Here is a 72089-nt window from a genome sequence, read left to right on the forward strand (position 1 = left end):
CCTGGATGGGGGACCTGGGAAAAAACTAAGGTTGCTGCTAGAAGAGGTGTTAGTGGGGCCAGCAGGAGGCGCTCACCCTGCGGTCTGCAGTCTGTGTGGGTCCTAATGCCCCAGTATAGTGACGGGGACACCATACTGTAAACAGGCGCCGTCCTTCGGATGAGATGTAAAACCGAGGTCCTGACTCTCTGTGGTCATTAAAAATCCCAGGGTGCTCCTCAAAAAGAGTAGGGGTGAAACCCCGGCGTCCTGGCCAAATTTCCCATTGGCCCTTACCAATCATGGCCTCCAAATAATCCCCATCTATAAATAGTCTTCATTACTCTGCTCTCCTCCCCACTGATAGCTGATGTGTGGTGAGTGTTCTGGCGCACTTTGGCTGCCGTCGCATTATCAGGGTGGGGGCTGCACATTGGTGGTGGTGGAGGGGAGTCCCCATTACCTATAAAGCGCTTTGAGTGGAGTGTCCAGAAAAGCGTTATATAAGTGGAAGCAATTATTATCATTAAATAGAGGGATCCTTTTAAGGACAGGATAATAAGAGGCCACACTCACATTCTGTTAATGGTGAAGTTGCTGTCTGGTAGTATTGTGCATGATAGGATTAATGATCCAACCGGTTCTTTATTAGCAGGAGTGAGAGGGTAGGCTAACTGCCCTGGGGTGCTCTACACAGACGAACTGTAGACCCAAACTGAATTGGAGAGGCAGAAGAGAAAAGACAGACTTTACCCCAGAGCACAATACATGCATTCTCTCCCTGGTTCAGGACTGAGAAATCCGTCACTACGAATCCAGCCATCCTGGTTAGGGCTCCTGCACGCTAGTATGAGGAGACAAGCAGACCACTTTGTTCTGACGGATTCTCTTCAACCCAAATCCTTTACAGCTCCCCTTCAGAGAGAGATTCCATGTTCCTGAGAGGTCTAGGTTATTTTGTGTGTTTAATCACAAACAAGAAATAACAATAATTGCAATATCAACAAGGCCTTAAATTTCTTAACTTAAGGTCTTAAAATAATATATATTATAAGCCATTACAAGTGAAATGGGTTCCATAAGGTAGAATTAGTTTGTTATGGCAACTGTTATGTTATTACTACTCTAAGTATAGGATATTAAGATCTCCCTTGCTAAGGACCTCATTATCTGAGTTGAGCCAGCAAAGGCAGCCTGAATCTGTAGTACAATAGCATATGTCTCAGTAATGTCGTGACTTGGAAGTAAAAGACCAATCTCTGTTTGGTGCAGAGCTAAGAGGGGGCTCATACTTTTACAGTTACTCCCCACATTAAAAGGCTGGACTATGCAGATTAAGACCTCAGAGATCAGTCAGTGATGGGGGGCCCAAATGCAGAGATTGAATGTTATATTCTCTTATTTCTGCTTTTATTTAATAAGATATGTTATTACATTTTGCCTTGTTAGCCTTCACAAAGAGAGATGTGGTATAAGTGCAGCAATGTACTTGCACTCCAGATTTAAAGCATTACACTGTCTATGTCTCTAATCTGTTTTCATCCAAAATCCACGAAACAGGTCGATTTTCTGCAAAGCAAGCATGACATATGTGTGTTAAAATAAAAAATCGGTTGCACTTTTTGTTGTTTTGTCTTATGTGCATCAAAGCATTATAGCAATAAAGGAATGCCTATGAGCATATGTGCAAGTAAGCATTACATTGTACTTGTGCATATGACAAATAAATGGAACTCTGATAAACTGAACTCTTACAATGAATCTGACCATATGACTTCAGCTGGCCATGTATGGGCTGTCTACACTCTGCTGCAGCAATGATGATGCATTATAATATAAAGTGATCATTACCGGGCATCATAATGAATAATTTGCACCCACCATTTCTCATGATTGTGGACTCTAATTTCTTTATGGACTCCCAGTAATGTATTTAGACTTCCTTCTTATCCTTTGATACTATATTATTTAATCTTCCAAACCAGATTATAATAATTATCAGTCATAATTACTGTTGTGATTTTAAGGTCACTGCATTGCAGCTGTATCATATTAGAACAAGCATGAATCACAGAAGATCCGATATTCATTAAGGAATTCAATCAACTTCAGGAATTAACAATTTGTAGCAGCAATAAAAGGAGAACTTGTGTGGTTCATCCAATCACATGGTACGTCCAGTCTCAGCTGTAATTAGACTAAAATGTACAGAAATATGAAACTCACTTTGTCGTACTTACCTCCTTTTATAAAATAAAAAGAAAATATAAAGCATTGTAGCTGTCTAATTAGAAAATTATTAATATTTCCATGTATAATGTCAGTTTAGTGATTAGAACATAAATGTTACTCTCTTGTGAGTTTTAAAGATGATTTTTGGTGACACCATGAATTCATTCACTACCTTTGCATATCTAGAAGCCTCCCTTATAGTGTTAATCATCATTATCATATAGGCAGCCCTGTGTTGCAGTGTTGTGGTGCTGGGGCCCAGTGTTCGATTCTAGACCTGAAATCCTGGAGTGGAGTTCTCCCATGTTCATGTGGATTTCCTCAGGCTGTTCTGGTTTCCCTCCACAGTCATAAAACAAATTAGTAAGTTAATTGGCTCCTGGGAAAGTTTCCCTAGATGTGAATGTGTGCTTGTCTGTGTCTATACGTCTGACACGTTATGACATGGCAGCCCACATCTAAGAGGCAGTTATCCATTTTGTGGTCACGGAACCTGGTAACTCTATCACCATAAAAGTATTTAGAGAGAATTTGTCAAACATTTAAATTCTATAGGATCAATGACAATAAATGATGCTGAAACTATACTTTTTACCTTTTACTAAAGTACATTTTGATAAAACACATGTACATAAGAATATGACCAAATATTTTATTAAAAAATGTAAAAATGTTTTAATTGTCCTATGGACATTTTGTAGATACACAAAATCAATGGACATTGGACAGTATTTTAGGAACCCACTGCTAATTGAATAGACTCTCAGTAGCAACATCTGGCTGTCTGACTTCCATTACCTTCCCCATCCAGAATAATCAAACAGAACTGCATATTCAACCCCAGAATACTTTACTGTCATCACAGCCTCGATTGATGGCAGTCTTACTAGAAGGATGGGACGGGATTAGCTGAAAAATTTTAAATATGGAATGCATACCGAATGCATGCTATTCTTGTGTGATTTGTAATGTTGTTGGGACTTAATGTACAGTACATGTGTTAAATTCTTTCATGCTGTTGTCCAGCAGCAAGAAACTAGCATATCACTTAATCAAATACCACAAAAATACAGTCAGAAAAATGTTAAAAATGCCTTGGCTGTGGATAACTAATCAGATTGTGAATACTTAAACTAGAGGGGTTAAACTACAAAGAAAAACTCAGAAATTGTTCCAGTTTCTGCCTCAATCTAAGTTGCTTTTGTTTGTTACTGCAGAGTGTGTTTATTTTTGTACCTTTTTTTGCATTTCAGTTCAGCTTTTCTGGAAACTAATGAACAATGCAGAGCAGGCACTAAAATGACCACACTTGGCAGTGTTCCATTAATTAATTGAAGGTGTTTTTCCAGAGGACACTGAGGTGCCTTTGTGGATCTAAAACACCATAAGCTAATGAATGACACATGCTGGCACCATGCCTAAACATTAGGAGTGTCATTGTAGCTGTATCATCAATTGTGAAATAAAAAAAGAGGACACTTCACTAATACATTCTCACAATTTATTGAGTAGAACCTAATAATTAGCCAACAATGTTCATCGTATTAGTCATCCAAGTTTGCCTTGGTAGATTCTTGGCAGTTTCTGTGGAATTACCACCTTGTCCTGCACTCAGACCAACTGTAGTCTTAAACATCCTTAAACCTATTCTGTGCTTTCACTTTATATCACACGCATTGCTTATCAAATAAAAATATAAAACTGACATTCTACAGTGCCCTACAGGTTTGTTCATACCACCAGGGAAATAGGATTAAATAATATGATGTAAAATAGCAGAAATAGTTAATGAATGGTTAATGTGTCTTTAAATTGTAATCATGCTAACACTGTACAAAGCAAAGTAATATAGATCATGAAAATCATCTATGGATTCTTTGAAATAAAAATAAAGAAAAACAAATCCATAGTAACAACCTGTTCTGCGGAAATAGAATGGAAGCATTTGGAATGCAAAAGGCTTCCTGTTTCCCTGGGTTAAAAAAAGGAGGTAACACACTCACTAGTAGCATGCATCATAAGGCCAGTGAGACAGCAGACAAATGACAGTCCACATGCTGGAGAATGGCTATTTCTATTGCCATTATTAAGACATTTTAAGCTACTGATATAGTGGTCTCCCTGCCAGAAAGAGGACGCAAGTGTACAGTATCTTGCCAATAGAGGTTATAAAACAACTGTTTTACTAGGCAATCGGAAATCCAAAGACAACAGATGAAAATCCCCAATACACAGTAGCATGTTCAGTATACAAAGTGTCAAAAATACCATTCAATTTCACTTACATGAATGTGACACTCTTATCTACTGTAGGTTGCAGGGAAAAGACCTCTTCGGGGTCGAACATCAAAAAGAAGGGATTGAGACTCAATAAACATCATTTAAATGACAACTGGAACAATGTCTTGAGGTCAGATGAGCTTTGTGTTTCTGGACTTTATGCCAAATATGACTTTTAGTAATACTGATAAGTTCTCTGTAATTCTGTTAAAGTTACCGTAGAACATTTTTTGATTTTTTAAAGAAAACTTATTATCCAATCTTTAAATCCTTCTGCTATTTGATGTTTGTTGTTCCTATTTCATCTAGGATATGAATAAATTCAGAGGACACTGCATACAGTATGTCCTAGAAATACAGTTATCAACAGGGGGCCTGGGGAGAAATTATTATACTGGCAGTGTAAGCGAAGAGAAAAAAAGATCAAGTGGAAAACAGGAAAATTATGATAATTGTCTATTACATGGTCGTGCATGGCTGATAAAACAGGTCCCAAGTTCCCTGTGCTTGGCTTTAAATGAAAATTGTTATCATTAACATCAGCTACAAGTTCTAATGTGTCTACCGGCCTGCAGAAGCTTTCAGTGCAAGCAGCTGCAAAAATACTTTAGTTCCGCACCGAGGAAATGTTATTAAATGTTGAAAAACAAAATTCACCATACTGAACCTAAAACTTATTTTAGCCATTTTTAATTGTTATTTTTAACTACAGTGGTGCACTAGAACTGTAGAATAAATTGAGCACTCATGATATATAATTATACATATAACACAGCTAACTTATTTATACTGTTAAGGTGAATGTGGTAGGACTTGCTCATGAGAAAGAGGAGGCACTTGTGTTTCATACTAAACCCAGATATTTAGTGAGAAAGCAGAGGTAGGTGGATAAATTAAGTATTTAAAATGTGATGCCAACCCAGACTTTATCCCTCTTCTAACAATTCACAACATTCACTAGCCTGATAGTGCTTGCTTGCTAAATATATTTCAAATCTGGCTAAATATATTTTCAAATACAATCATTTCCACTTTCAGATTCATGCAAAATACTTAATAAGCAATTCATACACTAATAGCACAAATCCGAGCCTTTTGTAAAATACTAATTTTATTCTGCCAGGGAATTGTATATTTTCTTTCTCTGCTATGCTAAAATTGCATTACCTAGCTTAACATCATTTGCTAAACCCTCAAAACAAAGGTGTAAGAGGAAATGTTTGACGGAGTACCTATTATGGAAAGAGGAGATGTGTAGAAACACATTTATTTTCTAAAAGAAATCTTTGTTAAACATCCCCAAGGGCTGTAAAATGTATCCTATAAACTGCATTAGCCTGGGTTTGAGCCCCCAGTTTCCAGGGTTGTGGTCTTGTGCAATAACATTTCTCCCTCCTGAACCTGGCCCAATTTTAGATCAGTTACTTTGTTACTGAATTGAATGTCAAGTTGATTGCTTTCCAACTGGCCTGAATGGAAGCTAGCACCCAGCCCAATGCTGCTCGTGTTACACTGAAATCTAACCCTTTCACCCCAACTCTTTCCTTGAGCCTCTGTGCAATTATTCATACTCATCTATTAAGGTGTAGCATTACTTCCTGTCCCACTTGTAAGGCCTTCTTTAGTGAGTTCATACATTACGTGACCAACTCTGAGGCCATGAAGGTCTTCAATAACTCCAGATGTATGAAAAGAAAAGAACGTCTGTTGTAGTAGATACCCTAATTTATTCTAATTTAGAAGTGTGTACAATAACCTGTGATTGCATTTCTATGGTGTTCAGTTCACTTGCTTTGCTTTTTACAATGACTTGCTCTGCTGAACACACGCTCATACCTCGAATCATATGCACCAGCTCTGTGTGTGCTGTACCTGTAAGTGCTCAAGCACCCCCACTAATTTTGATCATTATTGTTAAAGCAGGGGTGCACTTTTACTTTGTAAAAACATGGGAGATTACCATAGGATTGTGCATACACAATGCTAGATAACTATTGTTTTTTCTGGTTCTCATTAATCACCTTACCTGACTGTTTGTTAATTACAATTCAGTTGATTGGTCATCTAATGATTTATCAATCACAAACAAATTATGTTTGAGCTGAAACAGTGTGCTGCCAAATGGCTACTGCCAAACAGTGCACCTAACAGAGCTGCCTGTTTCATAAACTTGTACATTAATAATTTGGCCCACAAAAAAAAAAAGCGACCAACACACCCCAGTATCTGGAATTAATTTGACTTTTGATATTAACAGAAAGTATTCTTCCATTCTGGTGAGGAACTCAGCACCAGCAACAGCTACAACTTTTAACTCTGGACATTTTAGCAAAGAGGAGTCACAAGGTGAAGGAACATAATTACCTTAACAAGTTCTTACTATTATTGAAACCTTTATTTTCCTGATAAGGTGTGAGGGGGCATGTTTATTAACGTGCTCCCAACAACTTCCAATCAGAAAGCGTCTCGTGGCATTGAGGAATGCAGCAACCTGGAGCCTATAATGGAATTAAAGGGTACAAGGCTGGACTGAGAGTACAAGAATGCTATCAACCTGAACAAGATACCAGCCCAACACAGGGCCACGGACAATTCGGAAGAGCTATAGGGAGAACATGCACACTCCTCACAGAAGAAGACCCAGGCTGGAATGGAGCCCAGGACCCAAGAGCCATGTGGCAGCAGTCCTAACAGCCATACCACTTTCCCACTAATGTGCTATTTACAGTGCTCTAAACTGCTTAAACTTTTATTCATCAAGCTCTAATGACAGTAACTGAGACTAAAAGTATTTTGTAAGATTATTGGAATCAGTAATCATGATGAATTGTTTTTCTTTTGTACCTTCGTGCAAAAAAAAGGTATATGCAAAGTCTTTTCATCTACACAATACTAACACACTAAAGGTCCTGTGCACAATCGTATACTGAAGACTAAGAATGAGTTGTATCGTTATGGTATTTCAAACAAGATATGTGCGATTAGTGTGCATAGAAAGTCAATGCATATAATTTTGGCAGTATTAGGGTTTAGTTTTAATCCACACAAATAGGTAATCACTGTACAAGAGTTTAGCACAGTGAGCCTTTAATCTAAATGGGGAAAATGCTCATTCTGCCTTATTGTACTGAGAGAGTGGGAAAGACAGAGAGTAAGAGATCAAAGGTCAGCAACACTGGCAAAAACTATACTAAGGGACGGACAACACAGCTGATGATAGTGTGTTAGAATACTGTGTTCTAATTGCAGGTCACAGCTGATGTACAGAGAAACAAAAATCGAGATGTACAGCAGCATCACACTCCAATTAGAGTCCTACCCTGCATTACCGAATGCAGCATAATTATTTTCACACATTTGAGAAGGCTTTTTGAATGCTGGCAGACTAGACATGCTGGGCCACGCAGTCAGAAAATGCCATGTCTTGACAATGCCGGGAGAGCACAACAACACATTTGTGTTGTGAGCTCACTGTGCTCTCCCTACTGCAGTGCCATTTTGGCCTGACAGAGCACCAAGCCTCTGGCAGCGTAACCATGGTGACAGCACGAGGTAAATGGATGGAAGGAGAATCCTTGCTCTCTGTTTTTTATTGTTGTTTCTATCCTGTCTGTCTGCCTTTACAATAGTATGACAAGGCAATATGTAGAAAATTGTTTCTTATGGTTTCCCTTTTTCCTTCTCAAGGGTCATCTGCAGCAGGCCTTTGCAATACAATGGTTTTATATATTTTTGCCTTGTGGGCCTTTGAGTATTTCATGCTTCTTTTAAGACATGAGAGCCTACTAAGGATTGCCTGTCTGCTTTACAATTCACTTGTATGTTAAAAACTACATTGGCAGTTAACAAGTCTTCACAGAGAATAAATTCTAATTATGTACCGATTTCTCTTCTGCTTTGCCTTCTTTGTAGAGAAGGGGAGACATTGAAATGAAGTGACAATGTAAGGATTTAACAGTAGTGTGTATACTGTGGTGTGAAATCTGTGTACCTTTCTGCCACTGTGCCTGCTTTAAAGGTTAGGATTTACATTTTAATTTCAGTAATTAGGACACAAATATAAATGATGTATATTGCTCCTTCAATTCAGAGATACTGTGCATGCTTTACACAAATTTTTACAAGCTTTGCAGTCTTGTCATATACACTACATTCTTGTTTTAAAATGCTTAAATCCGTTGACCCTTCCTTTTTTACATGCTCCATTTTTTTATTTCTAGATAAATGTACTGAATCTTAATATATTTGTGTGGGGTCTGGGGGTGGGTATTTCTCCTTCTGTTTCATATAACACAACACAATTGTACAATAGTATCGATTCATATATCAACATATGCAGCATATGGTTCATACAGTAGGATATGGGGGTATAATGTATTGACATATAAAACAGTATTTAATTTTTTTTTTCTGTGGACATTATCTCTGTTCAAAGCACCTAGCCATATTGTTAGTTATGTTCAGCATTTATTACCATCTCAGTGATTACCAAAGCATTTTTTTAAATGTAAAGAACAGAAATGAAGTGTTCTTGATTTTACAATTATTTTTTTTCTCTGAAAGATTGAAAACTGAAAAAGACCTAAAGATAGACATTGACATATACTGTACTTACCTTTTTGCCCCTTACACTGAACCCTAAAAGGGAATATAGCTGGAGAGAAAGTAAAAGTAAGTGTGGTGCCTGTGTCCTACAGTATGTGTGTATGGGGAGGGGTGCAAAACAAATTGTACTGTCCTTGTTCTTGTAAAAGATTTCAGGCAATAATTACTAAAAGTTGCTTAAACATAATTTGCATCCAGCGTTTAAAAGTAAAATCAAGACATTAATTTTAGATACTTTAGGCATCACAAAGCAATCCCATCGAGGACTCAGATATCGTAAAGTAACGTACCTTGCATGCAAAGGACATGTGACCTAGAAACACTCCTGCCAGATAATCTCGTGCCACAGGCACCTACTGTACTGTAGGTGGGCAGAGCCCTCACGTCTCCTGCTCAATCTTATAACTCAAAGCACCACCATTCATGTTGAGTGGCTTTTCTTGCAACTTGAACGTTGCTTTTTTTCTTTTAAACAACAAGGAACAAAAAGCATATTTAACCAGTGCTTTCCACAAAGAGACTGGCTTGGGTTGCCAATGACTACTAAGACGTGCCTGAAGCAGGGAAATCTGAATGTCAAACATGGAAGAAATATATTTCAGACACCTTCTAGGTCATGGTCTCCCCTGCTTGACCTTAATGTTAGGTGACATATCTCAATGGGTAGTACTACGACAACTCTTCAACTGTGATGCATGAAATCTAGGAGCTATTAGCATTGTTCGTTATAAATGGAAGAGCTCTCCAAGTGAATTTGAGAGAGCCTCTCAGCAGGCTCCACAGCTGACTGTTGATTTTCAGTCCCTGTAAAACAAATTAGGCTCAAAGGCACAGAAGGGAAATGAAAAAAAAAAATACTGTTTGCAGATGTTGTAGGGCTGTGTGCATTTTGCTTGTAAATGGCATTGGATATGCTTAAGGGAAGCTGGAAGGGGAATCCTTCTTCATAGACACTGCCAAATCAAGCAAGATGGTGTCTCAATATCCCAGACATGATTGTTTGCCATTTGGGATTTTACTCTCCTCTCATCATTCCCTTTAATAAGAAAAAATCAAATGAGACTCTGGGAGTTTTTAGAGCAATTTGATCTTATTAAGACAGTGAGATATATAATATTCCACCAGTGATTTTAATTAATTATTCTTTCTCATGAGGTTCAAGTTAGCTTGCACGAGCTACAATGTAAAGGTTAATTTCACCCTGAGAAGTCGCAAAGTGGGAAGAAAACCACATTTTGGCTGTTTTATGTTGTTGTTGTTGTTGTTGTTTGTGACTGGCATAATATCAAAAGTGTTATTTTTGGGTTCTTTGGGTTAGACTGAGGTTAAGGGAAAGTGTATGAATTCAACTGGCTGATAGGCAACTCCTAGATGCAGCTCTAAGGGAGGTATTTATAGTTGCCTTTTGATACCTTATAAGCATTGCACATCGCTGATTGATTATCAGCACAGATTCACAATCTGCTAATCTTGAAAGAGGTTACTTCATTAAAGAGTTTCTGTCTCAATGACAGATGGTGACCCCTATGGAATGTTAAATCCCTTAAGCATTTGTCAAGTGTATTTAAGTAGGGTGTATTAATCTATTGGCAGCACAGTGATGCAGTGGTTAGCATTGATCTCTCCCAGCACAGGGGCCGAGGGTTCAATTCCAGACCTGGGGTGCTATCGGCATGGAGTTTGTATGTTTTCCTTATGTTCGCATGGGTTTTGTCCTGGAGCCCTGGTTTGCTCCCACAGATCAAAGCCATACTGGTACAGTAGATTGATTGGACCTGGAGTGAGTGTGTCTGTGTTTGTGTCTGCGCCCTGCCATGGTAACAGTATCCCATCCAGGGATGTACCCCATACCCCATCCCATGGCCGTTGCTTGGCTAGATAGGCCCTGTCTTTGCCCTGGACCAGAATTGGACAAAGTGGTTACAAAATGAATGGATGGCTACCTATCTAAGAATATCTGCTAATGTATTTGTTCATCTATCTACTGTATGTGCTGGTGCATCTATCAATATATGTCTGAAGTTCCCCGTTAAAATTTGTTGTACAAGGGTTGGTTTTTCACGATAACTTTGAAACACTCTCAAAACATTTAAACACATTCTTGGCAAGTGCTTTCTCTGTCTGCAGGTTGCTATTTTTATCATTATTTGTGATTAATTGGCATTGAATATCCCACATGAACTGCAATTTTCTTAGTTTCACATTTTGTCTGTAAAATTCCACAGGCTGCACAAAAGAGGTTATTTCTGGTGAGTAATGAGTCCTTTCATGGCTCCAAGGCGTGAAATATGTTGTTATACCTGAGGGGAGGGTTAGGGAGGCAACACTCTGCAATCTCAGTTCCCTGATGTAGCTGCTCCAATGAGCAGAGGGAGATGTTACAGCACGTTGACAGTTCAGAAGTGGAAATAAATCACCTGTGCGCTACAGAAGTAAAAAAAAGCTGTGGCATCAGAGGTTCAGTTAAAGTCCAGCTCCTTCACTGCCACCTCAAGCGAGCTACCCAGTGTGAGCTTGTTTTAAAATGCTCACCTCAACATTTTTTCATTGTACAAATTAAACTAGAAGAAGAGAGGTTTGCGTGGGTTTCCATCAGATGCTTGGCTTCCTCCCACCTTCCAAAGATATACAAGTTTAGGTTTGACTGACTGCTCTAAATTCTCCTGTTTCGGAGGTGGTGGTGGTGGTAAAGAAAGAGAAATAATTGAGCATAAAGGGCTGAAAGGTCCCTTCTTATCTGTGGTCTTTCTAATGTTCTGATTGTACATATCAGTAAAACTGGATTGTCAGAAAGCTGTTATGGCTTTCAATGGACCCCTACGATGATCTGCAATGAAGAAAATAATCAAGCTCAACAAGCGAGTCTTTAAAAAATGTATTTTTTGGTTTTGTTTTTTTTTTTTACTAAACATATACACATATATACCTTGATCTTACAGTGTTTCAATATTTTTACAGCATGGCTATTGGGATTTATATTACTTAAGCAAAAAGAGTTCATTTTGGTATAAATAGGAACAGTATAAAATGCTAAGAACAATATAATATTAATAGTCATAACAAAGGTGAGATGGTACCTAGAGATGCACTCACAAATGTAGAAATCTTAGCTAATAAGGTTTGCCTAATCTCTTCTCTGTTGGAATTTCAATTAGTGTACTTGGTAGTATCATATTGGGCAGATCTTCATAAAGAGTTGGGATGCACTAAATTTCTGCACATGCCAATGCTTTATGAAAAGGGCCTCACACTAAGTATACTGTACCATCTCTGAGGACTAATTTCCACATCTGCCCATTCCTGTTGTTTCATTTCTCACTGGTTCCATATCCTACAATGTACAGTACAATCTCTGTTGTAGGTTCTATTAAGATTGCCATTGGCCAAGTTAAATAAACATCCAGGAAGGAAAAATCTGAAAAGGTTGTCCAAAGTTGATTGCCAGGAAGTTTAATAGAGAAGCAATTTTGCTTTCTGAAACAGCTTAGTATTACAGTATGTGTTGATGTATGTACCAAAAGGAATGGCCATTCCCTGTTGTTTCTCCTATTCTTGAGCCTTGTGGGCATAAATAAGAATAACAATACTAGAGAATGATCACACCATAGGATAGGAACCAAGTAAGGAGATTGGGCAAGAAAATGAAGTTGACACAAGTCCCCATTTCTGGGAGTCTTACAAGGTTTTCTTAAAGTAACATTGTGGAGGACTCACTCCGTACTGTCTCTATAAAAAAATATACATATGAATCTGAAAGTAGAATCAAAAATAATGAAATTACATGTCAAAAAGTTCATTTGTTTTAGCATTTATATATTCATTGCTATAAATTCTCATAAATAAAAATAAAATAAATTCATGGGGGCAGGGGAGTGGCGGTGGCATGCAACACTTAGAAATTAATAGAACGAAAAGGAATTTATAGGAAATTCAAAGAGCAATAAAAAAACATACCATAATACACTCAAAATACAGGTACATTAAGACCATGGTAACTACACAGTAGTTAAACATTGGCTACATAGATTGAAAGCCTAATTCTATGATACAAAAGACAGGCATTCTAGATGTGTAGGTATGCACTGTTTTTCAGTAAGATTAAGTGTTTTCCTTCCTTAATTAACCAAGTGTCAGACTGGCGGGTTCCAATTCCAAACAATATAAGCACGTGTTGCAGCTCTCTGAACAAAACTGTCTACGTTTAACAAAACAGACTGCACTCCAATCGCTGTAATTGCCTAAAACCCACTTACTCTGCTTTTAAAATTCATACCTCTTGAGGACAGGTTTTTGCCAAACAGTGTCCTTTGACATTTCAAGCTAATACTGAATATTTTAAATGAAAACTAACAAATCCAGATAATCACAGTAATCTGAGTTAGGTATGTTTTGTACAAGGGGGTACAAGATACGAACACACAGGAGCAATTTGTAGATAACAACAGCGACTACCTTGTAAGTTACAGCACTGAGTTGTACCTGAATTTTGAATGTGTCCCATAGTTCTGCTTAAAATCTGAAATTAAGGGAAAGGTTTGGACAAGACGAAGGATTTGTTACAGGTTACAAATTTATCCAGCATGTACAGATCGTATGGATGATTCATTCACAATTTAGGGGTTGCAAACAATTGCTCTATCTTAAATAGAAGAATATGTGAGGACTATGCAGACATATGTATGAATATGCTCAGGTCATGCAGTGAATCCTATCCCTTAGTCATTATTGCAATCTCATTGTAATGGTTTGTTTACAAAGGAAAGTAGAGAACTTGTTTCTGGATTATCGAAAAACAAAGCAGCTCAAATTTGGGCACAGTACACTGTAATACTGACTAACATTTAGAATTACATTTCCCACCATCTGCCTAATTGATCAACTATCAAGCACAGGTTTACAATGTTACCATATTTTTTAATGTACTGTACTCTGTTAAGCACATTAATTAGTAGAAGATAAAGTGATTAAAATAAGACCACCACAAAAATGTTTGACCCCTTTCGATTTAAACGACTGATGACCTACTGTAATTGTACAATGATATTAAATTTGTCAGAACAATTGCAGCAAATGTTTTCACGTATTTCTGCCAATAAGATCACTAATAGGGACAGTGGGGGTTTGGTAGGAATTAATATATATTCCATGAATTCCTAAACTTATTATTTCAATGTGGAAAAGTAACTTTGAATGAAACATAGATGGTATTATTTCCCTTGATAATGTGCAGAGTGAAAATGTATTCCATCAAATGTATTCCACTATCTTTTTCCACTTTGTACCCTTCAGACATTATCATGTACCCATCAATTACATTTATCATGTATTCTCTATGGACCGAATATCATTGTGTGTATCTTAAACCCTTGTATCTGGCACTCAAAGAGGAAGGCTTAACATTTAGTTTCCAAACTTGAAAATTTTGAAAGGATGCCATGCATTATTTTTTCATAGAATTTTTCGCCGATTTTGACTAATTTGTATTGTAATCCTTTTGACCTGCCCTTTGTTATCCTGTTTTTCTAGCAACTTAGGTTGTTCCTATATTGAACAAGGCAATTTAACATCAGCTCTTGTAAAATACCAGCAATTCAGTATTTTCAGTCAGGTGGAGAGCATAGATGTGGTTACACAATTGCTCAAAAAGGCCTCGAGCCCAACATCACAATAATTCAACCTCAGGGAGAAGATCACAAAATGAACACAGATAAGAAATAATTCAGCTTAGCAACCCCTTGACTAAAGCGAGACTGATGTATTTCTTGGAAATCAGAATGACTCCATTACAATAACACATCCTGGAAAGTGGAGAGCATGAATTCAAAGCTTGTTTTTTTTTTCAGAACAAGTAGTATCTTCAGCTACAATACAAGTCAATGGGATATATCGAATAATATGTTTGCTGTGTTAAATCTTTCAAATAGTAAAAGAGTGAGAAAAACAACACACTGAAATTACTTACAAAAGAGGATTAAAACCTCTTTTGGCCACAGCGATGAAAAAGCCAACACACAAATACATGACTATGCTTTTTGGTCCGTTATTATCCTTTGCAGCAATGAAAGAAATGAGTCCATATCTATGCTTTATCAGCACTTTAAAATAGGTCACTTATTCAATAGCACCTCCTACTAATTAAGCATTACAAACTCCAATTTGATTAAAACCCCAGCATGTTACACACTTACGCAGATCATTAACACTTTATTAAGAGTTAGTATTAACTCCACAGCTTTGATTAGTTCAAATGAATTCAGAAGCAGTTCACTTAGAAATCCTATGTAGGTAATATGTAACTTCACTGGGATTAATAACATTTTAATGTACAGCAGGACTCACTAAACTTTCACTTTATCCTGAAACTTTGAATTAATCTTTGGCAGTCTCTGACAATCTCATTTCTTTGAACCGGAACATGAACCGGTATAAAATGCTACCATTTTCACCTATAAAGTGCAATTCATGAGATGTCACAGCAAGTGGCTGAAGCTTGATTGTAATTTAAAACATTTTAATCTATTTGAGCTCTAGACTGAACTAAAGTTGTTTTCTCCAGTAACGAGTAATAATTTCCACGTCCATTTTTCAACATAAAAATATGATAAACAGATTATATCCCTTTGATATGAAATCTGATCAAATAATGGCAGGTTAATTTATTTTAATTACCCCTTTTTCGCGTTTTTCACGTTAATTTTATTTTATACAGAAAATAAAAGGAACCAGTAAGGGGCAGTTTTAGCTGTTGTCTGTGTTTCACAGAGCCATACCTCATGTAATTACACTTCCCACGGGTATTTTCTGGTAGCCTAAGTCATGATATTGCACTTTCCCTTGAAACTGTGCCTCTTCTGAACAATACTCATGACATTACTGCTGCTTAACATAGACATACACTCAGCATAAAATACTTTTCCTGTTTAGCTGTTTAAGAATAAGTGATAACGAATGTACAGTATATTCTTGCTAATGAGCATGCATGCCTCAGATTGAAAAAATGTATATTAATGTACAGGGTTCCTTATTTTCATTGTTTTCAGCAAACTAAATTTAGTTTGTTCCATCTGTTGTTGTTTTTATGTTGTTAATGAGTCTTTGTCGAAAAGTGTAGAAAAGTATCATTGTTAATTATGATTTAACGGCTAGTACATGTGGGCCTGATTTGTTCCCTGTGGACAAACTGTGAACCACCAACCAATTCTTCTATTATCCAGCATGCATCCAGTTTGCCTCTAGTGAAAACAAACACCAGCATTTTTGCACAAGATCGGAAGCATACGTCAAAGTACAAACACCATTTTGCACAGGTGGAATGATGCTATGGAACACCAGCTATTATGCTGAATAAAAAAGATAATTCTATCTTTAATTCTATCTGATGTTACCCACCAATTGCTTCTAGTGTGATCCTGGTCAATGTTGTATAATAGCAAATGCACTAATAGCTCAAACTACCTCATTAATTACAGCACTACCCTTCTCATTGCTCAGACCAACCAGATCCGACATGGCGGATATCACCTGGAGCCTTGGAGCTCACTTCTCATCCCTATTTTGTGAAGAACAAGGCTGTCAAAGGGAGCTTCGCCCACAGTCCCTCTGCCTCTTTCAGTCATCGCTGTCCTCTTCATCGCTCTTGTTCGCTTTGCTCCAGCGCTGGAAGCAGTGCACAGTGGAGGCCAGGAAGAAGCTGGCGAGGATGGCAGCCACCGAGACAGAGATGCCCGAGAAGATGATGATGAGATAGTCGGTGAGGGTCAGGGTCAGCTGGCATTCGCGGAAACTGTCCACCGAGAGCTGGCTCAGTGCCACTCTGCGCCCATCCACCGGGAGGGAGCACTCCATGCCATCCACTCCTGCAGGGAAAGAAGAGGGTTGGACATGGACTGTTTAAAGGACACTCCCTGGGCTCAGCTTTAATGCTGTTCGAATGAGCCACAGTGACGGCTAATGTAAAACCTAGAACTTTGTCTGAGTGAGTAATTCTGTGTGGGATTGACAGATATACAGCAGTTAATTAAAAGTGAGGGTCAAGAGATCCCTCCTGTTGCATGTCTCTCACCAAGATAGTTGTCTTTGTTTTACACAAATCATTTTGTAATGTTCACTATCATTCCATGTCTTCGGTCATTAACTCCAGTAACTGCAATGACTCCCAGATACTCTAAAGTCTTGATCATGGCATTAATTAAATTGCGGCTTCACAATCCACTTTCAATTTGGCACAGAAACCTTATACTGTATAGAAAAGGGAAGTGCAGTTTTGTCAGCATGAAAATTATTGAATGCATGGCTTAAAATATCTTGGTTTGAGGGTAGAAGATGCCATGCATCTAGATTAGGATGCTCATCTACTAAATTTGTTTTCTGAGGTTTGACACAGTGTAAATCAATCCATCCAATATACACTATAATCACTTCATCCAATAGAGGATTGGGAAGAAGCTAGAGCCTATCCCAGCAAGCAACGGGCACAAGGCAGGATACACCCTGGACAGGACACCAGTCAATTGCAGGACACACATACCTGTAGACACCACACTTGCACACACCAGAGACATTTTTTTTCCAGTAGCTAATTAACCTACCAGTAAATTTTGGACTTTTGGAGGAAACTGGAGAACCTGAAGGAATCCCAAACAAAGAACATACAAACTCCACACCCATAGCACCCCAGGAAATGAACTCAGGGCCCCCGGGCTGTGAAGCAGCAATGCTTACAACTGCACCACCCTGTACTACAAATCATGAAAAGCAATACAAGTCAAGGTGCATAAAGCCCTTCTCTACTAAGGGATCCTTTTCTTGACACCCGGCAATCAGAAGCTCAAACAGGATAATATAAGCAATGCAGTTGCAGCATGCTCCTTTGCAACAAGCAGACAGAAAATATTTGGAGTGAAAGAGAGCTAAACAAAAAACTTGAGAGCAAAAATGTAAAAAGAAATGGCAATTAATTTGAGAAAATAAAGATTTATGTATTTCAGAGACGGTGAAGTTTTAAAATGAACAAAACATTTAAGGCAAATTGAAAAGGTTATGTTTGCACAGTCTTAATTAGGTTGATATTTTCATGTGGTGTAGCTAATATACTGTAGATGAAGTTAGGATGATATCTATAACCCCTAACATTATTTCATTGGCTTGACTATTTTTAGCTCTACAATTGCAATGTGAGGAGTATTAAATGGATACTTATTTCTGAAAAATAACTGTTTACAATTTGCTGTGCATTTTCTGTACATAAAATAAATCATTGATTGTTGTCTTGAATTAATGTGACCAAGATGCACTACAGCACTGCAACATGATGAATGGTTGTATGTTCTGCATATGAACCAAATCATTAGTATTTGCCCTGAATTAGTGTGACAAAGTAACACAACAGCACCGTAATGTAATATGAAGATGCTGCAATACTACAATACTTTGTCATTTTGAGTGGGGTTGCAGATCACATACAGTATAGTACCTACTTATTTGTATATTTGTATTTAAATAAACTTGGTTCAATATTGCTATAATCTTAAAGAAATGTCAATAATGGCATATTGTATGCATGTAACATGAGGCTGATTCTACATGGTGCTAGTTGTCATGTTTTTATTTAATTAACATTAATTTAATATAATTTATTTAATTTGTTTGATAAATCAATTCATTGAAAATAAAAAAAATGAGAATTTTCAGCACTAAGATACTGTAGAAGGACTATTTTTTAATTCCATATCTATTGTACAAAGGAGGAATAAATGATGATTGTCCAATTGCTGAGGAGGCTATGTACTATGTACACTTAGTTTTTGTGGATAACATTGATACAACACTCTCTGACTCAGTTCCCAAATATCGTGCTTGCCCATACAATGTGTAGTGTAGCCCAACATTTGTCTGTCAATATTGCCTTAAATGCCCACCCACACTCAGAAGTAAAAGGCTTGCCCTTCCGACATCTGTGACATACTGTAGAGTCTCCCTTACTGTACAGTACGTAACTGAGACTTGAACAGAAACACAAATGATCAGTAGTCTGGAGCAGTGATAAGGTTTCTGGATTTACCACTGGAAGGCTGTAGGTTTAAATCCCAGATTAAATGCTGCTGTTGTACCCCTGAGTACTTCACGTCAATTGCTTTAGTAAAATACCCACTAGAATAAATTGGTGCACCTATAAGTTGCTTTGGGTGAAAGTGCTATTTAAATGTTTGTAAATGAAAAATATAAGTTTAAATATGGAAACAACAGATTGAATTATTGTTAATTTCCTGTTCTTGTCTAAATCAACAACAGCTTGGACTCATCATTTGTGACTTCCTGGGATCATTTATATCAGGTCTGACCTTATCATATTAAGGGTATTTTTTTCAAGGTAATTGAATCTCTGGCTTTATTTCAAACTATATTTTGTATCATTACCCTTGAAAGGATATAGAAACCATTAATTTGATAAACTACTTCCCTTTTTGTCCTTTCCAGATTTCTAAATTCAATTACTTCTTTCTGAGACCAACAGTAAACCTAACTTTCTATTTTACAAGGTATGGCCATGATAAATTATCTTATAGTGTTTATTTTAGCAGTATATCTTTATTACAGTGTCCGTAATGACAAGTCAATTGATGTATGTTAAAATGTCTCCTTTAATTAACAGCCTGTGAAATATTTTGCTACCTCCATTACATATCAACGAGAGGCTCTTTTTGATGTACTCAATAATGATAATATATTAAAAGTTAATAAAAATGTCATAGAAATTAATGAAATGTGGACACTATGCAGGGTGAGTACTTTGAAAAACACAGTAGCAAAACTGTTGTTCAGTTTCACACTGAAAACTACTTTTCCGGTGAGAATTCTACAAGAATTCTGGTTTTGTACTTAATCTTGCCTTTTTTAATGAAAAGCAAACATTGATCAACATCTCCTTTAAAGTGGACAAAATATTGTATTATATGAGGGAAAAAAAGAACACGTAAGCCGCAGTAGGCGAATATCATGAATTTATAGAATAAGTGGAAAGTTTTGTATACAGCACAGCAGGAGGAGGTCAGAGGGAGGCAAGTAGTGCTTTTAGTAATGACATGTCACTCTATTGATTTTGAAATAGCTGCCCATGTCTGGCTTCTCCATTCCTTCTTGTTTCTGAACCTTTTATCGGATGAAACACTACTATGTGAGTCTATGTGTGGTTTCAGATTTCACAAATGACTTTGAAAACTGTGACATATGATGAGAGCTTGGGTGAGGGATTTGGGAGTTCAGAGGAGGCAGCAGCTTAAATAGCTGTTGTTCTGTACACTAACACAGGGCAATGCACTTAGAGGGCAAAAATTCAAGTTAATGATTTAGTTGCACAACTCGACTTGCAAAAAATACATAAAAATGTTCCTTTACTGTTTCAGTGCATGAACACTTACTGTACAAGGATCGGTAGGAATAGCTGCTAAACAGCCTGGATAACAGATATCAATAATTCTATATAATTTAAGCTCCCAGAAATGGCGGAGTGTCTCTGTTTCGCTGTTGTCAACATTGCGTATGTTTCCCATTTAGAAGAGACATTCAGCATGCAGCAGGTGGCCCAGCTGGACAAATGTAAGAACACGGAGCTGAGAGGATAAAAAAAAAATTGTGGCAACAAAATGCAAAAACAGAGACTAAATATATTCAGCTAAACGTAGTTTGCTCTCTATATGAATCCTTTCAAAAGGTTCACAAAACATTCCATATCTCCTTGCAATAAGATAATTATTTGGCCTGTATTGCTTCTTTCTTTTAGCTTTTAATGACTGTGCAATTGTGTTTTCCCTACTTCTATTCATACTTTATATATTTTTCAGACAGCAGGGTCAGTTTTGGCCTCAATTGGTTTTGATTTATGAAAAAAAAACTCTTCTCAGGCTTTCAGGATAATTTATAATACAAGACATACTCCTGTTCCTATAAGTAAAAATACACATGCCAAATCACAGATAATAGGATGTGGGGAGAGAAAGTAAATTTCAGAAATAATGATAAATGCTCTTATGTGTTTCTGCATTTAGACATGGTCTTATTTGTGGGGGTTGAATGCTACCACATGCAAAACAAGCTCATGGGCTTATGTGTGGGACTACTTTAATGTTGGTGCAGCTCTTTAGAACAGCTCTTCTGAACAGCAAATAACAAGTTGCATTTTCCTTATTAACAGCATCACAATTTTTTGCAAATGGTTTCTCAGTTTCATATATGAGGTCAGAGTGTCTCAGTCTCTGATAAGCTCTGAGAGACTGAGAGCAGAGTGAGTCCTATTGCCCAGAACCAAAATTCCCAAAAGAACCATGGTCCTGCAGGGTTAAAAGGGAGATTTAAATAATCAGTAAGTGGAGACCTGGCAAATGTTATTTTGTACAAATTTAGCAAATAATTGATCAAATATTGTCAACTCGATCAGTTCAGCATGTGCAAAAAACAGACATCACTGTGGCTATCATGAGTCACCATTACAGTTCTCTGGGCTGGGTTAATCTGAAGACTGCGAGCCAGGGAGATCTCAGACACAGGGCATATTTAACTGGCTATTGCGTTGTCGAAGTGCATTTTTGGATTATTGTCTAGAAATTCTCCACTTAATCTCTGTCACTGTCTAGGAAAGGGCGTCATCATTAATACCTGACTTTTAGGTCTGTGGATGTCACTAAACTCTCTCTTTTAGTGTTCCAGGAAGGAGGTCATTCTGTATGAATTCCACTGCACAACCACACCGTGAACAAACACATTCTCGACTTTCATTTTATCCACAGCGGATTTTGAAGTGACATACATTGGAAGGGTACAAGAAGTATGTTCGAAATGTTGTGGTTAAATCATAGCCTGTTGGACAGCTGGCCTGGCCCAATGAAAACCTCCGCCTAGGGACACTGCCAAAAGCTCAAGCACCTGTTCTTTCGCTGCAGTGTTAAGTTACTTGCAATAGGTATAGCTTAAAATCTCCTAGAAAGACTCTTCATGTTTTCATGGATTGTTGCTTTAAAGATGAAATACCAGGCAAAACAGAACCTGACCCAGCAAAACAGACAACAAACATTGCTGCGTGACACTGAAAGGATGATAAGGAGCTGCCAAATGATTGCTGTGCAAGCGACAAATAAGCACGTTATCCTGAGACCAAGAAGGGTTGCCATTGTCTGCCAGGGGTTACCTCATACACCAGCTCAGATCTATCTTTATTTGCTGCCATAGTGAAGATTTATACTGGTGATTAATTCTTCTTTATACTGTTTGGACATGTCTGACCACCTGTTAAACATTATCATTTAGAAGGTCAACTGGAAATCTAGTGTAACCTAATTAAACATGTCCACACTGTACTGTTTGAGAGTTCTGCAAACAATACCAGGTTTCTATCCAGGTGGTGCATGTATATGTCATGTCGATATATTAAGCAGCTCAGAAAAAAAAAAACAGCGCAATAACTTCCAGTTCTGCTGTCACGTCCCACACTCTCCCTCGCAAACACCATTCCATTCCTTTCACCCTCCACACTCTCCCTCGCAAACGCTGTTGCATTCCCAAACCCACTGTTTCACACTCCCATTCCTAATTGAACACGTCACATTCCCACATGCACCAGATTCCACAAATTCTCACTCCCGGACCAATTATCCAACCACATCCCTTTACCTTCAATATTTAAAGTTCCCTCACACACCAACCCTTGCTCACTACTGAGAAGCCTCCTGTAGTATTCTAAGCCTTTTTGACTCATCTCCTGGTACCAAATCTTTGCTCCTGCCTTTTGACCATGCCTTTTGGATTTTGTCTTTGGATTGTCTTTTGGATTTCCCTTGTTACCGAACTCATTGCCTCCCATATGACCAAGACCCTGGATTACGTATTTTGGATTGTCCCTATACTACTCCGCATTCTGAGGGATTCACGGTTCCTCCATAAGGATAAGGATCCTCCTATTCTACCAATTGGTTTCCTGACACCTGCTTCCAGCTATCCCATAGAGCCGACAGTCTTCCCTGGGAGTCACATGCAGGACACAAGAAAAGAAAGTCAGAACGAAAGAGGGAGATACAACCCTTCTTGTTGTTTGTGTATTGTAGTAATTTATCGATTTCAGGGTCTCATCCAGCTGTTTTTTTTTTTAAGGATCTCAGGAAAAACAGCTTCAAACACCAGCCGGGACAGTTTCATGGTTTCAAACATCCTAGTGTCACAACACCTAGTGTAAATCTTTTTCTCAGTCCTCGGTGTGTCTCTTCAGAATTTTTATGTGAGCTTGAGGGGTTTTGTGTCATTGCTGTATGTTAAAGAAATCCAGTGGGCTCAAGTCCTTTGAAGGGCAGTGGAACACTGGATTCAAACTCTGTCTCAGGAGGGCTCCACAACAATCAGAGCCCTGACCTACCAGTCTGTTTGCTCACTCTGTGGGGAAAACAGTGGGCTTGCAAGCTCCCTCCCTTGTGTCAAGCCAATTGATCATACTGTATGTCCCATAGTGGGATGGCTAGAGCAACAGCAGGACAAGCACTCTACAGACACACCGACTACAATTACAACCTCCTGGTAGAACATCAACACCAAACAATACCTCCTTATTTAAACATGTGGCTAATTTTACATATAAAGTACATTTCAAGAGCATATTAACAAAAGTTAGTATGCAAACATGTGTGCCATACTTCCCAAATGAAAATTATTAGTTTAATGCTTTACATTCTATTCTTCAAGACATCTGTAAATTGATTAATAAAAGTACTATATGTGGACACTGGGTGCGTATAAATATGTGAATAAATACAAACAGATACGATTTATTGGGTAACAATAATTATTTCATCATCATAATATTTTATTGAAAGTGAGAAATTATCTTTTACATAATGTTAATTCATTTAGATCAATAAGAGTGAGAATACTGGCCCTACTGCACAGAGTAGAACTCTCTGCAAGAAAAATATAATTCACAACCTCAGACCTAAAGTATAGAAATTAAAATTTAGATGTTTCCACACAATATGTGAGATACACTTCATCCATTTTAAAAATAAGCTTGCAGATCCAGAATACTCTTCAGAAGAACCATGTTACAGGTGCTCCAACCCACTAAAAACACATTAAAATAGGTTCATCTAGAATAGGACTTTGCACATAATACAAAGAAACAGTTCAATATGGTCTCTGACACCAGAAAGATTTCAGTTTGAAGAGTAAACAATTAAGTCCACTTCTTGGGTGTCACCTCTTGGACTGCACATACGTATGATTTGCAACCCAACCCTGTTTTGAGCATTTGTGTCTGTGATTCACGGCTGTAGGCAGGCTGCATGGGCAGAAGTAAAGGGCTGGGGACGACGATTTGGGGAAAATGATTCCAGGAGACCCTTCCATACCGTCTCCCAGTGCAGAACTGCCCCGTCCATCTAAAAAATGACTGAGTGCACACTGCACATCTCTCAAGGTTTTACAACAATAGCCCATAAATCAAGCCCTCAGGAACGACAGGTTTCACTGCACTGTAAATTCCCCCAACAACAGCTTTTCAGTTGAGCATTCAATTTTGAGTAGGCTTTTTTGGAGTAGGTTTGGAATTCCAAACATCTAAGAGCATTGTCATCATCAGCATGTGGTACTTGAAGGCAGTCAGGTACTGTAGTTCTGTTGCTGGGCATGAGTCAACAGTGCTGAATATGATGTTTCCTTCCTGGCAAAGACGTTTGTTATCATCATGAAAACCCCATGGGTGGATATTCAAGGCATAGAGGGAATTTCCATACTGACAATTCTGGATTACCACTCAGAATTTCACAATAAGAAGCTTAACAATAATAAAAACAATTGCACGTGTACCAAAAACATTCATAGTTAAAAAAAAGTCTTCATTTATGTAATGCTTTTGAAACGCTGGGATTAATATCCAAACATTGTTTTATATTCCAAAAAGCAAATAAAGGCAAATGGCACTTTGGTCTTTTTTGTTCTATTAAAAAGGACCAAAATGCCAAAAGATACAGCACTTGCTTCCCTTTGTCCTGGGAATGGGGATAGATATTTTTAAAACAAGGCATGGGGACACTGATGATCTAAGCAATTATCTGCACTCAGTAAAAAGATTTTATAAAACCAAGTAAAAACAAAGAAAACTCTTTCTGGATGTTGGAGTGTACTGTACTCAGACGGCTTTGAAAATGGTACCTTTTACATTATGATTAATGTGTTCTATTTATATTCATAAATACAGATACCCTTTGCCTTCCTGGAGAAAAGATCCATCTTGGGACATGATTTTTTTTTTCAAAATGATTTTAGACCCTTTTCTTATATGCATGAATAACTATATATTTACAGTTTTAATATTTCATGCATTCATTATAAATTGTAATCCTTCATCATCATTATTTTAAAAATTATAAATTAATATACAAATGTTAAAGTTTGGAATTGAATGGGGGAACAATTTGGACCTTGTTAGAAAAGTCCTAAGGGTGACTTGCTTTTTTCTGTCATGGTCCCAGATTTTGCAGCTTTTTGATCTAGAGCACCACCTTTTTTTCCATTGGTTTTACAAAGAAAAAACAGCACGGCACACATCTAAAACTACAGCCATAAGGGAAAGCAACAAAGCACAAAATATGCCAATAATATATAAAGCAAGTAAAGAAAAAACATATTAGAACCTGACTCTGCTATTTCCATTCACAAGGGAGGAGGTTACATTTACTGTATTTGAACATATTCATATTAAATGGTTTTATTTTTAATAGCCTGTTTTTTTTAACGCAAGTGCTCAAAGACATAAAGACATTTGAGCTAGAACTTTCTCTTTAGAGGAAAAAAATGCCCAGTTTCCGAGAGTAAGTACAAACAGTAAGGAGCAATAGTCCAATGAATCTGATGACAGTAAATAACTAATTCTGTGTTCATACTACTGTGATTTCCTGCCAATTGATCATACTGTATGTAGGATCTAACTTGAGAGAAACAAGATGCTTGAGCCTGCTAGGGTTTTCTCCTCATATTAAAATTGTCCTTGAGAACCACCTCAGCAACAAAGCTGAGGGAAGGGTATCACTCTGTCTGGCACAGACAATGAGAAATGGCTTCCCCTGTCCTTTGCTTTCATTAGAGACACCAGTCTGCCCACAGACCTCGTGTCTGCTCAGATTGCTGCCTACAGACTCAAGGATGCACTCAATGAGGTGTAAAATTATGACTTTTTTCTCGTTTGAGAATCCCTTCGGCTCTTTTTCACAAGGCCTGACTATAATTTATCACGTACAAGGAATATAAGAACATGATAATGGTTACAAATGACAGGGCTCTATTTGTCCTGTCTTTCCATTTTGGTTATTTGCTAATTGATCTGAGGATCTCATCCAGCTGTCTCTTGAAAGCAGCCAAAGTATCAGCAACATGGCTGAGTTGCTTGTTCCAAACGTACACATCAATATGTGTACAGTATAAAAAATCTCTATTTTGAATGCATTTACCCTTAGTTTGCACTTGTGTCTTCTAATTTGTGTTTCACTGTTGGTCCTAAAATAACCATGTTAATGCCACACATGGTCCACATAACAAGAAAACCAGATGTCTTAATTACAATTAATGGGAATTGTTTTTTTGCCAAGAGATTTTGGATGCTTAAATGAACTAAATGGAAATCAATACACAAACCCAACACAAAATATCCCAATAAACAGCATCATCAATTTTGCAGCCCTCAAACAGCCAAGCAGCATAGGAATGAGTCATGTTCATTTCAACCTTAAATCACTAAAATGCCTTTTGCCTACACCTTATCTGCAATCTGAGCCTCGCTAACAACTTAACTAAACAATACCATCAGGAAATTCTTTATTATAAAATACATGGGACATAAGAGAAAACAAGACTGAAATGTAATTTGAATTCAAGACATTCTCAGTTTCAAGCATAACCCATCTTGAACAGAATGCACAGTAGATAACGCTATGGGATGTGATAAATTCTAGTAGTACAGCTAGGATGATATTAAGCTGTGTAGGGATATTCAAAGAATGGTGGATGGGGGATTAAAGCTCAATTAAAATAAATTGCATACCAAAAATACTAAAATATATGAGAGATAATACTTACTTTGAGCTTAGTGTTTGTTTAAGGGATATCATTATTTATTCAGCACAGTGAATAAAAAATCAAGGAAATAACAAAGATGGCACTGGTGATGACTGAAAAGTTTTCTCGATTAAATGGACTGACACAATACCTGTTCATCTTCCCCTGCTACAGATGACAATATTTAAAGTGAATTATGGGAGTAAGGTCCTGTAAGTAGGATCCATCTTCTACTCAAATATAATTGATATACTCATAGTTAAACTAAATGTCCCAAACTTTGGTATTGTCTGTGTAAAAGTTAAACCATGTGTTGGGAGAAAAGATCGTAGAAGTCTTATTTCTGGGCTGTTGCTGAGCTTTTCACACACTCGTGTTTCAGGAACTGCAGCTGTCAATCCAATCCTAAGAGAGAAATCTACAATCTAAAACTGAACTTTTGATTTGAAAATAAAAAATATTGGATTTTTTCCAAGAGAGAACAGACCCAGTTTAGAGACTATCCCTACAATTACAGATTAGAATGATTAACAAGGTATTCACAGGGCACTGGCTACATAAACCAGTTGTATTATAGTTGTATATAGTTGTATTATATTTCAGTGTAAGGTTTGGACTTTGAAATTCTGCAGTATTGCTAACCTTCTACTTGAAAAAAAATCTGATCCTTCCCTTTAACAGGGAAGACTACAAAGGAACCTGATCCATGTTTTCAAATCCTCAAAAGGAATGAATTGAGCCAGTGGACGTCCATAGAACCAACAGTGAAAGTCAAACCAGAAGGCATAACAGTCACTAGTTTAAAGGGCCTCATCTTACTTCTTGCCTCTTGCTTATTCCCAAATTCCACTAACCATTTAGTTTATTTTGCATTAAAGGGACTTTTAGTTTTGTTTTGTTTTAGTTTTGACCACTGTTTTACTTCACAGACAGTTGTGAAAGTAGTCAGAGAATGTACACTGGCTTACAGTACCTCACCACACCCCATACTGTATAAAAACATCTTACTCTTAACTTTTGCAGTCTAATACATAACCTTACCTTTTATGCATCTCAGCTCATGTGTGTCATCTCAGTCTCTTTCACTCTCTCATTCGTTGATTTCAGTTTTGAACCTTCCCATAAGTATACACATAACTCATGCTGTACTGTACATCATTTCATTTAATGATTTCATTTTATTTGCCTGAAAAAAAAAGTCAAATATTCTTATAATAAAAAAATCTTTAAAGCTGATTTTAAAATGGATGCAAGGATACATTGAAAAAGAAATCATCCTAAAATACAAAAAGAAAATATAAGTATATTTTGTTAAACTTACTATATTACTATATACTATATAACTTGCTATATTAATTTATATTTATTTTACAAGGTGTCATTTGGATGAAAAACAACATTAAAATGGACAAGGAAATCACAGGGCTGTGTTATTAGTAACACCTCAGAAAGTCATGTCAGAAATGTCCCACAGGAGTCGATTGAAAACAGCTGATGTCTTCATTCACTCAGTATCATGAACTCCAAACAGAGGACAGACTGGGCTCGGGGATTAGTGCAGCATCACTATCTAATACTTGAAAAATGAGGTAATTAACTAACATATCACCCAGCAAAATCACCTTCTGTACATTAGCCAAGGGAGTGAGTAATTAACAGACTGAAAATTACATGAACTGCACCAACACAAGCCTCGGACCACCTACTGCTGGTGAGGCTTAACTTTATGACGTATTCTCCAACTTTAGAAGGCTTAGCTGATGTCAGTAACACTTGCTCTTATTGTAACACTGAGACATTGCAACTTCAGAACATTCTGAAGCTCCAAGTTTCTTTGCCACATTTTTAGTAACCAAAAGGCGAAACACTTGAATGTTAAGGAGTAATTTACAACATGCTGTTCCCTGCTGCGCTCATGTCATAGATTTCTAAATGTGGCCAACCTGGTTATTTGCTGTTTAACTACTGTACACAGGCAAATAAATTACTTCCAAAGGGCTTTTCAAATTTACTGAAAAGGATGCTGGAGCAGTGTAATTAGAGTTGCACTTCTGCCCATTTAAATGTTCCAGTGCTATATTACCCATGGAATTTCCTCTCCTTCAGTTTCAATAAGAAGTGATTGAGGTAAAAGAAACTATTTAGCAAGACCTTTAGCTGTCATGTTAGAAAAAAAACAACAAAGAATGGTGCAGAATACGTAGCAACACGAAGAAATGAAATAATAGAAAAACATTGATAATTAAAAGCTGAGAAGTTTATAAAGCTTAGAAGGTGATGAACGCTTTAAACAAAATTTAATGGGAGTTTATCTCCTGCACTGTTCTACCACCTGCTCACAGGCACAGTGTTAAGGGCTTTCATGCCTTCAGATAAAGAAATGATTGATTTTAAAATAAGGCAGTGTTATTCACATACTGTGAATTGAGCTGTATTTGAGCACCACTCTGTAGAATTCATTGCATACAGTACACTATACTGAAAGAAAGTCTCATTTTTACTGTAAAGAATATGTAAAAAAAATAATATAAAGGCAAGAAAAAGACTAACATATTTTTGAGCTTTGTTCTCTCATTCAAGCGATGTACAGTACTGCCATCCTTATAGCTATAGTCCAATGAGTTGTGCTGTCACATCAGTCACCCAAGAGACAGTGCTTTATAATCAGTTACTACTAAGATGTTCAGATCTTAAGTGAACACAGCAGAAAGTAAACTAAACTGTTTGCCGCAAGCAACAAAGCAGAAACATGGCATACGCAGCCTAAAAAAATGGATTTTAGTATCGCTAGTAAATCTACCCCAATTTATCTAAGTTAAATCATCACTGTTATCATACCCTAAGAGAATTTTGTGTCAGAATGTGGCTCATCTTTAAGCATAGTGGTCTCCGAAATATAACTTGCATCCACCAGTCTATCCAAAGCCCAACACTTGTCTATGTGCTATTTCCAGGGAGTGCCTACTGTATGCAGCATATGAATATATATATACTGTATATCTCAAGATATGCACTTGTTTAAACTTCTGCACAACACACAACAATGTAGATATTAAAATACATGAACACGATGAAGAATTGCTAAGCTGAACAATAAAAATACAATTATAAATTCTAATTCTAAAACTCTCTCTTACTGTAGTATTCCAGCTTTCTTTATAGTGACCCACCCTGTAGTTATAGATATATAAAACATGCAAAAGTTACTCAGTTTCTCTGCCTTTGTTGTTTGGTATGAGCCTAATGCAAGGTCCCCTATGACTGGTCGCTGCTTGTGTTATTACACGTATACCAGTTTAAAAATGTTTTGAAAATAAGAGGAAATGAAATGGGACCATAGTAGATAGCTGTTGCACCAAAAATGGAATAAATAGTCTGGTATGACACTTGGGCACTAATTCTGCTTTGATTTAACATCTGTGGGTTAAGAAGTCACTGAATGCCTGCTAGGGTGACCAACTTGAAAATAATCTATACAGCATTAAATATCGCTTCCATCTACCAGGGTGAGCCAGTAATAAAATTACAGTAAAATGACTTATTGTACGCATTACTGTTAAAGGTATTTAATTTTCTGAATTAGAAATAAATATTTAATTACATATATTTGACAGAGAATCATACGAGCTTGTACTGTAGATCTTAAAATGATCCACACTGCATAACATATGTGCAGATAATTATTTTCAATTATAGAAAGCTGATGTAATAATTGTTTGATTTTTTGTTAAAATCCTGTGGTGTGGAAAATTAAATGTTTGACAACTATACTACAGTGATTTCATATTACATTTATTTTGCAGTTAATAATACAGAACGTTTCGATTCTTAATAATGTCATAATGACATGGCAAAATGTAATTGAAACAATTCATGCTAATTTCTGCAGTGTTCAAGTGATAACCATTAACTGCATTTATCATTGTCCCCAGTGGGGGTGGGATACATCTGTATGAGGTCCAGACTTTATCATGTTTCAAAAGCATTATAATCATGAAAACAACCAACTGTAATCGGTGAAAAGCAGATGCTAGTCACAGTAGGTTCCTTCTGGACGGAGCCCTGCTCATTACTGGCATTAATCATCTGACCTCTCTTAGTTCCTGAAGCTGCCCAGGTTTAATGCAAAGGCTTCTTAATAAGAATGCTGGAAAATTTACCCTGAAAACTAATCAGACGAAGGGACAAAGGATATGACTATGGGAGAAAGCCACTGTCATGACACCTCCAGTGTAGTTACAGCAGAGATATGTTATACCAAGGGAACAGACTCTTGACAGATTAGAGTTAGGATTACAGGTTGAGACGGATGGGCTGTCAGCCTGTAACATCCTCCCTGGAGATTGATTGATATATTGGTTTCCCACCTGGATCATGAAAACCCGTGTCTTCATTAGTTACTGGACAGCAGTTAAGCCATGGGAATAGTACTATCCTAAATTCAGCACTTACTGCTGTTAGCTAAGGGTTTTCTAATTAGACAGGAGCACAGCTACCTATTTCTCTTTGTGCAGTAAATTGCGCAGAGACAAAATTCTCATTAGAAACACCACCTTAATGCTAGTTCAGCAAGGTACTGTATATTGACCTTTCTTTTCTTGTATATAGCCTGTGATGTGTTGAATTGCAGTAAAACCAGAAAAACTGTCTAGTTTCCCAATTCCTGCTTTAAAGCAATGCTCTTTTCATACTGTTAGTAGTAACAGACCCTTGTTCTCTGAAGACCCACCTGCTCATATTATAACCAAAGGTTATAGTAAGGCATTTCACCCTTATTACTAAAGGCCATTCACTTTTCAGAATTATAATCACATGCAAAATCCAAGTTTTTTAGTTTCTGGGAATGTAAGGAGGCCTACAAAACTAAATGATGCTCTTTCAAAGCTGGGGCTGAGCATCACTCCTCTACTTTGTCCTCTGCAAGCCATTTCCCTGTCTTTTAGCCCAAAACACCCCACACAGTGGTTTAATGACAGCTTCTGGTTCATTGCCTACATGTACCATCAAAGTAATGGCAGAGTCCATTTTGTATTCTGTGTGTAAAACATGTGTCTTTTCAATCTTTGTTTAATTCTTTTCATTAAAATGACATTGTAACACTGCCAAGAGTCATGTTCAGTAAACATTTTGCAATACACCTAAACTAGGTGCCCATAACCAAGGAAATAAGTCAACCAAGGGGACAACAAATAAATATTAATTAGATTTACGATGGAACAAAATCCAGTCAATGCAGAAGAATTGTTCAATTTGACAGGGCTAGGGACAAAAAGAGCCCCTTCTCTCTCCATGACTGATTGTGCTGTAGGTGTCAGGGTCTGGTGTTACTCCACCACACTGACTGCCAACAGATCCTGTGCACAAATGACAAGCACCAGTGTGACACTGAGGGCTCGGATGACTCATTCTGACCAGGGGGGCTTTTCCACAAGCCAGAAATGCACTGACCTCAGACTTCACTTTCCTCTCCTGCTCTGGTATTCCAGTCACATGGACAACCGTCTGGCGTGCCTGCCAATGAGCTCAGCTGGCCTCCCAGGCTTCCAGAGCAAGCTATGTTGAGTGGTCAATGATGAAACAGTTAAAAATGCCGCACCTTGGGGCATGCTGAAGTAGCACATGTTTTCAAAACGCATCTTTGTGCTTTTTTTAAAAAAGAGCCAACCACAGCTGTAACCTTGTTGCCAGAATGCAGAATGCACTGCCAAGGATAATTTTAAAAAGGACCGTATACTGAATACAAAGTACTTCTTAATGACTCTTCCTGACATTGTAAGGAGTAGTCACCATGATAACATAAAATATATGGTTTTTTTCAAGGCACAGAATACACCAGTAAAACAAAGCAACCCTCACATGCAACATAATAAACCAATTCATCTTTCCCTTAAATACAGCATCCTTTTACAAGCCTTAAGGAAAATAAAAACCCTTTGTCATTGAGGGCATTCATTTCAGTAGAAGTTTATATTCTGAGTCAGGGTTATGTGGATTGATGTAGAGTACACAAGCAGAGATTTGAAAGCCATTAAATTCTTTGTAGCTGTGTCTGTGAAATGAAGCTGGTTTTGCTGAGTAAAATACTTGAACGGTACATACAGTATCTGCACTTTAAGTCGATATTTTTAATTTACCTATTGCCTGTATAATGAGCTTTCAAATTCAAAAGGCTTTACAATGGACATTTGTAATTCATTAGTTTTATTCTAGTACATAGTTATCAACAATATTGAGCTTAGAAATGAAAAATGTTTTTGCAATAGTCAACCTTCTGGCAGAATTAGGAAGAAAGCTTGTGTAGTTTATTATGTGGAATGTTCAAAATGAAGGAGACTTCAGAGATGTCAAGTAAACACATTTACCATTTTTGTGGTGCTATATGTGAATCTGTATCTCATTTCTTTGCAACTTACTTGACATGAGCTAACTACTTCAGCACAAAAAGAGCTTTTGACAAAACGTATCAAAAGTATCAAAGCTTACAGGAAGGTGCAGAGGGAAAGCAATTCATTCCACACTTTGTTTTCTGCTCTGTAAAGTGAGTATGCACTCTGTCCCATACTGATAAACATCTCCCACTCAGTCACTCTTTGTTGGCATTAAGACCTCTTTTCAGAACTACTTGTTGCCAGAATTCCCATACAGCCAGTTAACTAGTGACTAGTTAAATCTGAATGGATATATAACAGGATGTGGAACAAATAAGCTGTAAAACAAATATAAAGGAGATGTGTTTCTCCACTGTGTCCACACTTGTAATGGTTTACTCTGAAGCAGGGTCAATTTTGCACTTTCCCTGTGGTTTTGCCTTTCACTGTTCTCTAGTATACTGGAAAATATGTTTCTAAGGATTGTTTACTAGAGAGCACCATGGTTTATTCTTGGCTCAGCACAATAACGTTGTGCTCACCATGATAAACTTTCAAAAACTGTACTAGCTTTTCTTGTCTATCAAATGCTATAGTACTGCATAACGTTAACATACATTGTCACACAGAGATAGGCCTAAAATTTACACACAGTGCCATGGAGGGCTTGGCTACAGTGTACAAGACCTACAGGTTTTATTACTGCAGCACAGTGGTCCTGAATGGTCATCCGTGTCTTGTCACTCTGATCCCATTCAGTGTTATGTTAAATTATGAAAGGCATTTGTTCATCCTTAACCCAAGAGTACTTGAGACAGTGATGTATCACATTTACACCAGTTATCCTTTTGAATCATTTAGGCTGGTGATTTGCAGCGGACAGAAAACCCTTTGGCAAAAGTGGTCCAAGGCTTTAGACCAAGCTTATAATCTGCCGTTAATGATGAAAAACAACTTATTCTGGGCCAAAGGTTTTATCGCGTCTTCAAATTCCCTAACATCTTAACATTGCTGTATATTGAATTTCTTTAGTACATTTTTGCTGTTTGCTCTGTTCATTATTTCTCAACTTGTTTGAAAGCATCTGAATTCAAACAGCTGATTATTGATCAAAATTTGGTGATACATCTACAGCTAAACTTGCGTGAGGTATTTATAAATGTAAAGTATTATGTGTCTTATTCAGACAACTGTGTCATGAAACCTGCACCATGGAGCACAGAAAATTAGCGTGTTTACCCATGGACAATATTTGACACTCTACAAAGGACACTGCATTGGTCCAGCCAGACCACCATTGGGTTCATGATGGAAGGATATAACATATACTGTAAATAAAGGCGGTCTGTCATGGTCTGTGGAAAGGTTATTGTCTGTGGAAGGGTGTAACCCATTAACAAATGTGTACCAATGTCTTTGCTCCCCAGTTGTCATGATTCAGCAGTCTGAACAGGGCAAGGAGCTTCATAGACACCCTGTGCTTGTACAAATAATGCTTGCAGCTCTTCCTGCCCTTGCTGGCATCAGATCATGGTAGCTTGTTGGCTTCAAACACACACAGCACAGACAGTAGATAAATCGGCCACACCAAAACACCAGGTCTGGTGGCATGAAATTCAACACAACACCAGTAACTGGTACACTCTGCACCTGACAGTATTCAATCACAGTCTCTAGCAGTTGCAGAGGCACACGGTGCCACTGTACAGCCAGCAGAGAATTCCACTGCCATTAAAGATGAAAAGCAACTTACAGTATTATAGACCAAAGGTCCAGGTTCTCCTCCGCACCAGAGTTTGACGCTGTCTAGGGTGACATAATTCCTGAAACTGGCTGAGTGTGTAAACCCTATTATAGTACATATACTGTACTAACTGAGAGGCACTAAAGTCACAATAAAGGCTATTCTTTCCAATACTCATTTACAGAATATTCATTGACTTTCAGTATATTTTAAAACACTACAGCATAAGAACGTGTATAGTGCTTGTTCACAGTAAGACAGTATACTATTTTGTGTGATGTTCAGTACAGTTTGTGCACAGAACATCGCCACCCCCTCAGTTACTATGGGGCGTGCCATTGCTATGGATCCTCATTTTTATTTATCCGCACACTTTCAGTGTGAGGTCATTGCAAAGCAGCCTTCTGGCCGAGCTGATATTTACTCTGCGCCAGTTCTGGACATTTCATGGTGCCTGCCTCTTACAATACCTGTTGTGAACTCTGCAGCCCCCTAAAAATATGCAGATAAAATAATATGGAGACAATAACAATGTGAGCCTAAGCCCACAAGGAAAACCATCATGTATGAAAGAAAGCAGACAGAAGAAAAGGCTTAACACATGCCCACACAGATACAACGCCTGGATTTAATAAACTTGCATTAAGAAGAGAGGTTGCCCATGGACACAAAGAAATTTTGCAGACAATGTGGTCATGATTTAAACAATTAAAGCAGCTTGTGAAGAATGTGATTTTAGTGTATCTGGATTGGTCTAGGAACACGGACTAGAAAAAAGAAAAGAAGTGGAATATATACATAAATACAATATTTCAGGTGCTTTGACCTTTCAGTCCCAAGAGAAGACTTGATTTTAAAATCCATGTCCATGTTGGCATTTCACAATCAATTCCATTAAACACAGAAATAAATTTCTTTACTCATATTTTCCATAGTGGCGGGAATTGGCTTGCTTTTCTTGGTTGCAAGCAGAAGGTGTTAAATGTGAACTTTAAAGGACAAGACAAGTTTTTTACAGTAAGTTATTTTTATCAAAACTGAAAAACTAATAGATGGTCAAATCACAACACAGATTCCAAACATCTGCCACTTCCATCGCCGCAATGCGCTTGCCAAGGACCAAAAACACTCGTCATCTTTAACCTTGCCACATTTTAATCCAACATAGTACACGCAATGCGATGCGCCAAGCAGATTATCAAGTCCCCCCCCCTCCCATTCTCAGATCTGTCCATCTGTTCTGCGTGTGCATCACAGCAACCTGTTTCTGAGGGGCCTGGGATTGACACTGACTGCAGTCAGGTGAGTCAGTGAGTGAGTAGTGAGTGATGCTCAGGATGAGCTTTAGGCTTTTCTGAAGAGTACTCATCATTAGTCCAGGTGACTGAACTTATTTTTTTATCCAATGATCAGGTTGAGCAGCAACTCAATTGCCTCACTGACCTACATACAGCGTTCATGTCTGAGGCTGGGGGGAAAAAAATGAAGGCCTCTGATTACTAAAGCCACAAAAATAACACAAAAAAACATGGCCAGGCATACAGACAGAGCCTTTGCAGTATCTACAATCAGAGACCTGCCATCGTAAGGCAAATTTAGTACAGATTTATTGAACAGCACAGGGTCAGTATTCCTTGGGGCACTTTGCTGTTGTTTAGCTCTTCTTTTTCATTAAAGGAGAGCTAGATAAAATTGAAGCATACTATATATAGGCTTTATTGGTAAAAACTGTGAGCAAGAGTTTCAGCTGATTTAAACTGAACTGCAGCTTTTGTGGATAAATAACTTGAATTTCTGTAAACCTACCAGTATATGAACAGTTATACTGCCACCTTTTTCTGACCAGGAGATATCTACAATTCATCTATCTTTCTATGTGCATAACTCTACTGTGGAATAATATCTTGTTTTCATCAATTAAATAAAGAAAGAAATACCCAGAGACCTTAATTTTGGTTCTCTGTGGGAATCTGTTCTCAATAATCCAGCTCCTCAATAATTCAGGTTGAAAAAGGGCTCATTACAAGGGAAGACCAACTCCAATGAATTATTTACAGGAGTTTAGTATTCTGCCATTTTCTCTGCCCTTCAGTGTTCATACAAAAAATGTCCCAGTGAGGCTGGAATCAGACAAGAAATTGTAATGATGCCTGAAAGGTTTCTTGCCTTTCACATACTGTAATGTATCTTACTGAAAACTTTTCCGTCAGACCTAACTGATATACAGGATATCAGCCACCACACAATAGTGTTTAATTCTTTTGTTCCTTCCCTTTTATTGCAAACACTTATGCTGTCTTATTTTAAAGTAATAGGAAAACTGCATTTACAAAGTTTGATCTAAATACTGGAACATGTCAAAGACACTTATAGGAAAGTAAGAGTACATACAATATAAACTGATTTTGAACAGTGTTTCTATTAAAGTAGAAAATGTTAAAATGTGCTTTTGTGCAGCGATAGAGCAGAAATGTTTTATTGCCATTGTGAAGAATGAAAAGTGCTGAGAGGTGCTTTAAGTTTAATTAAATTGTGTAGTGTACTATGTACAGCATCTACAGCAACACTGCCCCATATGCTTTGTGTGAGCAAAAACACTGACGTTTTTTAAAATATTTTCTGGCAAACATAATGCACAGTGGTTTCTTCAAATTTGCCAGGATTTTATTAATAGGTAATGCACATGAAAGATCGCATTAAATGACTATTATGAATAAGATATCTCCAGTATTCTACAACTAACCTAAATATTAGGAGACTCAAATATTACAGTTTCAATATGAAACTTTTGTAGATATTGTTCTTCAGAATAACACCACAGGAATTTTGAACACCATGTTTACAGGATTCAGGATATGCAGTATTTTGAATTTGGCTGGAATTGTACTTGCAAGTAAGTGTGGGGAATGCAGCATGCCTCAAAGAGACAAAAACCTTTCAAGCAACATAACCCACATTAAGTCCAGGGAGTAGGTGTTGAGAAGAGTCTTTTTTTTTCTTTTCCACCAAACCACCTGCATTCAAAGTAAAGAATGACAGGAGTCTCAGAAACCAAAGATGTGTGTGTTTTAACTTTGTGTTTCAGACAATTGGTCTTAGAAACTTTCTTAGACTTTGTACTCCTAGTTTCCCTGTATTTCTATCCCTGGCACATTTCTCCCCGGTCATTAAGCAGAAGTGTACCTTCACTGTAATTTCATATTCTACATGATATCCCTTCCTAAAAAGCTGCAGTATAAAATACCATAGACAGCCCCTCTCTCTTTCTTGGACTCATTCTGCTTCCCTCCTCTACACTATCTCAACCTGTGCAGCTCTCCCTTAGGTATCTTTGCTCTGAATAAGGAGGTCGTAATTTTCTTGTCCTACAACCAGGTGGTTGACTATAAAATAAAGCAGATTAAGCAAAAAGCAAATGACTGTATGTCTTACTTCTCTAGAAACATTCCTGAACACATGATCTTAAATATGTTATGTTAGCACCTGTGACTTTATAACTCAACACTTTGAGTTGTATATTACATGAAAGCGTCATGAAATCCATCTACAAATAACAGGTTTTGCCACTTTGGAAACATATGGGAATACATTTGTTAAAGGAGGCTTTTTGCTAATGCATTACCAAAGAAAAAACTCAATACAGTACAAATCACTATATATAGCTACATAGTTTACCTTGGCAATTTAATGATTAGCTATAAATTTGACTTTATACCAATCAAATACAAGTTAATTGCATGCAATGTTTTAGCCCCGTGTTATTCTTAGTTAATCTTCATCTCCTTTTCTGTGTTACAACAACCTACTCAGTTTCTAACACAACAGAGATAAGTTTTAAGGCTGCATTTTGTGTAACTTGACGGGATTACTGAGATTGTTAGCTACTCTGGCATAATTATGAAGTGGGGAAGCGTATTAGGGTTGGCACACTGCTAATGTCCTTCCCTTTCCATCTAAGAAATATTTTTAGGAGTTATTTTGCCTTGCTAATTAAAAAGGAACATAAACAGATTTAAAAATGCATTAAATGAAAAAGAAAGTCAACGTCACTGAAAAAAACGCTTCCTTTTTAGAATTCAGAAGTTAAAATAGTATATATATTGTTTATAGCCCTTTACTGCAAGCATATTTAGCTTCCAAAAAAGTATAGTGGTTAAACTACTAATTGAAAAACATTATCATATATTTTATGGGTAAATTAAATATATATGTATGTTTTCTCACGTGAGTGTCAACATTAAACTCATTAGTTCTGTTGTGATGTGTAAGAAAGAGAGTTTAACAATTAAAATGGCCAGCCTGGTGAGAAATGAAAGAAATGAAAAACAAGCTTCCCACTTGGGCAAAATGTAAACAGAATTGATTTTCTAAATCACTACAATACAAAAAATAATTCTAAATCTAATGTCGTGTTGCTTATCTGATTCAGATTCTTATTTTTACATCCCGCAAAGCTGCTGCTAGTACAGATGCAAATTTCAGGCGGTAGGCCGGAGCCGAGATTAATTCCTAGGGAATGCAATTCCCTTCACACTTTTTGCTGTGAGTCCAATTTAGCACTCTTGCTGCTCTGCTTCAATTTTCTGTTAATAAAACTACAATTCCGCTGTGCCTTATTATTTTTAGAATGCCGTTTCACTTTCCTCATAAAAAAAATACAGGGAACCATTTGACAAAAAGGAAACAAACTATTTGATACATCACGCAAAATCCAGTTTTGCACATTTTTAGAAACTGTTTATCCTTGTCGTCTGTAGTTATTGCAAAGTATGCTTCTGTGTTCAGCCTGGCATAGAGGAAACTGCACTGAACTCTACAGTCCAGTTATGTGCCTTCTTTTATAGGAAGTGTGGAACAGCTGTGATTCCTGAATGTTTACTTCAGGCATAATGGCATGTTTACTCCATACTACCATGGGTAACAGATAAGAAGACTTTCACTGCACAGCAATCTGATACATTTCACAGTGTAACAAGCTGTAATCCAGAGTTGAGTGTTAACAAGCTTTTATGATGTATTTATATATGCAGATGCATGACATAATTCTTATGATTATTGAACCAATGATTTGGGTTATAATATAAATTCTAAATAATCTATATTTTCTTAAATAAAACTGTTTCTGCAATTACCCAGTTTCCGCAAGAGATGCTGCACATACAACTGCCAAACACTCTTATTGTTTACCCTATATGATTTGCTAGTTTTCACATAGAGATGGAAGGTTAAGAATTCCATATATTTTACTAAATACTGTATGTGGTGCTTTTACAACATATTTATGGAGCATTGCTCTTGTGTGACTTTAAACAGAAGACAAATAATGGTTCTCAATTGGGGTTTAATATTAAGAGCCTGGAATACTGTATGTACTCCCATTCAAGGAAACAGCTGCCTAACGTCTAATCTGGGAACTGAGGTTTCACTGCTGTACACGTGTTTTTATCAGTGCTGCTGTAAACCAGGACTATACAATAGCAGATGCTCACATTTCCAAAGAGTGGCCCAGATGAGGTACCAATCAGAACTGAAGAGCAGCCATCTTAAAATGGGAAAACAGAATCCACATCTACGTCAAAATGGAACATAACAGACAGAGTACTAGATTGGCCCGAATGAGGATGGTGAAATGGGAAGCTACTTCAGTCTGAAAAAAGGTTATTGACATTTGAGACGTGCTATAAAATGTAAGCCTTTCCAGAGTACAATTCCCGAGTCACCAACCTCTGAAAAAAGCAGAGCAAAATCACACATAAACTCCAACATATTTACAGCAGCTCCAGTAAATATTTGCACACACTGATGTGCATACAACAGTGTTCAACTCAATGGGAAATGAGGAAATAAAATTCCATTCACGCATTGCGGTAGAAGTGCTCAAAGAAATGCAGAAATAAAAACATGCCTTAATATACAGCAGGAATGAACAACTGCAGTCCTCAACGGTCATAATCCTGTTCAGTTTATTAATATTTTTAAACAAGCATCTACTTAAGACCTGAAAACCCATTGGGAATGTGGATTCTTATTCAATTCATTAGTGGAATTGGGTCTGCTATGGACGGGCATCCTGTCCAGAGTGTATCATCCTTGTGCCCGTTTCTTGCCATGATAGGCCCTGGCTCCCCTATGACCCTGAATTGGATAAAGCAGTTAGAAAATTGGTGGATTGATGGATCATAAAGATCAGAGCTGCAGTGGAAAACAGATGGTTGTGTGGCTCGTATGGACTGCAGCTGCTCCTCCCTTTATCACAGAAGACAGTATAAGATCGATTGTTTCTATTTGGTACTGTATATTTGAAATGACACAGGCCCATGTTTAACTGACCCATGTTTTCAAATATTTGCATGTTTTTTAAAACAGATTCCAGATCTACACAAACACATTATCTTTATGTTCAAAACTGATTTGAAGATGTTACAGTTTTAAAATTCATATCTCATTTGCCTGAAGATTATTCCAGATGAGAAATGAAGCACTTATCCAAATTGGCCCTCTGAGGGGACCAGTATCAGAGCTCTCTATGGACTCAGGCAAGCCAGGTTCAAATTTTTTTTCAAGTCACAACATATTAGCAATAACCAGAATGGTTCGAAACAACTCTTCTTTTTAACAGGTAATCCTAAAAGTAAATTTTCCCAAGAAATAGTTGATACTTCCCAATAAAAATTATTTTGGGTTGTGTTACAGTGTTAAAAAAAATTACAAGCAGGTCTTGACAAGTTCAATGATAAATCTTTGTACATACTGAAAGTAGCAGCATACAAATTCATATTTTTTTACAAACCTTACTGTAGAAATAACAGTCTCACAATAACATAACTTATTTACCAGAGGTAAAAAAATAGTAGCTTTGAAGACAAATATGGAACTGAATGTACAACTAGATTTCTGTAGCCTAATGTGGGCAGACAATCAATCACTCCAATACGAATAATGTCACGTGCGGACACAGGGAGACCTTGTGCATACTTTGGGTTGTGGCAGCTGACTATGTACAAATTCTGAGGCCAGTTCATTTTATCTGAAAAGTTTACTTTAACCTCTGTTCATAGAACAAAACAGCAGTTTTTTCTGCTAAGCATAATTTTCCTCCTTGCCTTTATTACAAACTGCAGTGACATGATTAATTTGTTTGCATATACGTTGTGTATATATTATAAATATTAGGCTGCATGCTAGACAACATACTGTAGTTGTTCAGATCAATGAATCAACACATCTGCGATATTTCTGTTAAGTTACTTAACTTGAGCGATCCATGCATTGAATAATTTAATTCAGTTTTTAAAAAGTAAAGATACACAGCTTACGTCTGCTTAATCTGCCTTCTCCCTCTTTGTTTTAATCATAAATTTTTTGGTATATGCAAAGCTACATTTTCTCTCAAATTTGGAATGACCCTGGCTCAGTGACAGTGACAGCTGTGAATATTTTTATTTATTTATGCGTTTGTAATTTTGACATTTTTGTCCTGCTCTGAGCGTTTAGAAAAATGTGGGCAGATGTCGGAGCGAACTATGTTAACCTCAGCAATCATCAAGCTGGATGCCAGCTAGGGAGAACAGTAATTGTATCTCATTAGTTTATCCTGAACTTTGCACAATAAATTGTCATTGCTATATACGGATGTCAGGATTCCCTCTAAATGAGATGTTACAGCTGCGTTGCACCTATTATAAAAGACAAACTGAAGACAAAGATACAGTTGCAAGAATTGCTATTCACATAAGCCAAAGGGAGGTTTGGGTACTTCACTCACATACAGATGGCTGCATGAATGAAGATTTCTTAATTATTTCTTAATTTTCTGTAGTTGAACAAACACAGTGCCTTACAATTGTTGTAACCTACAAAGAAAAATATATTTTCATAAGCCTGGACTATTATTTTGAAAAAGTACTTTGTGCCAGAATGTAGAAAACTTAAAGCACCATGACAGGACAATATACATTTTAAAGTGGTAATACTATAGAACACACTATATTAATTATGTAAGAATATTTCATATTGCTTTTTTGGAGCTTTTAGAAAAAGTTGATACATAGAAACAACAACAATGGTTAAAGCAATCTTCTAAATCTAAATATACCAAAACGTACAGCCTCAACAGTACATGGTTACTTACAGTATAGCATGGGCGATCCCAGATAGACGTTTTTCCTTAAAAAATGTCAAGGCCTTTATTCCGAGAACAGATATTACTGCAGTTGTTTCCAAAAGCTACCATCCTTGACCTGCGATTGCTTTTAGATAGTTATACAAGACAGATAATAGTACAGCATTACGAAATATAATTGAAAATCATTCCATCCATTACTGGAAAGCTGCTTATTCCTGGTAAGAGTCACAGAAAACTATTTCCTATCCTGGAGACATACAGTAGGATACAAGACAGGACTACAGCTTGGCTGGGATTTCACTCCATGTCAGGGTACCTACACACAATTTAGAGAACATTAGAGACAATTTAAAGAACAGTTTAGGGACACCAGTTAATCTAGCTAGCATATCTTTGGAGGGTGAAAAGGAAATCGGACCACTTTGAGACAACCCACATGAATACATGCAGAAAATGGGAACTCCACATAAATTGGGACCCCATGACCCAGGGAAAGTGAGACAGTAGTGCTAATCACCATGCAATGCCGTGCCATCTACCACTGTGTCATCCTTCTGTATTATTATTCAGGAAAGTTCTCAAGAAAATACTTGTTTCAGTAGTGTACCGCATAATTAAACCATGTCAATCACAGTCCTAACTGATTAAGAATAATGACAACGTTGCTTAAAAATAAACCCCACATGTTCCTGAGTACATTATTAGAGCAGCAAGATACTGAATGTCATGGCTAATACATCACTGAAAAAGGTTTATTACCTGATCTAAGAATGCAATTCCATGTTTAGTCTTTGTTTTCACAAGTCTAACAAATCTAGATCTACAGTAAACATACTTGGTGTAATAATTACAGAGGTTTGTGAAAATGGTTGATCCTGGGGGAGGATGGCTCTGTTCTGTCCATAACAGCTTTTTTCTGTTACCTCTGTCATATCTGAGACAAGAAGAAGGTATGTTGTAATTTTATTCCCTACCTAAGTTGCAAGGACATGATCACACATAGGTATGCAGGAATTTGTTTATATTACATATACATACCTTGTTTTCTGAGGATAAATATTCTGCATTCCTTAATAAGTAAGCATATGTTGTTTGTGGTAAATTAAAAGCAAATGTAGTATTTTAATATTACAAGTTATTATTCATTGAAAATAGAATTCGCTTTTTTCCAAGCTAGAAGTGTTTCATTTAAGACACTTACTACATACTTTAGAAGATGCTTGACGCATACTAATATTGTAAAATGTTGCATAATGTGCCATAAAAACAAAACTTCGCAGGTTCAGTACAGAATGGCTTACAGTGTAATAAAAGCTAAATGAGCTAAGGCCCTTTATTTGTACCCTGTAATTCATTTATGTTTGCAGAATTATAAGGAAGCGTAATGGTAACTCGTAGTCCTTAAATTTTGCCTTTGTTCTTCACCCCTTCATGAAAAAATACAATCCTCTCTGTGTTGTTTTGAATAGCTATGCATTTTAAAAATGTCTCTGAACACGGTGCTACGATGCAAGCTGAAACTAATGCTGAAACCTAATTGATCCAGGGAAACAATAGCTAGTCTGGGTAGAATCTTTTGCCGTGTTCATTTTTTACTGATGCTTATAACAACATCATGCACTACATCTGACTTGTAGAAGAGGAATCCGATTAGCTTGGTAAATTATCATGGCAATGAAAGAGAAAAAGATAAAAAAGAGACTGCAACGTGTCTGAGAGACACAGCTCACAGACATGAAACACTTGGCACATTCCAGAACAGAATGCTTAGCATCACTATGGTCAAGGATACTCTGAAAGAATCCTCAATTCTGTGGTGCAATTGATCTCAAAGACGTCTACAGTGTGCTTAATGAACCCTTTCCAATGTGAAGAATAATTTTGCTTTCCATTTTTTCTGGCATCTTTAGCTGGAAGAGATAAGCGATGACAGCTGGAGCTCTGTCTGTGACTCGTTTCGAAAGCTTTTCCTTTGTCCAGGGAAAAAAATAAATAAACAGAAATGGCAAGGCCGTTCAGAGTCTGAATTCTCTGTATAACATTGAGCTGACTGAAAACAGGCATAACCCAAAATATTTTTCAACATAAAAGGGAGGGACATGAGGTTAGAATTTTGAGTGCAAAAACACATTCAGTACATGCTTGATCAAAGAGGAACTTGCTTACCAGTTGGAAGCTTGTCCGAGTTGTCCCTCAGCCATGCAAACAGGTTGGAAAAGTTACAGTTGCACACCCAAGGGTTGCCTTCAAGCCTTACTACCCTCAGAGAGGGCAGCTGGCTCAGGGCCGCCACCTGCAGGCCGGACAGGGCATTGCGCTCCAATTCCAGCTCACGCAGAGAAGTGAGTCCAAGAAAGGCGTTCTCGTTGACCGTAGTCAGGTAGGGGTTGTTGCCCAGGCGGAGTTTGATCAGGCTGCGGGACTCCCCAAATGTCCCAGCAGCGATCTCGGTCAAGTTGTTGCAGCCAAGGTCCAGAAACACCAGTCTGGAGGAAGTGCTGAGAGTTCCAGGTTCGATGCATGACAGGGAGTTGTTCCGCAGGTCCAGGTAGACCAGATCGCTGTAGAGCACTAGAAAATCTGAGGGGATCTTGGGAATCCAGTTGTCTGACAGTAGGAGCCTCCGGACGTCCAGGGGGATGGAAACCGGCAGGCGGGTGAGACCCTGTCCACTGCAGTCGACTGTATGAGGGTCCGGGCAGAGACAGCTAGCTGGGCAGTTTTGCCCCCAAGTCAGTAAGGCAGAGGAGAGCAAGACGATGAGAGGCTGAAGCCAGCGGCAACATGGCAACATTGTCAAGGGGGTCAAGGGGGAAAGGGAATTTGGGTGGGGGGGTCGGGAAAGGGGGGGATGTGGGAAAGGGAAGGGGGGTGGGGGGGAGGGAGATCAGGAAAGGGGGGGAAGAGCGAGAGGATAAAGGAAGGAATCAATGCCCAGGCAGAGGCATCCTTTCCCCGGTATTACAAACTAAAAGAGCTCGGGCATCGAGCAGCGAGAGACTGAGTGCCGTTTCCAAGAGATCATGTAGCAGCAGCCTGGATCGAATAGCAGCCTGCTGGCTTTGAAGGAGTAAGGGGAGGAGAGATAGCGAGAGAGAGCTGGGTGAGCAAGAGGGAGGGGAGATTAGCAGACAGAGGTAAATAGAAACCAGCGAACCAGAGACTGGGAAAGGCCAGGAGCAGAGAGGAGAGGGGAGGGGTGAGGAGGTGAGTGGTGTGTGTGGGGGGGGAGTTATTAGGATGGAAAGTCTGTTTGCGGTCTTAACCTGGAGTCTATCTTGAAGGATTAATTAGGGAGGACGCCTGGATCTTTGACACAAAAGGATACCCCAGGAGGCTCCGACGTTGAAAGGCGAGCTCAGTGAAAGAGCTGAAGGCTGCCATCTACCACTCGTCTGCTCCCTGGCTCCAAACTCTGAGGCTTGCTGGCTCGCTGGCAACTGCAAATGAAATCTGAGGCGCTCGTCGGCTGGTGTCATGAGGCTTGCAAAAACCTAGAACCAAAAAAAAAAAGTAACGACAGTGGTTAAGGTGCTGGGCAGCATTGTATTATTTCTTCCCTCTCTGTGATACGCAGACAAAGCCGGGCTGCAAAAACACCGTCAAGCTCTGTTGCCATGGTGAACAGCACTAAACATCGACAATGGAGGAGACTAGATGCAGTTCATATTGCTGTAAATATCACAGAGTGGCAGTCGATTGGATACACATATCTGATAACTAAGCAATTTGTTTTCTGTCTCCTGAGTTCTTCAAAGGCCTGAATGTGCAATTTTAGCGGTGAATGTTTTCCCCAGAACATGATGGTTTCATGTGATGTCACTTCTGAATAAGAATGTTATCAGTGTTTATCCAGTGCAGTTATCCTCTGTTACTTTCATTCACTAGCCTTCTTAGGAGAATTATCTACCTTGCCTTTTTGAAAAATTGCATCTCTTTGATAAAGCCATTTTCACACTAAGATTCTTTTGTTGTCCACAACGGAAAAACATTTTACTACCTCAACAGCTTAAGGAATTAATGCATCAATTCTTGAACACCCTCAGTTTTTTAGTAGATTTTTTTTAGCACAAAGTAATGCTTAACAGCTATTACCACTTACCTGACAATACAGTTATGAATTTTAAATAGCCACATTACAAGTCTAGTTCTAATTGCTGCTAAAAATACCTTCCTAAAGTTTAAATACAGAAAAGGCTAATGATGCAAAGCAAAAAATAATTTGCATACCCGCTTCATTAATAGCTCGGAAATGTTTTCTTAATGTGGCACAACTAAGAGACTAGATTATCACATGCCCAAGAAATATAAAAGCAAATCAAATCACGAAGTACCCTGAACTGATGTGTAGCACCAACACCATTCATGAGAGAATGGAATCACATTTTAATTTGATTTTATGTTAGAACAAATGCACACTTGATAATTTCATTCTGTAAGGATCTGGATGTTCCTGTTTGTTGCATGTCATGAAGTAATAATTCATTTTGTTTTCAGTCTATTATGATTAATGCAATACACAGCATGATGCTCAGGGCTTTTCTGCTTACACCATTGCATTTGTACCGGGACTCTCACAGATCTCCCAGATTCACCCTGTGAACTAATGAGCAGGTCCCTAGGAATGGACAAGACACAGCTGTGACCTTTTAAAAAAAAACACCACATAACTGACGTCAGAGCAGTTAGTCAGCTTTCTTATACAATTGTGATCTTGAATATATCCCACTGCTACTGACAATTGCTCTCTGAAGGAAGAAGCACACAGTAGCATCTTAATACATCTCAGTATCTTGAGATTTCTTATCTTGGTTATTTGTCAAATCAGATTTAAAGCAAACAAAACTGTTATTATGTACTACAATACTTAGACATGCCTTAGTATACTGTAGTTTTCTTTAGAAAAAAATCTTGATTATTTCCTTCAAGGTGAATGCTTTCTCATTCTCCTACAAACTGCTGCAGATGCTTTTGAATGGTTCAATGGCTCCATCACACCTCTCAGTTAGTAAAGTACCTAGTTTCTAATCCTATTTATTAGAGTTATAAACCCCTCCAGTAAGTACATCTAATAAAAGCTATAATGTTTACTCAAAGTGAAACACAGCAATCTTTGAAAAATGAGATTAGGTTTTAACTTATTATAGCCAGAAGAAACCCCCAGGAAGTATCTTTTTACTGATGTATAACTAAAATGAATTCACAGCTGTCACTGATTATTTTTTTAACCAATCCTAGATTAATTATTGCCTGATAGTTACAATGTGAATTGGACAATAGAATAGAAAAACATGGAATTTGTTCAATTCTATCAAAATATATCAAATGATAAGGTCTTTGGTATTTATATATAAGGTATATTTCACATAATTATATTAGGAAAATAAAGTTTTAATTGCATAAATGAAAACAAACACATTGAAATTTAATTTAAATCTCAGGCATAGCCATACTATAAAAGTTATTTTATTATTATAAGTTACTATCATTTATACCTCACAATATTAATTAATAGGGGGAAAACAAATTATTTTAGATGGTGTCTATCTATTTTAATTGTATGGATTTAAGAAAACAACACTCACAAAGTAGTTTGTTAATAATGGAATCTGCACCTGTGAATTCTACTATGCACCTGCACACATAATTAGAGGAGGATATCTCAGGCTGCAGCTCATAGGAGTGCTAAAAATGTGCTGCAGATAATTAACACAAAGACTGAAAAGGATTTTTTAAAAGAGTTGTTTAACATACATTCATCTGCTGTGTTAACACAAAAATTTACTTTCTGCAGGTTTTTTTTCTTCAAACAGGCTGTTTACCTTTTTTTTACGTGAAAGCCATTGAGACAGTGAGCTGAAGGAGTCAATGTTGGCATGTATCATACACCGAACCGAAAGCTCAAGGCAAAAAGACTTGGACAAGCAAGCAGTCACTGTACAGCTGTCGTCCTAGTTCATAGGTTGTAATTGCACTGCCCAGCAGATACTTCTTCCACGTTTGCAGACAGTCAGCCTAACGATTTTTATCAATGTATCAAATATTTCAGCTGAGGGATGGCACATCATTACAGCCTCACATTGCTGGGGCCCTGAGCTCAACTTTGTGTGCTCTCCCTGTGTTCATGTGGGTTTCCTCCAGGTTCTGGAGTGGCGTCATATCCAGAGTGTCTCCTGCCTTGAGCCCATTGCTTGCCAAGATAGGCTCTGGCTCCCCCACTACTCTTATTTGGACTAAGAGGTTAGAAAATGGATGGATTATTGAATATTTCAGTTGATTACATTTTTTTCCTCCTTGTCTACCTTTTCACATTAATAAGGTCAGTTTTGATGGACTAAAATTGAAAATATGACTGTCTGAGATAAAGCACTGCGAAATCTTAGTGAGGAGTATTCTCATAAATGTAAAGTAGAAAACCAACTTTCCGTCCGGTAATTCCCAAGTAATAAAAAGTTCACAAATATATTTCCTCACTATATTTAAATCATATGGATCCTAAGAATAGAGATATATTTCATTTCCATTAACTCCTGTGGCCATTTGTGCCTACTGAGTAATTGACAAATAGCTTTAAACTGAGTTAAGGAGGCCATAGACTTGTGTGAAAAAAAGAAAGATTATAGCATTTCAATCTATCTGGAATATTATATCCAGGACAGTCCTAATGGCTTCAAAATCACAAAACACTACACACCAGGAATACATACAGTACATTTAATTCCCTTTTGTAGATTCCATATAGTATTTAAACATTACATTTTTGTCACCCGACTTCCTTTTAGAGAATGGCATAGATACCATGTTATTTTAAAACAGAAATAGGTCTCATGTCCCCTCTTTTCTTGAGCTCAAAGACAGAAATGGAGTTCCTTCAGTTGAACGGATTGAGTTGCAGATGAGACTGTGGCACTTCTCACATGCTACTCAGCCAATTAGTCTAACTCAGACAAACAAACACACAGAGCAATGTAAGTGATCCTTCATGCACAGGCTCACAACATTGTAACCTCAGTTAAAATCACAACCAATGTAGCGAGAGAGTCATCTCAGTGACAGAGCTGACTGTTGTAAAGGAACCAGATAAATAGGTCAATTTTAAGACAGATTACCCACCTACATGTGTTTATACATATATATGGTTTTAAATATGTACAGTATATGTACTGTACATAAATGTTCACATCAAGACCACATTTTTAAAAACATTCCCTATTAATAACAACATCTGGTTCCCAAACTTTGTGGGTTTTTTTTCTTTCTATTGACATTAAGCTCCAATTTTTCCTTTGCAGCCTGTACTCTGACGCAGCCCCTTGCTACAGTAAAACCTGTGATCTCTTATAATTAGTACTGGGCATTAATGGGTAAATGTCTGAAAAGATTCTCCTGTTTTTTCACACAGTGGAAAGTGTGACATATGTAACTATATGGGGCAACTTGGTGATCACATGCACTCCACCTCCTGAATGGCTCAATTCACAGAGAACGCTTTGTCACTTCCTATTCCCCTATCTACACTGTTGTTAATGTCTCTCTGAAAAGGCAAAAAGGTGATGTATTTTTCTTCAAAGTTGTGCTGTATGTAGAAAGGAGATAAAAAAGAAAGAAAATTTTGCTGAAGAATTTACTTGGGAGAAAATAAATTGCCTTCCAATCTCTGCCAGGTTTTTTTTTTTAATGCTCGGGCGGTTTTCTAATCCATTTTACTTTTGTTCTAGTTTGCTTGGCAACACTTTACAGAAAAGATCAGTGAAAACAAATTACACCTCCAATGTAAAAACATAGGGAGCTCGTTTTCTCCAAAGGCCCAGGCTTGAAGTTTGTCTCTCCCTGTGACAAATCAGTCAAGACATTTCTGATTTAAATGTTAATTTTCTTTGCAAAAATAAGTGGATGCAGGGGAATACATCCCCGGTGCTTGTTAAGACAGCAGCAGGAAAAGGGCTCATTGCTGTGTCAGATTTAGGCCCAGATCAAGCAGTTAAATCATATGCCCAGGTTAAATCATAACTTCGACTGGCACAGCAGTAGTAAGCGACACCCTGCACCCAGTGCTGGCTATGTGTTTGCCAGCGGCTTCTTGTTTCTAATCATTGGAGACCTGCCATCCAGTACTGGGTTTGCAGTTTGTGACTGAAAGGTGGGTTGATGTTTCAGCTTAATCTGGGCCCTTGTCAGTGGAGGTTGGGTGGAATATCAGCAATTGAAACTAGTGGTAGTAATAAACAATTCTGTACAGAAACCAGGACACGTCTGAGGGCAGGAAAGGTAAAACGTTTGTGGAACTAGTTTTAATGTGCGTGCCACTGCCGCCACTACAGGATTTTGCCCTACTTAGATACAATGGACTACATAGGAGGGTCTTCCTAACTTGTGCCCAGATGAACCCTGGAGGCAGGATTCACTCTGGATGGGATGCCAGTCTTCTGGATTGTGCTCCACCCATTTTTTTAGTTCCATAGTTATTCTAATGATTTAATCAGCTGAATAATTATAACACTTCGAGGTGATGTAAGGGGAACTGTACCAATAATGGAGTGAATATCCTGTGAAATCGCAGGTAAAAGGCCTAAAGAAAAATATTACATTTGTCTCATTTCCAAAGTAGTTAGGTTAATTGATTGACTATTAAGGTTGAAACAGAAAGCAGAAGTACAAACACAAGGCCCCCGAGAAAGTGGGTTTGAGATCCCAGACTACACAATGTAAAGAATCTGTCAGGAAGATTTTCTGGCTTAGGTGGCTTCACCCTGCTAGAATGACACCATTTTGGTCTAATGACATTGCTTGTTCTAATACATGAAACTAGGGAGAGGGTATACTGTGCCTGCAGTAACACTACAGTAAGCATCCACCAAGGTGGATACAGCTCGCTCTATTGATATCCTTCAGGGTTAAAGTTCAACCAAGTTATTTTGCTTGTTGTATTCAATGTCACTTGGAGTCACTGCCTTGTCTTTACTGTCCTCTGTCAAGTGTCTCTAGTAAGTACACTGCACCTAGACTATACATACTTATTGTAACTGGATCTGAATTTTTCCCAGTTCAAACTGGGAGACACAATTCCGTCTCCCTTATAAGTCAGATGTCTGACTGACATTCATATTCAAACATCAGACCTCTTCTGTCTGTGGTCTCAGAAACATGACACTTTTGCCATGACAGTGTTTCAATTTTGACTGCCAGCTGACCTCAGAATGGGTACACAAAGTTCGGAGTTTTAATTCCTCTCTGCTCTGGGTGCTTGCTTATTACTCAAATCTCCCTTAGACCAAATACAGTGTCTGTGCCACACTTATGAATAAAAGAAACATTTGTATTTGAGGAGGATTTAATTATTTAAAATGAATTGCTTGTAAGTTTTTTGTTTTGTTTTGTTTTTTCCATGTTCAGATCACATCGGCTCACCAGAACACTCGCTGTTCCATACTAAACGGCTGAAGCAGGAATTAGTGCCTGGCTGCCTCTGCAGCATGAGAGGACTTGCCTGGGCAGTCAGGGGAGGGAGTGTGGAGAACTGCTGTAGCTGCTCCAAGGACTTGCCTCCTCTGCTTTCACAATGAGTGCCAGGAAGGTATGGGAGTTGGAGAGACACAGAGTGAAATCTACAAGGTAAAAAGTAAGGGTCAGTTTTTAAAAGTGCACAGACCATCAGTTTCTGTGAAATAGTTTTGTGTCGTAATGGAAAGTAAATTGAAGCTGGGCTTTTCATCAAGCAGCCATATCACCCTGCAACTCACAACTGGCAACCCACTGAAACTAAGCAGGTATGAGCCTGGTCAGTACCTGGATGGGAGACCTCCTGGGAAAAACTAAGGTTGCTGCTGGAAGAGGTGTTAGTGGGGCCAGCAGGGGGCGCTCACCCTGTGGTCTGTGTGGGTCCTAATGCCCCAGTATAGTGACGGGGACACTATACTGTAAACAGGCGCCGTCCGTTGGATGAGATGTAAAACTGAGGTCCTGACTCTCTGGTCATTAAAAATCCCAGGGCGTTTCTCGAAAAGAGTAGGGGTGTGACCCCGGTGTCCTGGCCAAATTTCCCATTGGTCCTTACCAATCATGGCCTCCTTATTACTCTGCTCTCCTCCCCACGGATAGCTGATGTGGGGTGAGCGTTCTGGCGCACTATGGCTGCCGTTGCATCATCCAGGTGGATGCTGCACATTGGTGGTGGTGGAGGGGAGTCTCCATTACCTGTAAAGCACTTTGAGTGGAGTGTCCAGAAAAGCGCTATATAAGTGTAAGCAATTATTATTATTATCAATCCATCCATCCATCTATTTTCTACCTGTTTTATCCAATACAAGGTTGTGGGGGAGCCTGAGCCTATTGCAGTCAGCAATGGGCACAAGACAGGGAAGACCCCAGACAGGATGCCAGTCCATTGCAGGACACACAGACACAATCATACACACACTCAAACCAAGGCCCGTTTCTGTAGAAGCCAATTACCCTACCAGTATTGTCTTCGGAGTGCAGGAGGAAACTGGAGCAGCCCAAGGAAGCCCATGCAAATACAGTGAGAACACACAAACCCCACACAGGTCTAGAACTGAACCCAGGACCCCAGCACTGTGAGACAGCAATTCCAACCACTCTGCCTCCAGGGATTTACCTTTCTATCAAAACAGTTTCTACCAGGCTGAGCTGGAACTCTTATGCTGAAGCAGAATTAAAAAAAGAAAATGATTAAACCAACAACTAAGAAAAAAGACCTTTAGGAAATGTTACTAAGACAAAATATTACTCTATAGACAAGCAAACAAGGTGAGGTGATGGTTTTGTATGCATACAGGTTTGCATTCTGCAGAAAAGAAAGCGTGGCGTAAGTAAGCAATTAAGAACGAACTGATTAATAAGTGATAAATGTCAAGCACAGCGCAGTCTTTTTTCATGGGTACCAAGCAGCTGCCCACAGCTGAGCTTCGTTAGCGGGGGAACTGGATAAATGGCTTGCAAATGTCACTTCACTTTGAAACATGACCGCCAAACTGAGAATGCCGAAAGGAAGACCCCGCTGTTGGTTCTCCAGCTGCTCATTGGCCGGGTGAGAAGCCAGCCTCCTTCAGTGCGTCACGCTGGGGAGCTCAGCAAGGTTAGGTGCTGAAGGTTACTGCTTTCTGAGGAATCCCTCTTTAAAATGTGTGTGGTTAAAAATACTAGACATGACATAGCCACTCACTAACCATGTATCTCTATAGTATCTGTTGCATTCTAAAATGACCTTTCATAAAATGAACGCAAAGGGTAGTATTTGCCCAACATTCACAGGCTAATGTCTCAAAAACAGAACAAAACAGCTTTTCAAGCATTATCACACCACAGTTGTAAAGGCATGCATTCTATATACAGTACAGTATGTATAGTATATAGAGTATTGTGTACATTCAAATATAGTGTGAGTCCCAAAACATACTGATGGAAAAAAGAAACACCTCCTCCTCCACACTCGTATGATTGGCAAGTTGCAATGCCTCACTGTGCATGCTGTATTGCATGTCAGAGGGCTTAAAACAAATTGACAACTTTTTGTGAAAGTACATAAGCTACCTGTATAACTATTGTATTTATTTTTCCAGAAAACGTTGCATTTCCTTTTTTCCATCAGTATATATTGTACATATTGCATGTGCTGTATACTATATGGTGTACATTCAAATATAGTGTGAGAGTCCCACTGTATATTGTACATGTTGTACGTGTACTATATAGTGGGCTGAGGCAGTTCAAGTAGGTAGTTGTGTAAGCATATGTAGGCTGCAAAGGAACAAGTAAAGGTTTATTCCATTTCTACACCAGTGGAAAGGCTGTCTATACAACGAATGCTGCTTTGCTTTTGATTACAAAAACATATCTGACAAACAAAAGAAATGATCATTTTATTCTTATGTCTATATAATATAATACAGTATATTGCTGAAAGCTTAGTAAATATATACACAAACATACAAACCAATTTCGTTCCAATATAACCATATCTGCACATAGCTGTGAATCTATATCCAATAATTGTAGCAGCATGTTTTTTTCTCATTGTTAATTGTCTAATTAATAAAAAACATGACTATGGCACACAGCTGACACACTGAATGATATTGATGCTGTAATGTAGAGGTGGCAGGTCTTGTTCTCATCAGAGGGATAAGAGCCTATTAACTGGCTGAAGTCTATGTGATTGCCATTTCTTCTCCCCATGAGGTTTTAAATGCAGGACTGATGCTCACTGCATGTCATTCACTGTTCTTTATCCTGAACAAAAGTCTATGATGTCTTATTGGGAATAATTTACTACAGTTGAAGATTTTGTTGGACAAAGCTTGCAGCCTGAAATCGGATGTGCTTAGGAGTTTTACACTTCTGCTTTTTTAGATATTTTCATTTTTTAATCTTGTGTAGGCTTTCTCTAACAGCTTTTGAAGTGGGATTTTTAGCAACCCTGCTTTCTGTAGCAAAATAAAGCATTTCTGCCTAGACAACACTGGATATTGCAGTTTAAAAAACAAGTATTAAGTGTACTAACCAGGATTGGTTCTATTTTCAAAAACCTAAATATGTGGCTTCCTATGGAGACTTACCTGTAAACGCCTACGTGTTTTGAATAGGGCCCTATTTGTACCTACAACCATAAACATTATATTTTAACACATTTCAATGATTTCCATTTCCATTTCAATTATCCTACTTCCATGGTGTTACTAATGTCTGTTTGAACAAATTTATTAGTTCCAGAAGAAGTCTAAGACATACCACAGCAATCCAAACTAGTCAGATTTCTTAAACCCAACCCAACAGTGCTGTGATGAAACAGCTCAATTAACAGAGTTGGTTCATAAAATAAAATCTATTTAAGAAGGTTTAAACAGTAGGAGTCCAAACAATTTTAAAGTTAACCTTCAAGAAATACAAATGTCTTTGTTTTGCTTGTCCCATGAATGAATGAATTAGGGTCCTGACATTGCTTAATTAAAGTTTCTGACAGGTAATTGTGTTGCTCTGCCAGGTAATATACACCCACATGAATAAAAAACAAGATCAGAGGACAATCTCATCATGACAGTGGATGTGAACACTGCAGGCAGGAGGGGTGGTTTTCCAGTGAGCTGTGGTGGTTGGTAGGCACTCTGATTTGTGAGCTCTCGTCCTTCAAATGTAACTTTAAACCAAGGTCTTGTCAGCCGTGTTTGCCTTGCAGCTAATATACTGAGTGGCCTAGGCCTCCTGTCATTGCCACATATTGAAGGATTACAATTGAAAAATGGACACTGATGCTCCTATTGGGACCCTGCATTTGGAGGCCTGGAGTAAAGCTTGAATTAGGTAAGAAAGTCCAGGACTTGCAGTTTAAGGTGCATGTAAAAATGTGGGGTTTTTTAATGAAATGCCACACAGAATCATTTTCCAGTTTCTGAAATCAATTCTAAGTACTGTATGTCTATAATTCACCAATTGATCTGAATAACAGTTTCATTCATATTGTGTGCAAAACAATTCTACAAAATCTGTTATGTAGAATTGCTTTTAACACGTCTTTTTAACACTTTTTTCGATATTCTGTAGTTGTTTTTTGGCTACATTGACATTTCCTGTACTTAAACACCCACTGTGACCAAAACTGTTTCTGGACTGGTGATTCAGTGGAAGGTCCAATCTCAAGGCTCACACGCATGTACGCAGTTCTGAGTCACCAGTCAACCCGGCAAGAGCGTCTTTGGAAGGGAACAGTACCAAGCCAAAACACGGAAAACAAACACCATCCGGGGAGGAATACCCAAACTCCACACTGAAAGATCCCCAGTGCAGACCTCAGGACCCGAGAGCTGTGAGGCTCACTACAATGCAGTTTGAATGAGATCTTCAACCCCCAGATTGTTTCCCATTTCAATTTCCATTGAGTTTTTTAAAAAACATTTAAATGATTTCAAATGAAAGGAGGCCATTGATCACATTTGTGCATAGTTAGTAGCAAATTGATACAGGCATCTCAAGTTGTTTCTTGACAAAAGCCAGGATGTAGGCCTTCACTGTTTATTCACGGGGTTGACTTGATCAAATATCTTTGTGGCTTTTGAATGTTTGCATCAAGTTCCCTTACATTTCTCTGTTCAAGACTAAAAAGCTTCAGTTCTGTTTAGTCAAAAATAGACATAACGTGTTCTGTAAGCAACAGGCATTTAACAGAACACTTTGTCTTTTGGTGACCTCACTCCATACTTTCATAAAATACTGTTATTCTGCAAGAGGCATGTTCTTTCATTGGGGTTTAACAACACATGTGCGCATTTTACTTTAAATTGAATGAAACTAATGTGAAGGGGCCCTACTTTCAATTGGTTTTGCATTTGATATTATGCCCAGATAAAAAGACATAGAGGGAAATATGCAGCTTGTGTTGCAAACAGTGTCTTTAATTACATTACAAAGACAAAAAAGAGGCACTGCTCTCTGTATATACTTACATAAACTCTGATTAAATATTAAAGTCAAAACAACACATACGGGCTTATATTACCAGATACTATGCATATGTACATGTGTTTATTATCACTATGGCTGGACAGTTCAGAGTATTAAAAAAAAGCACAGTCATTGAGCTACACGTCTGAAGCAGGCAGGAGTTGGTATGACTAACAAAAGAACTGGCACTTTTCATGACACTTTCCAATAGTTGCATACACCAAAATATATAACCAAAAGAAAATACTGAAAAGATGGAAATACAATTTAATCATACTGCTTTTGCAAAATGTCTGAAAGGATACTTTTCTAAAAGGATATAAACATGGGGAAAAGTGAAATTTTTGGGAAAACAAATATTTACTAGACCTTTTAATCTGTCAGTTCTTTTTTGGGGAGTAAGGGATTATAATCTGTCAAGAGGTCAAATCTGAATCCCTAAGTGGTCAGGACTGCCAGTCACTGTGGCTTTCCTGAAGCATCCATAGCCTGAAGATTTAAGACTAGCAATCCTTTAAAAAGATTTTTTATTATGCAAGGCAGAGATAATCACCCCATCGTAAGCACTGACTTACACTGTAATCACAGCATGACATCTCTGGTTTGATTTTAAGCAGGGAGGGAGAACAGGACTTATGGTATCCCCATTAAAGTGCAGGTCAACCACTGTGGAGTTTCTAAATCTCTGCTTAGTTCTTTAGCAGTTGACTAAGGTGACATTCACATGCAATTGGATACCCTGATGAAGAGTGGGGTATATACCAGGGTATATTTACTCCTAGAGTCACTTCTAGGAGCTATAGTGGTATTATATATAATTTATTTGTAATCATATATTATCTCTACACCACTGTGTATGAATATATTAAATCATTTACTACACATTTAGAATCTCAAATATACAGTATTCTGAAATAATGCTCTTTCATGGGTGTAGTGACTCTCTTGCACAGCGGTTCATTTGTATACCTATAATACAAAGCAAGGTAGTGATAAGTGCCAACTCCTACTTTGTTCTCCTGATGTGATGTGGGAGAAAATGGTCCACACTAAATGTGGCCAATATAAAAGACATAGAGATCTAGGTACTGAACATGGAACTAAATCTCAGCAAACATGACAACTTGTGGTGGGTTATAAAACCTGTCATCTCCAGCTTACAAAAAAATATTACACTTGCAATAACATAACATAAGTTGAAAATAACTTAAAAAGCATATGAAACAAATGCACAGCACAGCTATAGCTCATTTAAAGTATGCACCAGGAATATCCATGCAGCTGCTGTTGTTGCTTCCTCCTATAGAGGGTGAGCTGGAGATTAGTTGGCAGATACAGGGATCAAGGCAGGACTACACACTGGACAGGGCAGCTGTCCATTTTGTAGGGCACACACACTGGAACAATTGAGACAGCAATTCACCTAGCCAGCATGCACTTGGAATGTGAGATAGAACCCAAACACCTGGAGAAAAACCACATAGAATGTACAGGAACGTACAGCTATAAAAAAAAAGTTGAAAAACCCTGTACCCTGTACTGACACATCAGAGTGTCTTTTGGCATGATCCTGACCAGGAAAGATGGAAGGAGGGCAATGTGATGTCAGCTTGCTGATGGATAGTGTAACAGCCAAGCTCAGATAAACATCTTACACATCATGATGCTGTATTTTCCAGCCAAGGCTTAACCCTGTCACCACGTTCTACTTTAGTGTGCCGGGAGAGATTTACAGTGAAGTTGGATTTCCTAAAGATGCTGCAGGAAAAGGATGGGAGCTACATGTTATTTAGGACATAACCCCCCACCCCAAAAATGACATTTCTGCTTCTGTGAGGCAGAACAGCTGGGAACAGGAGAGGCTGTTCTGCACGTTCCGTTGACTCATTTAATTTGCGTACTTGCAATCCATTTAGGTTTTTGATGCAGTTTCCAGCCAGCCCATAAGCAATCTGAGTGACCCTTCTATGAAGTCAAATCATGATTCACCGTTTTTTTAAATCTTATGACTGGGAGAAAAACACAGTGTATGATTTACTTGCATTTTTAGACATCGTCTGGCATATGCTACTTGGACGTATACAGTAAATGTGATTGGTATGACCTTTCACAAAATAAAAACATTAATGATGCGTTCCTGGAATCACAAATTGTTTTTAATGTGGGATCAGCAATCATTAATTAACTCAGCTCAACCTTTGTACAAGGACTTGAAGTTGTTCAGACTTGTTTTCCTATTGTACCTACTGGGAAGTCCTGGTCGCATGCAGCTTATGACAGAGCACAGACATGAGCCCTGTAGGAATATGACTGTAGAGCTCAGCCTCACAATGTAGGAAAGCTACAGTATACTTCCCCATCTCAGAGGACATACAGTACCTTTAATTGTATGGAGGTAAGAGCTGCTGTCTCAGAGCCCTGGGATCCTGGGATCCTTTTGTGTAAGCCCTCTCCTATAACTGGGCAGGCAGTACAGGACTGTAGAAACAGGGATGAACCTCCAGAGGGCAGTGTTGAGACAGACCAGTAGAACATTCCTTGCATTCTCACAAGGTAATTAGGGAACTGGCGGCACCTGAAGACTCCAGTTCTACTGAGGAGCCCGAAGATGTTAAACCGGATCCTCAATGCCACTCGGGCAGAGAGATTATATGATCTCAGGGGAGAGGTACTTTGGGGAAACTACAATAGGTTTTACAAATACTCAGCTTGAGATAAAAGCAAAGTCCAGACTTATCTCAATTGGTAGCAGCCTCAATCGTTGCTGTGCTGTTGTAAAAAAGATGTAGGGTGAATGAGTGGTCTGGCCTAAACCGGATTGACCGGGTGAAGCATTTCCACTGCTACTCATCTCTGAAGTTAATATGTGTGTTTAGGGGCAACTACAGGGTAGGGAAGTCTAACATCAGGGCGGTTCCCTCAGCTGTTTAATCTCCTGTATTAGGGTTGATTTCATGTGCAGTTCCCCTGATATGCAACCATCCATGGGGGCTCTGTTACACCCTCATGTTCTCTCTGGCTTCATCCCACCTTTTACAGACATGCCACCAAGTTAATTAGTGCCTCTGAAGTGTGTGTATACCCTGCAATAGACTGGCATCGTATCAAGGGAGCAGCCCCGCTTGGCACCCTGTGTCTGCCATGTTAGGCCCCAGATTTCCACAACCCTTCCTAGTTTAAGCAACAATGCATGATAGACGGTTAGCCCAGTACGCCAACATCCTTCTGAGAAGTTCTGCTCACATACATTTCTGCTCCAACACTGTTCCTTTAACTGAAGCTGGCAATTTTAAAAAAGTATTTTAATTGCTGTAGACAGCTTAGCTTTCAAGGATGCCCTGCTCTCGCTGTATTAATAAATTTATGAACTGCTCTTTCAGTCTGTGAAAACAAAGCATTTGGGTATATTAATAGCTTAGGTGCTGGCAAGACAGACTGTGCTGGTCCTTGGAAACATCTAATGGGAATAGATTATTGGAACATCTGTTCGTAACATTGCAAGACTGCAGGATTAGAATTCATATAAAGAGGCTTGTGTAGACTGTTTAGATTTTGAAAAGCAAACCAAAGAAGAAATTAGTTCATCAATTAATTTCACTTTAAATCTGAGATGATGTTTTGTAAAAGAAAATGGAACAGATAAAATACTCCCACTTGGTTCAAATGAAACAATGTGAGGCATCTGACACACTTGTTAACGTAACGCCTGTTCACTGATTCTGATTTTAGTGCAGAAATTGACATCAAAATAGGACTTTTTTGCACCAAGGGGTCTTTCAAGAAGATTACATTTTCCATATACAATTGCCCTTGTGTCTTTTGTCTATGTCATTTATCTCAGTTATTAAAAAGGCTTTGGCATGACAATAAACTTAGATGTCTTTCCCTAACATGTCTAATTAATAAATAAATGGAAAAACTCCCAAATTCTTGATTTTAAATGTCAGTCCAAGTGAGCTTGAGAGACCCCAACACCTTATGCCCACATAAAGTATAGAACAATGTCAAGAAATGAAGGATAAATGGAAAGTTCAATGAAGAATGGGTGCATTGGTGCTGAATCTTCTGCTACAGGTTCCAGGGTTAAATCTCTCTGTTTTCTGCATAGACATCCCATGCATAACGAGGTGCCTTTCTGAGCAGTGATGTGGAGGACAGAGTGATTGACGTTAGCTCTCCTGAGCAGCTGACATAATTGAGTCTTGTCAGCTGGGGCTAAATTGATTAGCTGTTTCCAGCTGGGAAAGGCACGGAGGGGGTCAGCTATTTTGCCTGCCTTCCCAGGTTTCAATACTCTTCCAAGGACTTGTTAAAAATGCAGGCGGAACCAATTACACAACTGGCTCACTGCGTATCATTAGGAGAGAGCTTTGGAAGGATGGATGACTTGGACCATTGGCATTGATTCACCTCTATGGAGAGTTTCAATCTGAAATAGAATGAGGCAAGAATGTGGATACAGTTAACACTAACTTGTTTCACCTGTCTTTTGAAGTTGGTATGCCTCAAAGTACTACACAACATGAGACAGCAAAATAATTGACTGCAAGAAAACGGTACTTAAATATGATTTAAGGCTCTCCAGCCCAGGTGGATTTCAACAATAATTCTTAGAGCCTTGGCAAATTACTATCGTGAGTAAGTTAGTAAGTTAGACACTGGTACAGGGCAGGCTGGTGTGCATTGAGAGTGCATTATAGGCAGGTGTAGGAGTAGAAGGCACGTAACTGATAATGGCCAGGATTCCAGAAATATACTACTTCTGGTCATTTTCCTGCACAGAACCATAAAAAATAATATCCAAAAGAAAAACATTTTGGGTTAACATTTTTATATCCCAGCACAGTGTCCTAGTAAAAAAAGTATCTAATCAGTAATGGTTCCTACAGTCTTGCTGATCTTAGCCCCTCACATCTCAGCACCATCTCCTGAGCAGAGTAGAGAGAAGATATCAGAAGCTAAGATATCAGAGTTTTTAAGTGCTCTCAATCTGTTTGTTCAAAAGTCAACTGTAGAGCTGAGGCTGAGACTAAGTAGAGAGGAGGAGTGGTTTCATAGTCAGTCACACATGATTAATATGCATGAAGGTCACACATGATGGAAATCACTGGTTTTTTCCACAGCAGAGATTCCAGTGGTATTCTTGGTAAGCTATTTCCATTGGCCAAATAGTTTTAAAATTTAAAAATGACACTCAATTGTGAATTGAAAATGAGTAAGCAGTACAGTTTAGAATACATTGGTGGCTTCTTTCTCATAAAAGAACATTCAGAATATAAAATACCAATTAATTTATAAATTAAAGCAATATGCTAAATATTTGATTAATAAAAAGTATGTTGTTTTTTTTTACATTTTATTACTGTGTTAGCATAGGGGCAACATAATGTAATGAGCAACCCTTTTTAGTAACTGATGAGTTGTGGGTTCGAGTCCCTGCAGCAGACACGGCTGTTGTATGTCCTGTCCGGTTGTATGTAGGGATAACCATTGCTGGGGGGTAATCTAATCCCTGTGACGGACCACCGTCATATCTGTGGGGGTGTCATATGCTCTCTAGACCTCTTGGCTTGATGAGCCATTCTTAATGTGTTAGCAGATTTACAACACACAGCACCACTACAAGGCCAGAGTTAAAGAACTGAACTGAATTGTGTGATGTTCCAGTTCCTTTTCACTGGGAAAAGTGCCTAGAAACACTAAGGAACAGGGGTATTAAAAGAACAAAAGAAAATCAAAAGACATTGAAAGACAGAAAACAAAAATAAAAGTTACAAAATCACTTTAAAAGACGTTGCTAAAAAGCCTTTACAGTCACTTTTGTCCATTTGAAAAATACAAGTGTTAACATTTGGCATTTCTTTCAAAGACCCATTAACCATGAAAATGGCCATGTTCCAGTGCAGAGATTGTTGCAATCTAGCTGTTGATTCAGAGATTGTCATACATCACTCACTGTATCAATGTAAAATTCTAACGCACACCACACTGTGCCCCTGTTTCTTACATCCCGAGATAGACAAGGACGTGTTTTTACATGTACAGAATATAAAACAAAAGGACATCAACCGCAAAAGTCTAACTTGGAAAGAAAGAAGAGTGCTACAGAATTTTAAACTGGTTTGATCTTTTTATATACGTAATGACCATGAGCAAAAGCATCTCAGAATTTTGCTGTTAAACACAACAGGATAATCTATATAAAACACCGACTTCAGCTAGTGAACTGTCACAAACTGCAGGTGTCAATCCCACTGCCTATGTTATTAATGTTATTGTTATTGTTTCATGCCTTGCTTGTAAGCAAGCAGCAATAATGTCTGTGATTCTGTGTTACTTTCCATCTGGACAAACCATCCTGGCAAAAACCAAACTACATTTTCAAGATGTTTTTTGCTCCACAGCACGATTTACTGTTGATTTGCCGAAAGTTTTCAAAGATGCCAAAACTAGCTGGAAACCAAACAGACATGGGGAATTACATTGTACATTTTCCCACATAAAGGTAATTTGGGGAATTGGAAAAAAAAATGGAGCATCTTTTGCACTGGAGCCAAATGCTCCAGAAAAAGTCTTGAAAATAATATGTAAGGAAGTGTAATGAAAAAACACCTTCCATAAAGAATAAAACTGCTTTCACTTTTTTTCTTTCATAGTAAAATAATCAACATCAGGCTGTACAGTATCTTATTTCAGATTGAAAACCTATAGTTTTTTAATACTGATTTTACAGCTTTAATTCTGGAACCTGCAGATATGATTCTAGCCAACCGCAATTAAAAATGTTACAAATTATCAACAACTAAAGGAGTTTGGAGTTCTTGGATCTAAATGTCTAAACATTCCTTTGAAACTACAGCAGTAGGTCAGAGATGGCAACTGCCACCCAAAAACTTTGCAGGACCTGCGCAGAGCTTGTAAGCCACTGATATAGCGCACTAATTCTGTTTAGATCACGTGAATCTACTGTCACAACATCGTTCATAAAGCTCCTTGCAGATCATACTCTCTGGAGCAACCATGACTGCAAGACGTGACAATTCTTTCCCACTCTCCAAAACCAACTTCTTCCAGTCCCCTTTATTTCATTTCATTCTTGAAAATCCCTTTAAAACCGGTACCCACTATAAGAAATAAAGTCTTTGCTTTATTCATTTTAGCCTCTAGAACTCTGGCAAGGAGACTTTCCACCATTGAGAGTCCCACATAAAGGTATTACAATAGTACCCCGACAGATACAGTACGTGAACATCAGAGACTGGGAGAAGCTACTGGAAGGATGGTAAGAAGACCTCATTAGTAAAGTTCCTTTGATCCAATTTAGGGTTTAAATCTGCTGAGTTTGAGGAAATAGAAATCAAAACACACATGCACGCACAAACTCAGCTCTCATAAATATAACATACTTAATAAAAATTCAAATAAATTGCATTTTCACTTTCTTTTAACAACACATAATGCCCTTTCTTTTTGAGAAAACTAGAGCGGTCAAATGACACCGAGAAAACTGATAAAGTGTAACACTACAGACAAAACTATTAAATGCATAGGTGATAACTTCCTTTCACTAGCCTTGAGTGTTTTCACAAGTTTTCAAATCAAATCTGTTGTTTTCCTCACACACACATTTTGAAAATCTTGTGAAATGTTTGTGCGATGGGGCATGTTTGTCATCACATGTCATTACATGATTGAAATCCCAGTGCATGGGCACTGATAAATATAGGCATGCTTATAAACAGACTTGTTTATTCTTCATAAACCACCTTGAGAAATACACACGATACAGGGATACCCATGCTGTATATCCACTTCCAAGTTTAATAATATAATAGCACTTAGTTCAGGCGGGTAGCTGCGTCAGCATGCGTAGGCTGCAAAGGAACAAGTAATAGGTTTATTCCATGCTGAAAAAAAGAAGAAAGAGAACACAACGTTTCGGCCGTGGAGCCTTCTTCAGGTGTGTGCTCCACGGCCGAGACGTTGTGTTCTCTTTCTTCTTTTTTTCAGCATGGAATAAACCTATTACTTGTTCCATAATAGCACCTATCTGCTTTAAGGGTCCAAGGATATCATCCAGCTATTTTTTGAAAGATCCCAGGTAATCTCACAAAAACTCATTTTCCTATTTCTATTTTCCTGCAAAAAAAAACCTCAGATTATGATATTTTGTTAAAGATACAATTATACACCAAGTTAAAAAAGATGGCACTCTGGTTATTACAAGGCATCTCAGACCAGAGCTAAACTTTATTTCGTCTCATTTAAACAATGCAGAAAGAAGGCCTACACTAACTGGACAGTGCAGGCTCACAGATCCTAGTCAAAACTAATAACATCACTCGGGGACTCCAGTTGTCACACAGGGATTTCTGGTGAATGGCTCTGAACTTCATTGCCAACTCTCAGTCGGCAGTAAATGTCAGGACACCTTCTCTTCCCTGAGCATTGATGGTAATTTAACAAAAAGGAAGGTCGAATTTGCTAATTGTGGAGAATGGAGTCGAGAGGCTGTCTCTGTGAGAAGCTGAGTGATTGAAAGTGGCTGCGGAGAGCAAGCAGGGACTCGGCGATTTATCGACTGTCTGCATTAATCAGGAGTTCTGCCGGCCTCTCCCATTCTTCGATGAACATCTCGGGTTCTTTTCTCTCGTGCTCCATCATCGGGACTGACAGATTCAAGGGCACATGTGTTCCCAAGTCCGCTAGTAAAATGCTTCGCAATTATTCTCTAACTCCCAGCTATAAGCAAAGTAATAAACCAGAGAGTGAAAGTGTCCTGTGGAAGATTTTACCTCAGCTCTCGTGTTTGACAAAGGTCTTTTAAAAGCATACACTGTCCATCTTCTCACAATGCAGTGTGCCATGTTCTCTAGAGGCATTTTTTATGACTGTGCACAGAACACCACCTCAACCATCAGACTATCAGGAACTGATAAGGGATCATAGTGTAGATTTAAGCATATTACAGAGACAAAATTGATTTTGGTATGTATCAAGTGCTCAGGACATGCAATTACAAACATTTTGTACTTCAGGCATTCAGGAACATTATCTCACAGCAGTATATTTCTCCAATACGAGTTACTATGTTCATGTTTGAGATTACCAGTTACAGGCATTGATAAGCATTTGTCAAGCCTTCGCAATTTTAGACAGAGAAAAGCTCTTTTCATAACCCTAAGCACCATATGTTGCTCCCTACAAATAAAGATGTTCACATTTCCATTAGTTCACATTAGTCCAGGAGTGTCAATGTATACAGTAAATATAGAAAATTAAGTAGTGTACGACGGTCTCTTTAGGGAAATTAGCAAGCAAATTTCTCTTCTAAGAGGAACTGTGTTTTGACAACCTATGGGCAGAGATTGACTTTTGAAAGCATCATACTCAAGTGTTTCTAACCAAACGGCCTAGGTGAAAGGTCATAGTTCAGGTCCCACAGAAGGGATCTTAAAGAGTCATAGGCCAGTCTGTACAAATTGTCGAACAAGGAGGTCAAATAATATCCTTTAGTGGTACAAAGCATACTTATTCCTTCTCTTTCTCTGACTCAAACTCTGAAGTTTGTATTAAAAGTGGAATATATTTTCTACAGCTGCATTTGTCCTTTACATTTGCACCTTCTCTGGAAAAAAGGAGATGGTAATTTAACCTGTCTTGACTTGAAGCGAGCAGATAAGCATCTCCAAACAATGTCCTCTCTCTATGGAAGTGAATAGTTAGGCAGCACATCACTAACTGACAGGCCGTCAGAGCTGCCTTTTTATACAACTGTCAGAGAGCTCAAGATCACTCAAGGCAGTCTTGTTTCATAACTTTTGCCCTAAACAACACATCAGTCCCATAAAAAAAAACAAATGCATCACCTTCACAGACAGACAATGGGGACTGAAATCAAAATAAAACAGAATGCCTATAGAAATACAAGGAAAAAAATAATTTAATTAATTTGTCATGGGTGTCGGAACACTTACATTGGACACACAGTTTGTACCAACTAAGAAAAAAGAAACATGAGATCCACAATGCTTTAATAATCATTATATCATTATCCATGCTTTTGTAATATCCAGTTGAATGGCCTTTTCCTCTCCTGTTCTGTAAATTATTATGCATCGTGAGGCTGATAGTGGTCGTTCTCGGTAACAATAATGAATCCTCAATTGTTGTAATAATTGGACTAATTTAACCTGTTAACTAATTTCAGCTGTTACAATGTTGGAGGTCACCTTTTAACTCCTGAATTTGCTAAATAACTTTAAAGTCTAAGCTTGCAAAAGCTACAATCAATCGACTTGTTAGTGCAATTAAGTAAAAAACTAATCTGGAATGAAATCCAGCAAATGAACAGGCCTCCAGGAGCAGGACTGGGAATTCCTATATTAAGCAAAAGAAAAGATTAAAAAAAATCTCCTGAAAAATCTTCTAATAAAAAGTTAGATTTGTATGACAAAACATGAATTCATTGAGGGATTCAGAAATGTTTCATTTAATCCAGATTTAAGGTTATTATTGTGTCTCTGGATTACACATTTTAGGTTTAACAGGCCTGAGAGATAAAGGATCACTTATTTGACCTCAGTCTTTTTTGGCCACAATGAACTTTTACCCAGTTCCAGATTCTTATCCGAATGTAATAGAGATTTTTCATTTTCTATTAAAAAAGGGCTGTGAAAAGCAAAACATTCCAATCCCAGCTCATTAGTGATCTCACAATGTTATGTAGACCAAAATAAAATGATTAAGAAGCTATTTAAAAGTTTGTACTATCAAATTCCAGGAAACTGTTCAACAAGCTTGTAAACCGATAAAACTGTGATACCTGAGGATAAAAAAGCCTCATTGAAGACACCCACTGGAAATAAAAGCAAGAAGGGGACAATATTGTCTTCTAGTGTTTGTCATTTATCTTCATTTTTGTCACAAATGATTGATAGATACCCAAATTTCCTGTTCTCTCTGTTATTTGCCCTTAAAGTTTCATGGGATGGTCCAATTTATCCTCAATCAACGCACAAAGAATCATTAAAACTATCTTCCTCTTGGCTGCAGGCATACCTAGAGTTAGCTTACATTGCCGCCTAGTGGTAGGTTGTTTTGAATATTTTAAGCATTTTCTCTATTTTTTTTAGGTGTTTACCTAACATGCAACATATACAGATATTTATGATACATATTATTTTAAGAATATACTAATTTCTATTGTGATATGTCCAGTTTTTTGCACTCTCATTCATTCTAGGGGTGAGCGATGGCTCTGTGGCTAAGGATCTGTGCGTGTGACTGGAAGGTTGGCGGTTCAAATCCCGCAGCCAGCAGAGAAATCCTACTCCGTTGGGCTCCTAAGCAAGGCCCTTAACCCTAACTGCTCCAGGGGCGCTGTACAATGGCAGACCCTGGCTTCTGACCCCAGGCTCTCTCCCTATCTGTGTCTCATGGAGAGCAAGCTGGGGTATGCGAAAAGATAATTCCTAATGCAAGAAATTGTAAAGGGTTAATAAAGTGATGATGTTGATGTTAGTTAAGACATTCTAGAGAGACAATCATTTAAAATATAGGACATATATTGGACATACTGTAAAATCAACATGCATTTCTTTAGGTTCAACACTTAAGTACATCTACAACACACAATCACTAGTGAATGAGAAGTAAGGTATAATACATTTAGTCTAACGTCACTAATGAGTGACAAATGTTATAATGGCCCTAATGAAAACAAATGGCTAGCATTTAATTTTACTAGGTTTTGCTCCAACTAAATAAAGTGCATTGCTAGAAAAGTGTAACCAGAAATATTCATCTTTTAAGGCATACATGACTGTAGTCCGTCTATTCAATCATTTTCTAAGATATTTATCCAATTCAGGGTCAGAGAGGAGCTAAAGTATATCCTGGCAAGTAGCAAGTGCAAGACTGGATACACTCTAGACAGGACAACAGTCTATCACAGGCCAGACAGACACAAACACATATACACACACACACACACTTGGTGCTACTGATATACAACACTGTCAATTAATCATTAATGGTCAAACAACCTATATTGACTTTAATGGTCTTCTAGGAAAATTAATTTCCACTGGTTTCTGAATGGTCAAGTAGGGAGAATTATTTTACATCCTGAGTCATTGATGATACTTGAGATAAAAAAACATACAGCAACGTGAACGTACAATAGTGCTTTACATGTAGCAATGTATGAGAGATTAGCTCAGCATTCGAGACACAAATAGGACTACTTTGCTTTCCAAAAAAGACTGCCTCTTATTAAAATGACTCAAAGTTCATGACTTGGTTCTAGCAAGGGTTCATTTTCTGAATTGTGTGTCACAGTCATTCACAGTTAAACAGAGAAAGCCCTTCCATATGGAAAATTATTATAAGAAGGCAGCTGTAGCTATAATATGAAGTAACAGTGCTTGCGAGATAATGTAACGATTTACTGTAGTTATGGTGAATTGCTGCCACTAGATGGTGAACTAAACTTATTTTTGTGGGAAGGCAGTTAAGGCCAACCTACAGTAGAGAAGCTGAAGAAATAAAGTTTGACATTAATTCTACCTTACAAATAAAATGGTATTTTGCCTAGTTTCTGGGAAAAAAAAATAATTTAAGTCAGAGCAAAGGGATTTGTATGTACAGTCACATAATTAAACACTGACTGTACAGAACTGTACTGAACTGAAACAACATTAAATTAAGTTAATTATTTTGTATTAATTACTGTACACCTCGAATGTTTCTTGGATATAGATTCATTCTTGTACTGTCAGTACAGTACTGTAGGAGTAAAACATGAGGGCCTGAGAATCCAATTAAGACAAAGATGCCTGAAATGTACAATAGCTTTACAACTCCATTGATGCCTGTGAAGCTGCATACTTAGAAAGTATTGCTACTGTATCCCTTGTCTGAAATGAATTAACCCACCTGGAATCTTTACTACAACAAAGGGAGTTGATTCACTGTCTAATAAAATTTTAAAAAACGTGTGGGAGATAAAGCTTCACAATATTTATTCAATTGGGTAATTAAGTGAACAATAACATAACAGTTAGAAATGAGAGGAAGCGATTCAGCTGATCTGGCCTGTTTGATAAGTAGTAGCTTATTGATCTAGGGATCTCATCCAGCTGTTTCTTGAAGGATGTCAGGGCATCATCTTCAACAAAATAGCTGGCTAGATTGTTCTACAGAGTATTTCCACAATCCATTAGAATTTGTAAAATAAGTGCCTCCTTTTCTCACCTTTAAATGCAATTCCCCATATTTTCCTTTTACCATTCTGTTCTTACTTCAATATTGATTCTGAAGAAGTACACATGGATGACTGTGTTAATGCCTTTGAGGGTGCTGAATACTTAATTAGGTCTTCTCTCTGATTTAGTCCTTTTAACCTTTGAGTCAGGGAATGTATCTCCCTTCCCTGGATTGATTCCATTGCTACAATGTGTTTTTTTTCATATCAAAGTGAATTGTAGAATATGTCTTGGCATCATTTTATAAAATTTGAACATAGCAGACCTTGTTTTAAGAAAAAAAGTTTAGTTTATTTTTAAAAAACAAAACCAGACTTTCACATAAACATTATGAAATTAGATCTTGAATGACCTAAAATCTTCATAACATTTTAACGTTTTAAAAAGGATACATTTGTGTCTCGTTTTTCTTCAGTCCAGTTTAAATATTTTTTCCTTTCGGCAGAATATAACTTTTCAGAATTTTTTAAGTGAATTAAGTGGTCTACAGTATTTATTTTGACTGAGAACATAATGAGACTCAGCAAACAAATGGTGCATTAGAGATCACTGTTTACAGAAAAATAGAATTACTACACTGTAAGACTTTTCCCTGTGATAGGATATAAAACCATCACAGTTGTAGCATTGCAAAAAAAAAACATTGTAATCGCAAACAATCATGACCTCCAGGTGGTGCTAATTCCACAATAGATTGGTATTTGCACCAATCAGAAAGAAGAGATTGTGTTGCATGATCACCAAATTAAAAAGTACTGTATTTTTAAATGTATTTTGTCTCGGGAATCTTAAAAACTCCATTACAGCTGGTAAATAAAATAATGAATTTATTTCCATGAGAAATGAGGTAGGATCCTTATGGATATTCTTATCAAATGAATGAGCTAAATTTGCATTGTGTTTTGCATTATGCTAAATTTACATTGTACTTACCATACAAAGCAAGGTAA

At 37.9% G+C, this 72089-nt stretch overlaps 1 protein-coding gene across 1 annotated transcript; it reads right to left on the reverse strand.

Annotated features, from left to right (window-relative positions):
• Window positions 1-11959: 11959 nt before the first annotated feature.
• On the reverse strand, window positions 11960-47055 carry LOC148642017 (leucine-rich repeat-containing protein 38-like). The gene is made up of 2 exons (XM_088617017.1): window positions 45584-47055; window positions 11960-16952 (listed from the first exon to the last, which is right to left on the reverse strand). Exons 1-2 carry the CDS (start codon window positions 46209-46211, stop codon window positions 16705-16707), a joined length of 876 nt encoding a protein of 291 aa, XP_088473143.1. The 5' UTR covers window positions 46212-47055; the 3' UTR covers window positions 11960-16704.
• Between the last annotated feature and the right edge of the window lie 25034 nt (window positions 47056-72089).

Source organism: Lepisosteus platostomus, chromosome 23 (genome assembly GCF_059453375.1).
Source record: "Lepisosteus platostomus isolate fLepPlt1 chromosome 23, fLepPlt1.hap1, whole genome shotgun sequence".
NCBI classification, from domain to species: domain Eukaryota; kingdom Metazoa; phylum Chordata; class Actinopteri; order Semionotiformes; family Lepisosteidae; genus Lepisosteus; species Lepisosteus platostomus.

Coding starts and splice junctions, on each gene's coding strand:
- LOC148642017 (XM_088617017.1), bottom strand. CDS start 46,211: ATGTTGCCATGTTGCCGCTGGCTTCAGCCTCTCATCGTCTTGCTCTCC. Junction 16,953..45,583: donor CTCGGACAAGCTTCCAACTG/GTAAGCAAGTTC, acceptor CTTTCCCTGCAG/GAGTGGATGGCATGGAGTGC.